General features: G+C 44.0%; 2 protein-coding genes and 1 pseudogene across 2 annotated transcripts; 2 read left to right on the forward strand and 1 right to left on the reverse strand.

The window, feature by feature from the left end:
* Positions 1-11360: 11360 nt before the first annotated feature.
* On the reverse strand, positions 11361-12947 carry LOC136460747 (probable inorganic phosphate transporter 1-3; annotated as a pseudogene).
* A 3211-nt stretch (positions 12948-16158) lies between these two features.
* Positions 16159-20346, forward strand: LOC136458467 (uncharacterized). Its single transcript, XM_066458405.1, has 9 exons — positions 16159-16532; positions 17849-17963; positions 18083-18189; positions 18552-18677; positions 18781-18901; positions 18992-19076; positions 19194-19307; positions 19401-19440; positions 19834-20346. The coding sequence occupies exons 1-9, from the start codon at positions 16329-16331 to the stop codon at positions 19984-19986; spliced, it is 1065 nt and encodes a 354-aa protein (XP_066314502.1). The 5' UTR covers positions 16159-16328; the 3' UTR covers positions 19987-20346.
* An 828-nt stretch (positions 20347-21174) lies between these two features.
* LOC136460748 (probable calcium-binding protein CML12) lies at positions 21175-31867 on the forward strand. The gene is made up of 2 exons (XM_066460330.1): positions 21175-22251; positions 31583-31867. Exons 1-2 carry the CDS (start codon positions 21688-21690, stop codon positions 31865-31867), a joined length of 849 nt encoding a protein of 282 aa, XP_066316427.1. The 5' UTR covers positions 21175-21687.
* The last annotated feature ends 40222 nt before the right edge of the window (positions 31868-72089 follow it).

Below are 72089 nucleotides of genomic sequence, written 5' to 3' on the forward strand. Positions count from 1 at the left end.
AAAGATTCTAGTGGAAAGATGAAAGTCATGTTCTTAGGACCCCCCAACAAGAGTAGGCCTAAGAAGATTTGGGTGGCTAAGTCACTTGTTGAGAAGGTGAAGGGCCCTCAACAAGTTTGGATCCCTAAAGCTTGAATCTCTTGTGTGTAGGTGAACTACAAGACCGATGGAAGTCATTGGGTTATTGATAGTGGTTGCACTCAACATATGACCAGTGATCCTCGTATGTTCACCTCACTAGATGAAGAGGTAGATGGACAAGAGAAAATAACATTTGGAGATAATTCAAAGGGCAAGGTTAAAGGATTGGGCATAGTGGCAATATCAAATGATCATTCTATCTCAAATGTACTCTATGTTGCATCATTGAGCTTCAACTTGCTATCCATTGGGCAATTGTGTGATCTTGGCTTTCAATGCTTATTCACCAAGAAGGAGGTTATTGTATCCAAGGTAGATGACAATCAAGTGATATTCAATGGATTTAGATACAACAACTTATACCTAGTTGACTTCACCTCTGAAGATGCAAACTTGAAGACTTGCCTATTCACCAAAACAACACTTGGGTGGCTATGGCATAGAAGACTTGCTCATGTTGGGATGAGCTCACTCAAGAAGCTTATGAAGAATGATTTGGTGAGAGGGTTAAAGGATGTGAAGTTTGAGAAGGATAAGCTTTGTAGTGCATGTCAAGCCGGCAAGCAAGTTGCAAACACTCATCCAACCAAAGCTTTCATGTCAACCACAAGAGTGCTAGAACTCCTACATATGGATTTATTTGGACCAACAACATACAAGAGTTTAGGAGGAAATCTCTATTGTCTTGTGATTGTGAATGACTATTCAAGGTATACATGGGTGTTCTTCCTTCATGACAAATCCGAAGTTGCATCTTGTTTCAAGAAGTTTGCCAAGAGAGCTCAAAATGAATTTGAAGTGAAGCTCAAGAAGATAAGAAGTGACAATGGCAAAGAGTTTGACAACACAAACATATAATCTTATTGTGATGAAGTTGGAATCAAACATGAAGTCTCCGCAACCTATACTCCTCAACAAAATGGTGTTGTTGAGAGGAAGAACCGGACTTTGATCACTCTTGCAAGGACAATGCTAGATGAGTACAACACCCCCGAAGCTCTATGGGCGGAAGCAATCAACACCGCATGTTATGCATCCAACCACCTATTTCTTCAAAAGTTCCTTGTCAAGACACCATATGAGTTGCTCAATGGGAAGAAGCCGGACGTCTCCTTCTTTAGGGTGTTTGGTTGCAAGTGCTACATCTACAAGAAGCGGCAACACCTAGGGAAGTTTCAAAGACATTGTGATATAGGTTTTCTTGTTGGTTACTCATTGAAGTCCAAAGCATATAGAGTATTTAATCATGCCACCGGCTTGGTTGAAGAAACATATGATGTGGAATTTGATGAATCTAACGGCTCCCAAGGAGCACATGAGAATCTTGATGATGTAGGGGATAAACCATTGAGGGAGGCTATGAAGAATATTCTGGTGGGAGACATCAAGCCAAAAGATGATGAAGATGATGTACAAGTCATTAACCAACCTTCTTCATCAAATGTACCACAAGATGGTGAAAAAGATAGGAGAGTAGAAAATGAAGATACTCATATCTCCCATGAGCAAATGGTGATACAAGCACAAGATGTTGATGCTCCACAACCTCCTCCTCAAGTGGTCAATAGAAGAAATACACCTCTCCTACAAGATCATCCACAAGATCTCATCATAGGGAGTCCATCAAAGGGTGTAATGACTCGATCTCAAAAACTTATGTCATTTATTGCTCATTACTCTTTTGTCTCTTGCTATGAGCCTACCAAGGTAGAAGAAGCTCTTAAAGATCCGGATTGGATCAATGCCATGCATGAAGAGTTGAACAACTTCACTCGCAATGAAGTTTGGACTCTTGAAGAGCGACCTAAAGGTGCAAGAGTAATTGGAACGAAGTGGGTGTTCCGCAACAAGCAAGATGATCAAGGTGTTGTTGTGAGGAATAAGGCAAGACTAGTTGCAAAGGGGTTCTCTCAAGTTGAAGGTTTGGATTTTGGAGAGACCTTTGCACCGGTTGCAAGATTAGAAGCCATCCGTATCCTTCTTGCATATGCATCACATCATGAAATGAAACTATATCAAATGGATGTGAAAAGTGCATTTTTAAATGGCTTTATTAATGAACTAGTCTATGTTGATCAACCTCTCAGGTTTGAAGACCCTAGATATCCTAATCATGTTTATAGATTGTCCAAGGCACTATATGGGCTTAAGCAAGCCCCAAGAGCTTGGTATGAGCGCCTTCGGGACTTCCTCATTGAGAAGGGCTTCACCATTGGGAAGGTCGACACCACACTATTCACCAAGAAGCTTGATGGACATATCTTCATTTGTCAAGTATATGTTGATGATATCATCTTTGAATCATCAAATGAAGACTCATGCAAAGAATTTGGTGAATTGATGTCGAAGGAGTTCGAGATGTCAATGATTGGTGAGCTTACATTCTTTCTTGGTTTTCAAGTCAAGCAAATGAAAGAAAGCATCTTCATCTCTCAAGAGAAATATACAAAAGATCTTCTCAAGAGATTCAAGATGGATGAATGTAAGCCAATCAAGACACCAATGCCTGTAAATGGACATCTCGACCTAGATGAGGGAGGTAACCCGGTTGATCAAACTCTCTACCGTTCTATGATTGGTAGCTTGTTATATTTAACCGCATCTAGGCCCGACATCATGTTTAGTGTGTGTATGTGTGCTAGATTTCAAGCTAGTCCTAAGGAAACTCATTTAATTGCCGTAAAAAGAATCCTTAGGTATCTTAAGCACACATCAAGCATTGGCCTTTGGTATCCCAAAGGAGCTTTATTTGAATTAATTGGCTATTCCGATTCGGATTACGCCGGATGCAAAGTTGATAGAAAGAGCACATCCGGAGGGTGCCATTTGCTTGGTAGATCACTTGTGTCTTGGTCCTCCAAGAAACAAAATAGTGTGGCTTTGTCCACCGCCGAAGCGGAATACATTGCCGCGGGTGCTTGTTGTGCACAAATATTATACATGAAACAAACTTTGCTAGACTATGGAGTAGTTCTAGAGAAAGTACCTCTTTTGTGCGACAATGAAAGTGCGGTAAAACTTGAAAATAATCTGGTTCAACACTCTCGCACCAAGCATATAGATATCCGCCATCACTTTCTAAGAGATCATGTGGCTAAAAATGATATATCACTAGAAGGTGTAAGATCCGAAGATCAATTAGTGGATATCTTCACGAAACCGCTAGATGAGGCTACATTTTATAGATTGCGGAATGAACTCAATGTACTTGATTTTAGTAACTTCACTAAAAATTGAGCTTGTGTTGTCCCTTGCATTCATTGTAATATACAACATGCTTAATTTGTGGCAATGCATATAGGGCTTGTCTAACATGGTTAAGATAACCGCCGAAAAGTGTGTGAAGAAGCTTAACCTTGGATCAAACTTGACAAGCAACTAGATTTACTTACAAGTATTGCATATGCATGAATGTTGTTTTGTCGTTTTGTTCCATTTGCCCTCTTGTTGCCTATTTTCTTGAAAAGAATTATAGCCTAAGGCAAAATAGTTTGAAAAATATGAAGGTTTGAGAGAGGTCACTCATATTAGTCCCAATTGGTGTTTATTTGGATCTTATTCAAGTTGGGACTTGATTGGGAACAGGCAGCGTGAAGGGTGGTTGAAGATTTGCTGGAAAAGGTGCACCGGACGCTGCTGTCCAGCGTCCGGTCAGTTCACAGGAGGTGAACTGCTGGTGAAGGAGTGACCGGACGCTGCGTCTGTGCGTCTGGTCAGGAAGGGTTCAGCGTCCGGTCGATCGAAGGAAGACCAAGTTGTACTGACCGGACCCTGCCTACGTCCGGTCATGGACCACCGGACGCGTCCGGTCCCGATTCTAGAGGATTTGGACCTCTCTAGAATCGATCGGACGCTGGGTGGTAGCGTCCGGTCGCTACCACCGGAGCATCCGGTCAGTGGATCTCACGCGTGTTCAGGACTCTTTTCGGTTTCCTTCTTTGTCGTGTTCGGGAACCACATTTAACCGCGCCTTTGGGCTTGTTTCTCTTTGACCTAATCCAAAAAGCCCCCAGCACCACCGCATCCTGCCGTGCCCTAGCCCGAGCCACCGCCAAGTCGCGCTGCCATAGCCTTGCCACGCCGCCGCAGCCCACGCGCCGCCACGCCAGCATAGCCCGCGCCACCGTAGCTCGCCGCGCCGCCGAGCCTCCCCGCGTGCCACCATGCCACCGCATCAGACCGGCCCTCTCGTCACCACGAAGCGCCATGTGCCCTAGCCCCACCTCCTCTCGGTAAGGCTAGCTCCCTAGTTCAATTTCGATTTGCTTAGATCAAATTGCATTACAATGTGCTGATTTCAAAAATTTCTAGGGCCACCAGTTCATCACTGCTCCTTGTAACCCTAACCCTAGCCGGTTCCGAGGTTCCCCCACGTGACATCTTATCTTTTCTTGGATCGCTGATCGTCAGGTAGAAAGCCATTCGATTCAAGTTCGCAGCTACATTGCTTTCTCTATTAGGGTTTCGCATCTATTAGACATATCGTATTTATTTATATATCCATCTATTCTATCGTGCAGCGAGTCAGTTCCGGTGTGGTTCTTGTGGTAGTTGGCAGTCAACTCGGAGCCAAGCTTGCAAGTACGGACCGAGGCCAAGCCTCAACAGCGGCAGTTTGATAGTTGATCTTCATTAGCGGCAGTTCATCACCTTGTCAGTTCAGATGGCTCGCACCAAGAACGTTGGTGGTGGCCTAGGTGATGATGATCGGAGGCCCCTGCCTCGCCAGCCAGCCGGATCAAAGGGCAAGTCAACCAAGTAGGTAACATCCAAGAAGTGGAAGTACCCAGATGCAGAGACAGCGAGAGCAGCAGCTGTTGCAGAGGCCGCAGAGCATGCCGAGAGAGGTGGTGCCCGTAGCGGAGTTGTCATTGCAGATCAGCCAGTTTCACCAACAGTCAGACCTGCGATTGAGGAGGTTGAGCGTCATCACGGTAGTCCAGCTGGGACTGCCACGTTTGTAGGACAACGGGTTGCCATTGAGGAAGGCCCATCAGCAGAGCAGGAGCCAGTTCAGCAGACTCAGGAGGCCGAGGAGACAGAGTCAGCACTCCAGCTTTGCCGCTCTAGACGGACCCGTGTACCAGTCTCACCGAGGCTACCGACACAGCGGAGGGGATCACGTCCTCTACCTAGACCATAGGGTCCACCTCCAGTGGTACACCTTGACTTGAGGGCCGCTACGGCCAGGCAGGTTCAACAGCTGCATTTTGTTGAGTTTGAGGTTTGGTTTCCTCTGAGGAGGGATGAGAGAGCAGCTGAGGGTTTCTACACGCCACTGCAGAAGGATTTCTACAATGCTTATCTCAACAGTAGGGCAGTGTTTCAATCTCAGAGAGTCTGTCGGATAGAGTCTATTATGGCAGCAGCCGGAGAGCACATTCGGCCTTACTTATCATATTTGCCAGGATTAGCAGATTTGATTGGACGGACAGGGATATATGTACCATCTTGGGTCCGGCAGTTTTATGCTTCACTCTTCATTGATCCACATCATAGATTCATTCACTTTGCTTTCAATGGCAAAGACTATAGAGTGACGAGTGGCAGAGCCAAAGAGATACTGAGGCTACAGGAGCAGCCTGTCAAGATGCATGAGGTCTGTTATTGACAGCAGGAGCCTCCCAGGCATCCTCATGGAGGGTTGGTGCCTCCCACAGATTTAGTGCGACATTGCTTCAAGGAGCCTTTTGGAGAGGGGTCGAGCAGGAACCCCAGTGACTTGACTCCTACAGCGAGAGTGCTAGAGGCCATTATCAGGAGGACACTGCTTCCCAGGTTGGGATATAGAGAGGGCCTGACTCGCTTACAGCTCTGGCTTCTTAATGCCTTGATGTAGCAGACAGTATTTGATATCTAGGACCTCCTTCTTTCAGAGATGGAGGATACTATAGCTGAGGGATTCAAGGGTCGCAGGCAGCTTCCCTATGCTCACTGGATCATGTTCCTCATCCGTAGAATAGTGCTTGATAAGCCCCCTAGTATGATGGATGAGTATACAGGTGCCACCACAGAGTTCCCAGCTTACAACCTGTCATAGAGGATCAGACACACCACTCCTCAGGCACCCAGACAGCCTAGCCGTCGTCCCGACATGCTAGAGTCTATAGCTCAGCAGGATGAGATCATCAGAGGGATTGCAGCCACTAAGGAGGAGGAGCTAGAGGGACAGCAGGAGGTGAGCGAGTACAGTGACAGCTCTGACGATGACTATCTACCTATTCCTCAGATGCCTCCACGCAGACACGATGCAGAGGCCGGTAGCTCCAGTTCTGCTCCACCTGCTCCGCAGACAGACCCCGCTCTCATTGCTATTCTTGAGCGGATGCAGCAGACACAGGATAGACAGGCACAGGAGACAACTGCTACTTTTGCCCAGTTTCAGACTCGACAGGACGAGTTCCAGAGGCAGCAGTAGGCCATGCAGCAGCAGCTTATGGGTTTCATGCAGCTTGTAGTGACAGCTCTTGGGGCCCCACAGCCACAACTTTCGCCCCAGCTTGCTCCACCTGCCACCACTTTGACGACTCCAGCGGTACAGCCCAGTGGGCTTTAGGGTCAGGGACAGCCTCCAGCTCAGTTTGCTTCACCTCTTGTATAGGTGTCCTAGTGGTTAGCCTCACCCGTGGTAGCCCCGCAGTTCACTCCACTTCAGACGGGTTTCACACCAGAGCAGTCTTCCTCGCTATTCATGCCTGACACGTCAGTCTCCAGGAGTCTTGGAGCATCTTTCAGCGAGTTGACCAGCATGCCTACTCCGCCTCACATGCATACCGCTGGTTCGTATACAGCAGCCCTAGTCGCTGTGACTACTCAGAGGCTCCCCTCGTCTATCGCCTCGTCAGATCCTACGACAGACATACTAGTAGCTTCACAGGCAGCACCAGTCCCAGCTCAGACCCAGACCGCTTCAGCGACACTCCTACCACAGAGGGTCAGTCAGTTCAGAGCTCAGGGTCAGATGATGATGGTGCCTAGTTCCAGCTTGTCCCACGTTCTTCAGCGCCCGGCTCATCCGCTGCAGCCCCGCCGACCGACCCCTAGGTTTTGGTGTTTGACGCCAAAGGGGGAGAGGGTGTTCGTGTATGTAGTCTCAGGGGAGCTACATTTAGGGGGAGCTAGTTATCTAGTATTAGCTTATTATATACATTTGGAGTTTTTATTTGTGTGATACACTATTACTTATGCATTCGTGTGTTTACTTTCATGCATACTATTATATATATGTGGTAGTGCTATCTACGTGATTGTGAAATATAACATGTGTGATTTCTACTTTGTATTATTTAAATGTCATATCACTTGTGCTATGCTCATTTGCTTTTGCCTCCGCATTTAAACTTCAAAGCAAATGAACTTTGTTATTTGTACTTATGCTTAATTAATATCCTTTGAGTACATTGTGTTGGCTTGGGTCATATAAGCTTGACTAACACTTTTGTTCTTATCGACAAAAGCTTATATGAACCAAGTCCGTCAAAACCTCACTCTTTCATATACTCGAGGTAGTATTGTCATCAATCACCAAAAAGGGGAAGATTGAAAGCATCTAGGCCCCTAGTTGGATTTCAGTGATTAATGACAATACAAGATTACTATGACTAACGTGTGTTTTGCAGAGGCAAATAAAGTTAGGTCATGGTAATGGAGATCGTTTGGGCAATCGAGGTTGTCATGCCCCTACGATGGAAATCGTTTTGGTTTTCAAAGGATTGACGACAAGGTTAAGGATGACTAGTTCTAAGTGTCGATTGGAGTTGGAGAGGCACCTAGAATAGTTTAGAACTTTGTTTTTTCCTTTGGCTATACTATTAAGGGGGGTATGAACGGGTAGCTTGACCTAGTTGAGTCTAGTGAGTTAGGTGTGGTGCACACTTGTTAAAACTAGCTCTAGGTAGCTCCTATGAATGCCTAAGATCCTTTGGAGCAAACCTCATTCACATATGATCGAGAGTTGGAAGTGAATGGAGGGTCAAATACTGACCGGACGCTGGCTCCGGTGCGACCGGACGCTGGCCGCAGGGTCCGGTCAGTTTATTTGACCGAGGAGAACAAGTCTGGTGTGACTGGACGCTGGAAGGTCAATGTGACCAGACGCTGAGGGCCAGTGTCCGGTCAACTCTAGTAAGGGTCCAGACTTGAGAAAGTGTGATCGGACGCGTCTGGTCAGTGGTGACCGGACCCTGAGTATCCAGCGTCCGGTCGATTACAGTAAGCATCCAAGAGCGACCGGATGCGTCCGGTCAGTACTGACCGGACCCTGACTGCGTCCGGTCATCACTTGAAAACTGTTGCGCGAGTTGAACTGACCGGAGCGTCCGGTCAAAACGATCGGAGCGTCCGGTCATCCCGTAGAAGCTCATAACGGTTCATTTTTTAGGCTGCCTTATAAATAGAAGCTCCACTCGTATGTGGAGTCACTTTTGCTCATTCCAACAGCTGAGAAACACGTTTATGAGTGCCAAGAAGAGCAAGGTCCTAGTGAGGTGTTTGTGATTTGAGAATCCAAAAGTGAAACCTCATTAGTGAATCAAGAGTAGACAAGTGTGCATCCATCTTCTCATTAGGCTTCGCGTGGTCAAGTGAGAGTTCGTGCTTGTTACTCTTGGTGATCGCCATCACCTAGACGGCTTGGTGGTGATTGGGAGCTTGGTGATCACCCTGCGGAGCTTGTGGGTGACCCAACTCAAGTTGTGAGCGGCTTTGGGTGATTCGCCGCGACGGAGTGTCGAAGAATCAACCCGTAGAGAGCACTTGATCCTTGCGCGGATCAAGGGGGAGCTACACCCTTGCGCGGGTGCTCCAACAAGGACTAGTGGAGAGTGGCGACTCTCCGATACCTCAGCAAAACATCGCCGCGTTCCTCTCTCCATTTACTTTGAGCATTTACTTTGAGTATTTACTTTGAGCAATTCAATACTTGTCTTTACATTCGTAGAATTGCTATGCTAAAGTAAGTTTGGAACATAGGTTGCAAGTCTATTGTGCGTTGATTTGATAGAAACACTTTTCTAGGCATAAGGGGTTAATTGGGCTATCCGTAGGATTTGATTATTGCAAGAAAATTTAGAATTAGCCCAATTCACCCTCCCTCTTGGGCATCTTGATCCTTTCAAGGGTTTACCAAGTGCAATCTATCGCGCACTCGGCTAACAAGCTCTTTGTTGAGTGCTGCAAAAAAACACTCGGCAAAGTTCGACACTCGGCAAACTAGAAAAACACTCGGCAAAACTAGGCACTCAGCAAAGAAAAATGTTTGCCGGGTGTAATTATTTGGCACTCGGCAAATAATTTCATTTTTTTCTCTTCTGACATTGAAACACGTTATGGAAAGAAGAAAAATAAAAAAATGGGTTTGCCGAGTGCCCCCGATCTGGCACTCGACAAAGATGTGGCTTTGCCGAGTGTCCCGATCCAACACTCGGCAAACTCGCAACCTTATAAACCCGCCCGACCGCCGTACCGCCCCTCCCATGGGCCTCTCCTCGCTCTCCTGGCGCCGCCGCCCCCTCCTCTCCCTCTACCATCGGCGCTGCCCCCTCCCCTCCCTCTCCCGACGCCGCCCCCTCTCATTTCTCTCCCCGCGCCGCCCCCTCCCCTCCCTCTCGAGGAACCAGCTGCTAGCTTCCTGGATGAGGCAGCGCCACTTGCCATAGGCATGCTCGAGGCGTCGCTACAGCTCGGTGGTGTGTGCCTATGCCCGCTCCAGCTCTTCCAGCGCCTCCACCAGGTGCGCCCACGCCGCCGCCATCTGCAGGTTGTAGAGCAACGTCGCCCGTCGCCTTGCTCGCGCCGCCAACACGCGACCTGACCCCCGCCCTACGTCCCTAACCCCTCCGCGTCGCTGCCGTCTGTAGAGAGCCACCCCCGCGCGAGCTCGGCTCGGACCTCCAATTGTTGGCTGCATGGTCGAGCCATGGCCCTGTCCTAACCCCCCCATCTCCCTCCCTCTCCCTCTTTTTTTGCACAGGTGGTGGCGGCGCCCTGGTGGTGGTGGCGGCAGAGGGGGAGCCGCGGGCGGGCAGCGTTGGGTTTTTTTTATATTTTTTGAAAAGTCTTTACCTAGTGTTGGTTTTAGCACTCGGCAGAGACTACACTCGACAAACGGCACTCGGCGTATACAGAGTCGGTAAACGTTTCTTTGCCAAGTGTTTTTTTTATCGGGCACCCGGCAAAGGCTTTGTTGAGTGTTTTTTAGCCTTCGTCGTGTGTCGTGGACACACGACAAACCTAGGCATTTCGGTAGTGGCACCACGCCGCACCATGCCGCAGCGTGGCCATAGGATAGTGATGACAACCACGTCCGGACGTGCACCACAAGACGTCGTAGCTTGCAAGCCAAGTTAGCTAGGGCCTCCCTCAGGCTCACGACCCTTCGGTCAGGAGAACCTACTGCTTTGTACAAGCACTGGCCCCGAACTCTATATAAGGGTAGTCTGGGCGTTATCTTCAGACATCATCTACCATTTTACTCATTCTCCATAGTAGTAGGGCTCCTGGAGCTTTCCTTCAGGCAGTCCATCTCCTAGCTCTAGCTCTCCAACCTCTTCCACCATTCTTGCACCATTATTGTAAGAACTTTAGAGCATTCAAGCGAGGAACACGCACTCGATCATCTCTAAGACTGGACGTTGGGCTCCGGCCTAAATCAATATAAATCTTCGTGTCTTTTGGATGCTACCATCGTCTTTCTAGACCAGCGCAATAATCATATAAATTTACTATAGTTCGGTTTACAAAACACCAATAAATAGTTTATGCACTTCTTTGCCTGGAGCATCCATGACTATAGAAGCCTCGATGCTAGAATATTTCAACCGAGCATCAACAATCACGGTGGTAAAATCTATCCTTCAGGAGAGAGAGAAAACGAAACATCGTTTTTCACTACGCTGTAGGTGCTGAGACCAGTCTCAATAAGAGTTCAGTCTCAGTTTTAAGACATCCTATTTTTGAAATAGTGCAGAAGAGTTTTATCTCTATTTTTATAAAATTCTTATCATCTCTCTTCATTAATACTGTACCGCATTAGTATATTTAATGTCTATGAAACTCCGATGAAACCTTCCACTGACCTAACAGTTGTGAACAAAAGTTGGATTTAAAATATCATGATAAGTTGTCTTGCAAAGTAACATAAAAATTATATTAGAAAAAGGTTATGATTAAAAGTAATAGTAATAATCTATCTTCCACAAAATATTTATAATTTCTAACTTTCAATAGCCCATCACAAGCTTAATTGTAGTAGTACTACGCGGCAACGTCAAGGCTTCGTAGACAACTTCCATGGATAGCACCTCAAGTGATGCACCCCTCGTCTCTGGGACGAACAGGGGGTCATCAGCATGCCCAGGAAATTGGTGCCGCCCAGGACGAATAGCTCGTTTTGGGGGCCATTGCTCGCCGCATACTTGCTGTCGCCTGTCAGCGCCCTTCATGGGCAAAAACCCGAACGCAGTAAGAACCATGCCAGCCCGCCCCGGCGACGCGGCGATGCCGTGGCAGGTGCACCGAAGCCGCTCCGGGAAGAGCTCTACCGGCGTGACGAACGTCGTGGTGCCGGGATCGACCAACACTGTCGTCGAAGAAGGCCACGTTATAGAGCACCACGAAGCCGGCGATGGGCGACGTCCAGTGGTTGTATGACGCGACGAGGGCAAGCATGGAAAGCGTCACCATCAAGAAGCCGGCGACCTGGAGGCGGCGCCGCCCGAGGACGTCGATTAGGGCGATCGACAAAATGCTCCCCGGAATGGCGCCGCAAATCGTGATGAGCGCCAGAGCGCGGGCGAGGCAGGAGACTTCTTGGACGGCGGCCATGGTCGCTGCCGGGGAATGGGAGAGGAGACCCACCCAAACCTGCCGTCTGCCGAACAGGTCCTGCTGGAGAATGTTCTGGCTGTAGTAGGACAGGTCGAGGAGGAACCACGCGCTCGAGGTGGCTAGCAGGTGGAGGCCATGGGTCTTCAACAACTGCAAGGAGAAGAGGCCGCACTCGTCGTCGACGTCGCCAACGGAGACGCTGAGCTCCTGTTCTTGGATGCTTGAGCGCAGCACCCGCGACATGTCGGCCGCCGCAAGGTTCGGGTCCCGGTCGACGAGCGCCGTGTACCGAGCGGTCTCCGGCAGCTTCATGCGCAGGTAGAAGCTGAGGGCGGCCGGCAACGCGCCGACCATGAGGATGGCACGCCACATGTAGTCGGCCTCCGGCAAGAAGGAGGACAGGACGAGCTCGACGGTACAGTCGAGGAGGATGCCGACACCTTGCATGGCGTGGATGGCGGCGACGAAGGCACCGCGGGTGCGCTTGTTGGCGTTCTCCGCAACGATGGCCGCGCTCAGTGGGTAGGCGCCACCGACGCTTACACCGAGCCAGAAGCGGAAGAAGCATAGCGTCGCCAGGACGACCTTCGCCGTGCGGCCAAAAGAGAGTCCAGCGCCGCGGAGCACGCGGCCATGAGCACCAGAGCTAAGCCGTAGGTGCGCCGGCGGCCAATCCTGTCGCCGAGCCAGCCGAACGCGAGATGGCCGACAAACGTGCCGCAGCACACGGCGCCGTTGAGCGCTGCCGCAACGTCGGAGGGCAGCTTGCTAGGACGTGGACGTTCCCCGGGGCTGGCGCTGGCGGCATCGGCGTAGTAGACGTGGCCGATGAGCCTGCTGACGAACACGATTGAGAATAGGTTGTAGGCCCCGTCGAGGAGACCCGTGCCTGCAAACGCGGCGGCGGCGAGGTGGTACCGCTGCGTCTTGGCCCGGTCCAGTGCCGCCAGGACGTTGAGCTGGTGCGTGCGGCGCGCCATGGATGGACGACCGCCGTGTCGTGACCTTCCTCCGTTGTGTCGGGCCGTGAAATGAGTCAAAGTCAATGGTACAAAGTGCAAGAAGGTGCCCTTCCTAATTGAAAGTTGAATAATCAGGTTTTCTTTTTCGGAAGAACAAATTTATAAATTCGAAAAGTAAAGTTTGCGGTAGTGCTAGTGCGCCCACGTCCGGACGCCCGCGCCTGCACTCCGTTTTGTGCGGCCACGCGGGCCCTTGCTGTCCGAACATCGACCGCACCGCCTAACCCCACGCGGGGACCGCTTGCGCCCCCTTGGCTTCTCGTACCCTGATGTATGCGCTCGGTCAACGTGCCCCAACAGCTGTAGCAGGCAGGCATGTGAGTATCCAGCAGCACCCGATCTACTTTTGAAACATCGAGATGAAACATTGTAACATGCGTCTGAAGATAGATGAAATACTTGAAACATGCGTCTGAAATATTTGCCAAAAACACATGAAAACACTTGAAAAAGCCATTGCAAAACATATATAATACTGAGACAAAACACTTGCAAGATATGTGTGAAACATATGTAACATCCAAATAAACACACTTGCAACATACGTCTGAAAAAACAGATAAAACATTTGGAAAAGATGCTTGCAACATACATGTACAACCATTGCAACATGTGCAACATCCTGATCTACTTTTCCAACATCCATATAAAACACTTACAACATACTCTGAAACACTTGAAATATATACTTGCAACATATGATTTTAACACAACATTTCTTTGCTGCTTGGGATAATGGAGGCTCGTCGGTTTGTTGAGTTTACTGGTGCAGAGCTCGCCGCTCCGGTGGAGAAAGCCACGACAGATCTCCACATTGTGCGGGTATGTGGACGAGTTCCATCCCGGGCGTCACGAGCTACGCGCGGGCGAGTTCTGCTCCAGCCACGATGAGCTAGGCAGGTGGAGCACGAGATGCGCACAGGCAAGCTCTGCTCGGGCTACCGTGAGCTGCACGTGGGCGAGGTCCACCCCACGTGTTGTGTCAATGGTACAAAGTGCAAGAAGGTGCCTTTTCTAATTGGAAGTATAGTTTTAAATCTTTCATGGTAGCTGCCGCTATAATCCGCTATAGCTTTTTGAGGCAGGATGCCGCTATTTGTGTTATGTATAATTTAGCCGCTATATCACGCTATAGCCCAATATAGCTCCGCTATTAGCTGTTTTAGAGATATACCGCTAAATAACTTAGCCCGCTATTTAAAACATTGATCGGAAGTTGAATAATTAGGTTTTTCTTTTCGGCAGAACAAATTTATAAATTTGAAAAGTAAAATTAGTGGCCGGGACATTGGTCACTCATAGTAACATGGTTAGCGCGTGTGTGTGTGGATAGTCGCAAGTGTGCGTTGGAAATCATCGTGTCGAGCTGGCAGTTCCTAATGTGGCCATACGTACGACGTGTGTGTTGGGTAAGCCTCGGTCCTCTCAACCGAACCGGCGACCGACGTAGCATGACCTCGCCGTTGACGTCGACACGAGCGCACCGCGCGGCTCGCCGCCGTGTCGTGGCCTGGAAGATCATTTCCGCTGGCAAAGCTTCAGTATGGCCCGGCCATCTATGTGTGGCTGTATGCTGAAAGAAAGAAGGAATTATACCGAGGTCCGTTTGCTTCGCTGAAAAAATAAGTCAAAATATTATTCCGACTTATTTGTTGTGAGAGAAAAATATTGTTCTAGCTGAAAAAATAAGTTGAAAAAGACAGATTATAAGAGAAACGAACAAGGCCAAAAGAGATATTTAATTCACTATTGCTCCTGTGTCCTGTCCCCAAGCCGAATAGTTACCTAAATTGTAGTTATTCTTAGGAGGACATCCAAGCTAAATAAGTAAATTCACATTCTTGATAATTTGGTTTTGCAGCAATTTGAATCATAAAAAAAGGGAGTGACCGGTTGATTTGTGTTTCATAGTTGATTGTCTGCAAGGTTGATTTCGATAGTCAAACCCAACTGATTGGTTATTCTGTAAATGCGAATAAAAAATAGTTCTTTCATTCTAAATTATAAGTTGTTTTTTTAAAGATACATAGCTTTTATTATGCATCTATATATATTTAGATGTGTAGTAAAAGTTATGTATCTAGGAAAGCCAGAGCAACCTATAATTTAGAACCAAGAGAATATGAAATATAATGACGATTTATGGTGGGAAACAAGATTGATGCAACTTTTATGTAACTTTTTTTATGGCAGATCTAGACAAACAGGTTAGGATGGGCTTCTTTCATTATCTTTCATATCTAGCCCTTCCTTTTTAAGCTTCCATGGATAATAATTTGTAGGAGGGGCTCCATGCTTCGAGTAGCGGTAGCGGGGCTCGAGCCCAACCTACCCCGGTGCTAGATCCGCCCCCTGTTTTGATCCAACCATACAAACAAACAAAAAGAATGTCGACAAATCAAATCATCATAACCATATGTGTTTAATTTGTATATAGCTTTACCATTTGAGACCCTCTTCTCCACCAAATGGTGATATAAAAGGATAACAACACAACACTAAAAAGAAAGACTAAAGCCCTATGTCCTATCGTTTACGCCAACCAAACTATTCGAAGACTTCAAGCACCTAGATGTTTAGCAAATGACATTATTCCTCTTTAAATAGCTATGATCAATGTCGGATCAGTTACCATCCCCCCTCCCCCGACCCGCCTGGCCCCCCTTGTAAACGACTCATAAGAATGAATGAGTTGTAGTTATGTTGAACATAACTTATTTCTACACAATCATATAACCCCGCAAATAGTTGCCAAACCCACTAAGGGTCTCTTTGGAATTGGAAGATTTCACAGGAATCATATAGAAATTTTACATAAATCAATTTATTTTTACGAGAAGAACGTAAGAGATAGGAACATTTCCCGTTACAAATGGGGCCTAAAAGGAATGATAGGTATAACTCAAGTCTTTCATTTCCACTTTACCAATTTACCACAACCGTAAATCTATTTCTTACAAGGGATGGTTATTTTCTTACAAGAGATGGTTAATTTTGAATTATAAGTAAATGTTTGTTCATCATTTGGACATATATAGAAAACCAGGATGGCAGAAATACCATATGAACGGATGAAGCATTTTTGTTTCATGAGCAACTGGCCCACCACTCTAGAAGTTTAGAATTTTCCAACTGCCAACAACTTCCAGGCACTCTAGGTAGGTCCCACTCTGCAACTGCAAGCAGGGGAAAAGAAAAATCTCCCCATCCGCTGAAAATTCTTCACTCATCCCTCTGTCTCGGTCTCTCGGTTCTCGCTTCGAATCGAAAAGGCGAACCGCGACGCGAACCCAGGATCGCGTCGAGGGCAGGCGGGAGGATCCCGGCGTGCGAGCGGCGATGGGCGAGGCGGACGCGAGCGCCGGAGGGAGCAGGGCCGGCGGAGATCCGCAGCGGCTGAAGCGGATCGCCGCTGCGGCGTACGACTACGAGAACGATGCGCGGTGGGCCGGGTACTGGTCCAACGTCCTCGTGCCGCCCCACCTCGCGTCCCGCCCCGACGTCGTCGACCACTTCAAGCGCAAGTTCTACCAGCGATACATCGTGAGCCCCCCCACCTCCCTAAACCTCCGCGTGTTGTCGTTGCCAGATTGGATGCGTCTCTCGAGTCAATTGGATTGGATGCGCCTCATGCTGCATTTAGCTCGATCCGTCTGACTTTATGCTCTGCACTTGTGCCGGAAGAATTATTCGTTCCACGAAAGGGTCAGTGCGCTTCTGTTAAAAACGTCTTTAGACAATGGAAAGGAATTGTCTCTTTAGGGTAGTACTAGTGGATTGTCTTGGCAAAGGAACAAAAGCACTAGCCGTCTCACCCGTCTACCTTGCATTACTGTACTACTCTAATGTACCTTTTGTCTCATAATATCAAATTTGGTACGGGGGGCTGTGATATTGCACTCATATTCTCATATTTTGCTATGGTTCTGCCAATACTTAATGTCTTCACATGCGTACATTTGGTGCGGATATGCTTTTTGTGTGGGAGTTATCCATGAGGAATTGGAGAACTAGCACTATCAGTCTAGCTTCCATTTCTGTACTACTCTAGTGTACCTTTTTTGTCTCATAAGATCAAATTCGCTTTGAGGTGCTGTGATATTGCCGTTTTCCTCAAAGTCTCATTTTCGCTATGGTTTTGCCTGCCAGTATTTAGGCTTAAATGTTTTCTCATGTGTAAATCTGGTGCGAATATGCTTTTTGTGTGGGAGTTATCCATGAGGAATTGGAGGGTGGTTCAGCAGGGCATTCAGTTTAGGTAGCACAGACAACAGGAGGCTGAATTTGTTGTTTGGGGCTATAAAAGTAATTCTGCATGGCTGCTTGTGTTGATCCAAACCAATACAAAACGCTGAAGAAGTTATATATTGAACCTGTTACATCTTCACTCTCTTTGCAAGGACATGGGTGTGTACTGTGTTTGGAATTCTTGCTACCTTTTGGATTTTCACAATTAAGGACACAACAAAGAGCTCTGACTTTGTTCTGTTAAGTTTTCCCCTTTTCATCTTCAGTGCTCATGGAATCATGTTTAACATTGCTAGATGCTCATATCTGCCAATCATTGATGCAACCATTTTGTTTCCTTGGACTGCACAGAGTAATATGCCATATAACTTTTCTCTTTTTGCTCATGATTAATCATGTTTTGTCATTGTTTCAGTCAGCATTATCCTTTCTAATGTTTCAATTTATACCCCCTTCTTCTGCATATAATAGCTTCTGTATAGTTAAATCAGTTTTTAATGTTACAAAACATTGCTGCTTGTGCTTGATCTTTTCAAGGTGATATGATAACCAGGCAAAAGAATCAACGCCAGGTTTTTAAAAATACTTTAATTCCTTCCTTTACATGTCAGGATCCTGCTTTGGTTGTTGAGCCAATGTCCTCCATGACTTCAATTCAGTCTAGCAGACCAGCAGCAAGGTCTTCAGCTACACCGTCTGGTGAGAATGTCAGATCTCGTGACTCAGGTATTATGAATTTATACTTGAGAGCCTACTATGGAATTACAGTTTGAATTAATTGGTGGGGACCTACCACTATTCTCTTATGTCGCATCCATCTAAGATTTAAAGTTGATCTCGTGCAGGCTCTAGCACGAGATCAACTGGGGCTTCCCAACAGCCATCAGCAGAGAGGACTGCAAATTCATTACGGCTAGACAGACGGACAATACATTTTTCTATCAATGCCTGGGTATGGAGTGACTACCTCCTATGTATTACCAAGTAGCTGTGAGCAGGGGCTACCATTTATTGTGTTGAATGTTACTTTCACCTAGTCATTTCACTCCTTTCACCTTTTTACCATTTTGATTCTTAAGAGTTGTCTTTATAGATCACATATTTGCTGACTGCTAACAGCATACGTGAGCATGTCATTTTTTTCTCTGCTGATTTTGATATATTCTGGCAGATCACCTGATCACTAGATCATGGATTTATCAGCGATTTTTTATAACTGTCCTTCTGTTTCTCTTGTTCTTAACACCACTATGGCTTGGTTGATATTTTTAAATGTTGGACTGACCTATGGTTTCTTGAATTATGATTTCGCAGATACTAGTTGTAGCTAGTCTTGGAATACTCCCAGTTCTACCCAACCATATCTCAAGTAAAGCATACAGACTTTCATTGCTAGGAACAATATGCTCGTCTGCATATTCTTTATATAGCACTTATGGGGTAAGTGCCTGTTATTCTGAATGAATGGATAATGCACCTTTATTTTTTACTGTTATTAAAATGTTCCATTTTATGGTGGTTACAAATTTTGTTCTACTTGTAGAAACCAAGAGCATGGAATATGCCTGCAATTCAGTCCTGGCTGCAATCTATTATTGTAGCCAAGGACTTTGTTCACTTGATGTTCTCTCTTATGATGTTCACATCTAATGTGCACTTTAAGAGTAAGCTGAACTTCTGATTTTGTCCACTATATCAAATGTTTGGTGAATATATCATCTGTTCTAAGATATTCATTTTTGTTTTGGTTATAGTTGCTCTACTTCCTGTGCTTTGCTGGGCGCTTGATCATGTTGCTCGATTCCTAAGGCGTAATTTTACGCACTCTTCTTTATACAGGTATGTAAATTCAAAATCGGTTATATGTTTTATTGTACTTGTGCACATGGTAGATGACCCAATTTCTGCCATTATGAGCACCAGGTGGTTAGTGATTTCTTACTTTCTCTTGTTCAGGAAGTACTTAGAGGACCCTTGCCTATGGGTAGAGACAAACAACACTACACTCAGCCTACTTTGTTCGAATGCTGAAATCACCCTGGGGTTTCTCATGATCATCTCACTTTTCTCGTGCGTGCATTTACGTCGTGAAGAACTAGTATTTGTAAAAGGTTTCTTGTATGTGAGCTTACATCGTATGCTTCTGTCCTTTTGCTGATGCAGGTCGAGACGCAATATAATTCAGACATTTATGTATTTTCATGTGAGTTATACTGCTCTGAACAAGTAGTTTTCCTTTTCTCCTCATTTCGTCCCCGCACGGCCACAGCCATCTCCCAATGCAGCATTACTTTTGCACTTCAAACTTCTGAGAACTGAATAGTTATCCGTGTCTACCAGCATCTCAAAATGCAGCAACACTTCTTCACTTCAAACTTCTGATAACTGAGTAGTTATTCGTGTGTACCAGTTTTGTTAACCTGTCATACGAAATGAATTGTTGATATCTAGCATAACCAATCGGATAGTAATTTAAATGACATCTCATGCATTGTACTCATTGCTGACTCTGGACTTTTTGACTGATAGAACCTATTAGCCGTTCAGCTACAACTTCACTGGCTGGCTAACCTTTTCGGACATTTCTTCTGTGCAGCTGTTGAAGTTGATGTACCATTCTCCTGTGACATCTGGTTACCACCAGAGCGTGTGGGCAAGAATAGGCCGGGCTGTAAACCCATACATTTACCGCTACGCGCCATTCCTCAACACACCTATTTCGGCAGTTCAGAGATGGTGGCAGAGGTAGGAAAGCATGGATCCCAGGTATCATCACTACAGCGAAAATTTGCCTACACAGCTACAGTGAGCTCCGCCCCTCAATTTTCTTTAGAAGACGTGCTTCCACTGCGTTCTGTTCCTGTACACGGTTGTATTCTTAGTTCATGTCTGACCGAGCTACTGAAGGCATAACACCGTATCTTTTCTTACGATGAGCAGTAGCTCTTGAACGAATTCTCTCACGATTTGACGGGATACAGTTTCAGACATTCAGTGGTAGCACATATAATTCATAAGGATGCTTGCTGCAGTCAATAGGATGGTGAACAATGAAATGCGAGTGGAACTATCGATTCTTGAAGTAATAAATTGCTGCCCTTGTCTCTTTTATTTTGCTCGGTAGAGCATGTGGTCGTCGGTATTCTCTATTCTGAGGCCATGCTGATTGTACAGCTATTACGGTTACGACAGTGGCCAGTGGAGGCGTTGAGAACTTTTCTGCCGTTTGTTATTATGGATGATAAATGTCTTACCGTAAACCATATTGATAGGCTACACTGACCGAGTCCTGGCACGTTAGCACACGAGGTATCGTCTGGATGCAGTTTTTCTTTTCCTACCTGTACGTACCACCTGTGTAGCAAAAATTCTACGGCCTGTTCGTTTGGTCGTAAACGATCGTAAATTTTTAGCCAGAATAATATTTTTCTTTCCCACCAAACCAGTCAGCAGTAATAATCCACGATCGTTTCAGCCTCAACCGAATAGGCTGCTAAATGGCTATTTAGAAGGTCCTTGGTTGTCCTAGTTTCACCAGGATGAATTATGTCGTGCCAAGTTCTAAGATCATGCCAACTTGTGGAATTCTAACCGATGACAGAGCATATTTAATTTGGAAATGTAAAAAGTTACCTTGCACTTTAGTTTCGTTAGTTACCAAAAAAAACCGTGGATAGAAGAACGATCACGGTTCGAGACGAGTCACGCTAACTCCACGGAGAAAACACCCACCCAATTCGAGCGCAACCGCAGGCCGCAGCTGTTGAGAAGCCAGAAACGAAGCAAACAATATACCAACTGCACAAGCTACGCCAGAGCCACATCGTCCAAACCAAACCTCAACGGAAAGCAGAGGACCCGGTGATCATGGTCCTGATTTCAGCTAACCGGAACATCGTTTTTCTCAACAGAAATGCTATACAACACACATGTGTTTTAGCATAAAAAAACACATAAATTTTCTCTCTCTCACTCTCTCAGCATCTGCGCAGCTCGTCGACGACCGCATGCTTGATGGCGCGGGCGGCGAGGGACTGGAGGCTGACGGCGCTCCTGATGCTGGCCTACATGGCCCGGACCGTCTCGAAGCGGACATCGGCCTGCAGAAGCGTGCGCGAGACGTCGTTGAGGCAGTCCAGCACCACCTCGCTCCGCGATTTGTCCTCTTGTTTCTACGCAGAAAAAAATTGTTTCATGTGATCTGTGAATTTGTGGCTGTGATCTTGTGATTTATAATTGTCTGGAGGTAGAAAAAAACTAGAGGTAAAAGGAGGATGTATGTTGTTGGATCTTAATTCTATGATATAAAAAAATTCATATGTTGAAACTACATAAAACATATAGTTGTTGATAGACGGACTCTTTTCTGTAACGATAAATTAGTCAGTGTTTCGGCTGTTTCAGCCGAGCGAACGGGCCCTATCCCTTTGTCGCCTCGCCACGGGACGGCATGCAGACGCAGAGCCCCCGCCCCGAAGACCACGTCCGAGAAGGCAGCGCGACCGCAGCAGCGCAACCCGTTCTGCCAGCGACCGCGACCATGTCCACCACCACCGCCCGGACGAAGCGCTCGGCGTCCATGCCCCTCCCCGGCGGCGCCGGGGCCGGGGCCGGCAAGGGCAGGGACCCCTCCCCCGCCCCGGCGCCCGGCGCGCGCGCGCGGCTCCGCGACGAGCAGGTGCGCCAGCTGCCGGAGCTCTTCCTCCGCTTCGACCTCGACGGCGACGGGAGCCTCACCAAGCTGGAGCTGGCGGCGCTCCTCCGCTCCCTGGGCCTCCGCCCCGCCGCCGGGGACGAGATCCACGCGCTCATCGCCGCCATGGACGCCGACGGCAACGGCACCGTGGAGTTCGACGAGCTCGCCTCCTCCCTCGCGCCGCTGCTCCTGGGCCCCGCCGCCCCGCCGTGGAGATACAAAACTCAAAAAATTGAAAACATGTCATTGGCCGTCAGCTCCACTTTTTTTTTGTTAGAGCGGAGTTGGCGTTTGGCAACGCAGAGCTATTTCCAATGCGTACCTTTAGTTACCTGACAAATGAAACCAAAGACAGGAACGAGCCAATGCGTACCTTTAGTTACGTGACAAATGAAACAAAAGACATTAATTCAAAGGCGGTTGGTTTCTCCAACTAAACTTTAGTCGCTGTTCATTCGATGACACATGTATAGAGTATTAAATATAGACTAATTATAAAACTAATTGCACAGCTTACAACTAATTTGCGAGATGAATCTTTTAAGCCTAATTAGTTCATGATTTGACAATGAGTGCTATAGTAAACATGTGCTAATGACGGATTAATTAGGCTTAATAAATTTGTCTTGTGGAGTACCGACGGAATTTGTAATTTATTTTTTTATTAGTATCCAAACACCTCATGCGATACCCTCACATGACACCTCCTAAATTTTAGTCATCGAATCCAAACACCCTGTCTTTATACGAATGTGCCAGTGCGTTCCTTTAATTACGTGACAAATGAAACCAAAGACAGGAACGAGCCATGTGTCCCTCTAGTTACGTGACAAATGAAACCAAAGACATCAATTCTTAGGGACATCTAGGCAATTTACCTCCACTACTAATGTGCCCTAATAAAGATCTTAAAACTAAGTTCTTGGAGACGGAAAGGCGTGTCTTTTTAAAAGATGACGGAAAGGCGTGTCGATATCAGATTATCTTTCATCCAACGGAACTTTTCGCTAGCGGTTCTGTCGTCTGCCCCTGAACTTTTCGGCTAGCGGTTCACGCATCACCCCGCTTTACATCATCACCCCCTTTACATCTCCAGATCTCCCACACTCGGAAAACTTGGGTAGTATTGAAATTCGCAATGATAGATTCATAATCATACATGCCTTCCATCACGTTGCCTCACATATATCTGAACGATTCAGACTTCAGAGGGACGCAATTGACTCAAACGCAAGGCACGTCACCGATCACACCCCGGGAAACTGCTATAATAGAACTATGTCGAGTAACTATAATAGAACTATGTCAAGTAACTCGACAGCGTTTGATCAACTACTACAAGTTACTCCTACGTCACTAAACAATGAATTGACCGAAGGTACGGACCTGTTTGGTATAGTTTATAAGCTGCTTACGATCAAAATAAACTGAAGTCAATAGCCAAACACCACCGCCCTGTTCGTTTGAGCTTACTTGGCTGATAAGCCATGGCTGAAAGTATTATTGGCTGATTTGGTGTGAGAGAAAAATACTGTTCGTTGGCTGAAAAAGTACGGCTTATAAGCCAAACAAGCCCAAGCGAACAGGGCGCACATTTTTCTACGGCTTATTCTGGCCACGTTTATTCCCATCGCTCCCATTTGTACTAAAAAGCACAAGTTAGATCAGACCAGCTTATGCCGCCGCTTTTACTCTATTTATATATAGCTTATCTGGCAAGTGCTTCCTAGATAAACTATACCAAACAAGGCCTAGACTACACTAGAAATTATAAAAAGACCTTTCTTCACTGACATGCTCCAGAAGTATTAAAGATTGATACCAGATAACATAATCTATTTGACCAACCTGTTCAAATAAATGAAACTATACACAGATGATATCCCATGGCTTATTTCATCTTCCTGTGTTCACTGTTGCAATGTGGCTGCAAATAATCTCAACAGAATCATATGTGCTCTTGTATTTCATTCCATCTCCATGTAATTGTTTGTCTAGACTGTTGTGCAAAGGCTCAAATATCATTCCAGCATAAAAAAGATCAAAGCACAATTCAAAGCCTCAAACATGATTAGCCATTCGCGCTAATGGAATTAGAGAACTCTTCAATATGCTGGGCAAAACTCAAATATTTAGAGCTTTGGAAAGATATTAAGTCTCAATGAGAAAAGTGAATTGAGCAGGACTGGTGTTAAAATCAACCCAGTCTGAACAAACTATAGCAAGCACTGGACAAAGCCCATATGCATAGCCCCTGGGTCAGCAAATGATTTTTTTTAATGATGCATAAAAAAACTAAGATTACGTTTTTACTCATTGGCCTTCGCCAGTTTACTATCGCAAGAAAAATCTGGACATCGTGACTGGTCCATTCTGTACAGCAAGGAAGACGAGCATTTGGAAAACCAGAAATTCCCGAAAATTCCCAACAAGCAACTCCGTTTTGGGTGCAGATCCCCTGAACTGCCACGTGCAGGAAGTCACGGGTAGCATGCAGAGGTAATGCATAGAAAAACTAACTTGAGAGGAGAGAGAGGTAAGAGTGGAGTTTACGTGCAAAATATCATAGAAAAACTAAAAACACCTATATTTAGGTGCATGCAGTATTTTGTTGAACGCTGAAAGTGAAAATAACTTGAGAGGTGAGAGAGGTAAGAGTGGAGTTTATGTGCAAGTTGAGCCCCACCTTTTGTCAGGGACATAGCAGCAGCTCCATGCCAAGCAGGTTGTCTTATTTCAGTTCAGCATGTTAGAGTTGGGCACGACTTGAGAGATACCGAGTATACAGGAAGAGAGAGGGCTACGTGCACAGGCTGCTGGAGAAGTTCATGGGTATCATCCAACCTTTCGGATGAACCCGTGACGAAGATCTACGAGGTATACAGCTATCTCCCCAGGGGTAGAAAACACCTGTGTAAGAAAATCCACTCTAATATATATATATATATAGTATAGCACCCTAGATGGCCCGTAGGGCTTCTCCATAGAACCACCATCCACGTCATCTCTAATTTTTTCGGCCATCAGATCTTCGATCATGCGGCCTAGATTGTTTGGAGTGGATTCTGTCGAAAGCGGCTTCTCGCGCCACGCTTCTCCTTGGCTTCTCCCGCTTCTCCTTTGCTTCTCCTCCGAATCTAGAGAAGCAAATATATACCCTAGCTTCCGCTTCTCTATCCAGATTCTCAACCCCTCCTCTCCCCTCTTTGTTGTTTCTCTCGCTCTCCCCATCTCTCCCTAACGCAGGCAGGGGCAATGGTGGCTACCGTGGCCAAGGCTCGGCGGCCACCCACCCTCCTCCTCATGCTCCTCCTCCTCCTCCATTCCTCCCTTCCTCACCTTGCCTCTCACCTCCAGTGCCTCCCTCCCCTTCCTCTCTCTCCCCCTTCTGAGGTGGTGGCAGGCGCGAGGCAACGGCGCCCCCGCGGGCGGTGCTCCAGCGTGGGTGTGGCCCGGCAGCCCCCCCTCTCCCTCGTTCTCCTGCACATGGCTCCTCAATGCCTCCTCCCTGCCAGGGAGTGTGTGCTTCTCTACTCGACGAAACCTTAGCTACCTATACACGTTCTTGTTACTTCTTCTGATCTGATTTTGTTATTGTTTTCGGGATTGATTTTAGCTTTTTCCTTCTCTTCCTTAGGGTTCCCCTAGGATCCCCAAATTTGATGCCTTCCTTCTCTCAGATCCCTGCAGCAGTAGGTGTGATGAATAGCTCCAGAGGGGCTCCATTGCTTCCGACCTTGGGGATGCAGCGTGTCAAAGGGGCTGCGTCAACTCCGGAGGTTCCTAGGATCTATGCTCCTCCTTGTCTGCTCGTCCCTGCTAATTTCGTGCGTATGTTGTCTATTTTCATACTTATCCGTTTATTGGTCCCTTTTGATACTTGCTTGTCCATTTAGTACACCCATGTTTCCTGATTTTAGTGACGTGTATCTTACTTTTTTTTTGTTCCAGGTGCATCCACACTTCATTTGGTTGTAATATATGTACCTAGGAAGCATAAGCACCCGTTTAGTTTGCTATCGACCTCTTCCTTTGGCCACCAGTTACTTATGCGTTCATGACTTGTTATATGATGATGATTTTACTAAAATTGAAAAAATTGTGGAAACCATTGCAGAGTATTTGCTTAAGGCTAGTTTATGAGATTGCAAATTTAAACATTCTTCAAATAGTGAACGATAATGCATACAACTACAAAGTACGTCCATGCGAGATTGAGAAATGATGGTTGCGGCCAAATACCGAATTGATTGATATGCCACTGTCCTATACTTTAAATTTTTAAGTTGTAGTCTGTAATCTATGCTTCGATCCAAAGACTATACTGCACTAATGACTATTGGTTGAAGGAGTGCAGCAGGACAATTTTGAGGCAATCCATCTATTGCTCTCCCACTTTCCTCTTACCAATCTAGAAGGTTACTGCCTTACGATAGATTTTTTTTGTATTGTGTATCGTGTCACCTGCTCGGTTTGGCTGGATCTTGAGACTACTAGGTATTGTGTCACATATCTGACGATATCACCATGTCAATGATATGTGTTCGATTTCTTAAGGCACTGTAGTGCTCAAGATTATATGGCATATATCTGAGGATATGACCATGGCAATGATATTTGTTTTGTTTATTAGTTCACTGCAGTGCTTATGATTTTGTGGCATATATATAAGGACATCACCATTACAACCATATTTGTTTCATTTCTTAGTGCACTACAGTGGTCATGATTTTGGTAATGTCGAATGATGAGTACACTTTCCTCTTGTTGTTAGATTAATTTGAGGGAATAGGGTCGTGCTATGATGAATACACAATAAATGTTTAATGTTTGATGCAGTGATCATGGGCTATCGTTCCACAATTTACACCTCTTTCTTTTTCTAGATAACTGAGGCAATGCTCATGAGCTATGATGATTCTTCCTTTCATGTCTCTCTACTGTGTTCATAACTGAGGTGGTGATCATGAGGTCAGTTGATTTTATTTTTCCTATCGCTTTCTACCTGCTCAATGATAACTAGAGTCGATGGTCACTTGGTTGGTTCTGTTTTGGTTCTGTTTTTTTCGATGGTTCCTTTTACATCTCCAAGCTATGTTGATAGCTGACACAGTGACCATGACCAATACTGATTCTATTTTTTGCACCTCTTTCTACCTCTTCCATGAGCACTAAGGCAATGGTCAGTTGGTTGCTTCGATTTTTTTCATCTCTTTCTACCTATTCTATTTCGTGTATTTTGGAGCCTTTCTGCTTCTTCCATCACAGCTGAAACAGTGGTCAATTGGTTACATTGATGACTGAGGCGGTGATCGTGACCAATGTTGGTTTTATTTTCCCGTCTCCATGTACCTGCTCAATGATAACCGTGGAGATGGTTAATTATGACAAATAGCTGCTGATTCTATTTCATGCACCTGTTTCTGCCTATTCCATGACTACTGAGGCAATGGTCAGTTGGTAGCTTCGATTTTTTGCGTCTCTTTGTACCTATTCTATTTTGTGTATTTTTTAGCTTTTCTGCTTCTTCCATGATACCTCCCTTCCCCACCTGCCTCTCACCTCCATTCCTCCCTCCCCTTACTCTCTCTCTCCCTCCTAAGGTGGTGTCGAGCAGCGAGGCGACGGCGCCCCCGTGGGCGGCGCTCTAGCGCGGGTGTGGCTCGGCAGCCCCCTCCCTCTCCCTCATTCTCCACACTGGGCTCCTCAACGCCTCCTCCCGCCGGGGAGCAGTGTGCTTCTCTGCTCGATGAAACCCTAGCTACCTATACACGTTCTTGTTACTTCTTCTCATCTGGTTTTGTTATTATTTTTAGGATTGATTTTAGCTTTTTCCTTCTCTTCCTTAGGGTTCCCCTAGGATCCCCAAATTGGATACCTTCCTTCTCTCAGATCCGTGCAGCAGTTGGTGTGATGAGCAGCTCCCGAGGGGCTCCGTTGCTTCTGACCTTGGGGACGCAGCGTGTCGAAGGGGTTGTGTCAGCTCTGGAGGTTTTAGGATCCGTGCTCCTCCTTGTCTGCTCGTCTCTGCTAATTTCGTGCATATTTTGTCTATTTTTGAACTTATCCGTTTATTGGTCCCTTCTGATACTTGCTTGTCCATTTAGTACACCAATGTTTCTGATTTTATTGATGTGTATCTTACTTTTTTTGTTCCAGGTACATCAACACTTCATTTGGTTGTAATATATGTACCTAGGAAGCATAAGCACCCGGTTAGTTTGCCATCGACCTCTTCCTTTGACCACCAGTTACTTATGCGTTCATGACCTATTATATGATGATGATTTTACTAAAATTGAAAAAACTAGGGAAACCATTGCAGAGTATTTGCTTAAGGTTGTTTATGAGATTGCAAATTTAAACATTCTTCAAATAGTGAACGATAATGGATACAACTACAAAGTAGGTCCATGCGAGATTGAGAAATGATGGTTGCGGCCAAATACCAAATTGATTGATATGCCACTGTCCTATACTTTAAATTTTTAAGTTGTAGTCTGTAATCTATGCTTCGATCCAAAGACTATACTTCACTGATGACTATTGGTTGAAGGAGTGCAGTAGGACTATTTGGAGGCAATCCATCTATTGTTTCTCTCACTTTTCTCTTACCAATCTAGATGGTTACTGCCTTACAGCAGATTTTTTTGTATTGCGTATCGTGTCACCTGCTCGGTTCGGCTGGATCTTGAGACTACTAGGTATTGTGCCATATATATGACGATATCACCATGTCAATGATATTTGTTTGATTTCTTAAGGCACTGTAGTGCTCAAGATTATATGGCATATATCTGAGGACATGACCATGGCAATGATATTTGTTTTGTTTATTAGTTCACTGCAGTGCTTATGATTTTGTGGCATATATCTAAGGACATCACCATTACAACCATATTTGTTTCATTTCTTAGTGCACTGCAGTGGTCATGATTTTGGTAATGTCGAATGATGAGTACACTTTCCTCTTGTTGTTAGATTAATTTGAGGGAATAGGGTCGTGCTAGTGATGAATACACAATAAATGTTTAATGTTTGATGCAGTGATCATAGGGCTATCATTCCACAATTTACACCTCTTTCTTTTTCTAGATAACTGAGGCAATGCTCATGAGCTATGATGATTCTTCCTTTCATGTCTCTCTACTGTGTTCATAACTGAGGTGGTGATCATGAGGTCAGTTGATTTTATTTTTCCTATCACTTTCTACCTGCTCAATGATAACTAGAGTCGATGGTCACTTGGTTGGTTCTGTTTGGTTCTGTTTTTTCGATGGTTCCTTTTACATCTCCAATGCTATGTTGATAGCTGACACAGTGACCATGACCAATGCTGATTCTATTTTTTGCACCTCTTTCTACCTCTTCCATGAGCACTAAGGCAATGGTCAGTTGGTTGCTTCGATTTTTTTCATCTCTTTCTACCTATTCTATTTCGTGTATTTTGGAGCCTTTCTGCTTCTTCCATCACAGCTGAAACAGTGGTCAATTGGTTACATTGATGACTGAGGCAGGTGATCGTGACCAATGTTGGTTTTATTTTCCCGTCTCCATGTACCTGCTCAATGATAACCGTGGAGATGGTTAATTATGACAAATAGTGCTGATTCTATTTCATGCACCTGTTTCTGCCTATTCCATGACCACTGAGGCAATGGTCAGTTGGTAGCTTCGATTTTTTGTGTCTCTTTGTACCTATTCTATTTTGTGTATTTTTAGCCTTTCTGCTTCTTCCATGATACCTCCCTTCCCCGTGTAACACCCTAAAATTATTATAAATTAGTAATTAAATTTGAGCATTTAATTAATTTTTATGGATTTTAAACTAGGTTCAAATAATAATTTTTGACTAAGTAAAATTTACTATAAGATTTAGTAAAATGATTGTTGCATTCATGCCGAGACATTTTGGTTTTTGTCTGAGTGTAAGGTTAGAGTTGAGTGGCTTTGAATTCAAATCTAGTTTGAATTTGGAGCAAGTTTGCAAAAACCAGAAAAAGGTTTTTCTTTTCCTTTTCTCCCACTCTCTCTTTCTAGCCCAATAGCAAAGCCAGCCCACCTTCTTTTCTTTTTTTTCCTGCGTCTGGAATCGGCCTTAGGCCATGGGCGGCCTAGCCCCGTGCCTCCCTTCGTTCCCACCTGATTCACGCATGCGGCCTGACAGCGCGGCCTGCTCGGTGGCCCACTCCCACGTGCCTTCTATTCACTACACGCGTGCGCACCATGGCCCTAGCTCGGTGCATCATCGGCCTAGGTGAAGGCTTGCTCTGCTCCTGCATCCACGCACGTGCGTGTTGGGCTTAGTCTTCCACTCTATGTAATAATATTGTCGATGAGCAAGACTTATGATAACTATGTGATGAAATATGTGATGTAATAAAGTACTTTACTTTGGTATTATTGCAATTTGAGATTATATGTGTGTTTGGACATCCTGGGCGCACATATATGAGCACTTGGTTTTGCTATGCAAAATTGGGTGTGACACCCCACCTACCTCTCACCTCCGTTCCTCCCTCCCCTTCTTCTCTCTCTCCCTCCTGAGGTGGTGGCGGGTGTGAGGCGACGGCACCCCCACGGGTGGCGCTCTAGCGCAGGTGTGGCCCGACAGCCCCCTCCATCTCCCTCATTCTCCACATGTGCTCCTCAACGCCTCCGCCCACCAAGGGAGCGTGTGCTTCTCTACTCGTCGAAACCCTAGCTACCTATACACGATCTTTTTACTTCTTCTGATCTAGTTTTGTTATTGTTTTCGGGATGGATTTTAGCTTTTTCCTTCTCTTCCTTAGGGTTCCCCTAGGATCCCCTAAATTTGATGCCTTCCTTCTCTTAGATCCCTACAACAGTCGGTGTGATGAATAGCTCCAAAGGGGCTCAGTTGCTTTCATCCTTGGGGATGCAGCGTGTCAAAGGGGCTACATTAGCTCTGAAGGTTCCAGGATTTGTGCTCCTCCTTGTCTGCTCGTCCCTACTAATTTCATGTGTAATTTGTCTATTTTTGTACTTATCCATTTATTGGTCCCTTCTAATACTTGCTTGTCCATTTAGTATACCCATGTTTCCAATTTTAGTGGCGTGTATCTTACTTTTTTTGTTCTAGGTGCATCCACACTTCATTTGGTTGTAATATATGTACCTAGGAAGCATAAGCACCCATTTAGTTTGCTATTAACCTCTTCCTTTGGCCACTAGTTACTTATGCGTTCATGACCTGTTATATGACGATGATTTTACTAAAATTGAAAAAACTATAGAGTCCCTATGGCAGTGTTGGTCTTAGTCTTCCACTCTATGTAATATTGTTGCCGATGAGCAAGACTTATGATAACTATGTGATGAAATATGCTGATGTAATAAAGTACTTTACTTTGATATTATTGCAATTTGAGATTATATGTGTGTTTGGACATCCTAGGCGCACATATATGAGCACTTGGTTTTGCTATGCAAAATTGGGTGCGACAAATTGGTATCAAAGCTATAACTGACTGTAGGATGATCAACCTAGTTAGAAATGGATGTTTTTAGGATCACATTATCTTTATTTTGCTACCTTTAATTTACTATAATTTTTTTGCTTATATTATGTCTATGATCTGTTGCAAAAATTATCTTATTCTAATACTCAACCTTTTTAATCTTATAGATGGCCCGCACCAAGTTGATAGCCCGCAAGTGTACCATTGTGATGCCAACAAGGAGGACGAGGTTCATGCTTGGCAAGCGCGTTCCTCCACACCTAGTTGAGGCATTGAGGAACATGGCGGAGGAGCCCCAGGAGGAACCGCCTATGGAGGTGCCCATGGAGGAACCTCTAGAGGACAAGATGGAGGATGAACCTATGGATGAGGATACTCAAGAGGGACCCATTTATGAGGAGCCTGTAGAGATAGAAGAATATGAGGAGGAGCCCATGGAGGAAGATGAATAGGGGGATCAGGATGGAGCTGGTGATCCTAATGATGGTGATGCTTTTGACAACTCTGATTCTGATGATGGGGGCAATGATGGTGGTGATGATGGAGATGGTGTAGATGATGGTGATGACGATGGAGATGATGGTGGTGATGGTGACGGAGATGGAGGAGATGGTGGAGGTAATGGTGATGACTACCATGCCGCACTGCTGGCTAAGGGGTGGACAATGGAGATCCACTATGATTTGTAGGGTGATGCCTACTATCACCCAAAGCTTCTCTCCCTTGTATGCCGCTACCACACCAGGTGCACCATGCAGTACCAAACGGAGCATTAGACCCACCCCGACTACACTAGCTTCTAGGAGACGGAGGTGTACATCCGTGAAGGGAGTCGGGTGCGCTACATCCTCCATGCTATCACTGCACAGCTCACACGTGCAGTCGCCATCCAACATTGCATGGGAGAAGGATCGTTATCTTCCCCACTATCGGAGCGGCCAGTCCACCTGCAACATCGCCGCACCACTTGGGGAGGAGAACCATAGGCTTAGGCCTACCCTGGTGAGCTTGACCCTAGACCAACAATGACTTGGATCAAATCTTGGATGAGCTAGATGTCATGGGGAAGGCATACCTATAGCTTGCCCTTGAGAATGCTACGTTGAAGCAACAACAAGGTGGTCCTGATGTGGAGACGCCAAGTATTCTTGCTGAATCACCCCCAAAGAATAGAGGAGGCCATGGAGACCCCAACACCAGCACCAACATCGACCCATATGAGGAATTCCCACAAATATGTAATAAACACGCATAGATGTGCGAGAGTGTGTTTAATTTCTTTTCTTTTCAATGGTTGAACAATTGTCACTTGAGTGGTTGGATGTTTGTCATGAGGGATAATGTTTGATTTGGATTTTTGTCATGATTGTGGTGATTTGTGGGCATGTCCACAGTCATTTAGTTTAAGATTAAGGCTTAAGGATGATATGAATAAATAGTTGGGTTCTTTTTATCTTGCTGTCTGTTCTATATTATTTTGAGCAGTCCACCTTTATTAGTTCATATCTCATGTTCTGGATGTTCAATGGTCATAAAAATTTTATGGAGATAAGTAGACTTCTGCATCTTTCTTTTGGATCTAGAATCACCTCAATACCTGTTATGAATTGTGATACAACCGTTGTAAGTTGATGTTTTTGTGTTGTTAGAAATCTAGAGCAGTACTGCTTGTCATCTGTTTTTGCCTGATTAAACATCAGAATCTGAGAATGTGTTCTAAATTAAAGTTGTAGAGAATTTCATAAGCTTTCCATAAAGGTAAAATTCGCATTCAGATGATAAACAGAGAGTGAGATATGCTTATTTTACTGCACTGCTATCTGTCCAACTCGCCTGGAAAAGTTCAGAACATTTATCTTCTTGTATACCCTATATATATATTATCTTTGGTCTTCTGATTCCTAGTCTCATTAGGCCATTATCTCTTAAAGGTTATATATTTTGGACATATGAGACTTATATGATGTATCTACAAATGGTGAACACCAGGAGGAACAACCAAGGAGGCGAGGACTTACCGCCACCACCCCCTATCACTATGGAGCAACTGATGATGATGCAAACTCAATTGCTTCAGTAGATGGCTCAGAACATGCAGAACCATGGGAATGGAAATTCACCCCCTCAAGTTAGAGACAAGAGGGAGGGTTTCTAAAGGGACATCCACCTATCTTCAAGCATTCCACTGATCCCTCTCTAAGCTAATGACTGGTTACGGGCAATTGAGAGGCAACTGGAGATTGCACAATGTGATGACATGGAGAAAGTGTTGTATGCAGCTAGGGCAACTATAGGGGCTGCACGTAACTGGTGGGAGTCATTCTGCTTTGGCCGTACTGAAGTTAACCCCATAACTTAGGCAAGAATTTTGTAATGCTTTCTGCTCTCACCATGTTCCTGCTGGGTTGATGAAGCTAAAAAAGAAGGAATTCCTTGCTCTCAAATAGGGAGGCATGACCGTGGCTGAGTATCATGACAAATTCATACAATTGTCATGGTATGCACCTACTAAAGTGGAAGATAATGATAAGAGGCAGGAGCTGCTCATGGAAGGTCTAAATGATGGTCTCCAGTACCAACTATTGTCCCATACCTTTGCTAGTTTCCAGCAGCTGGTGGACAAGGCCTTGGTTGTAGAGAACAAGCATCGTCAAATGGAGGACAAGAAGAGGAAATTCTAGGGGCAACAGTCTAGGGAGCAACACTCATGTCTGCATTGTTCCTTAGCAAGCTTACCCACAGCAGCGCTATCAAGGTCAGTCAAGCCTGATCAACCGTAACCAGCAGCCACAACATGCACAACTAGCAACAGTAGTATAGGGCACCAGTTTAGCATCAGCAGCAAGCTAACAATGTTCCTGTGAAGGGCAATGTTCCTAATGCTCCACAAAAAAATGGCGCACCAAAGGCACCAAATGCAATTAATGACAACATATGCTTCAACTGTGGAGAGCCAGGACATTACTCCAACATATGTCCTAAGAAGATGGTTAATATGTAGTAGAAGTATGTCCATGGAAAGGTTAATCATGTGACTATAGAGACAGCTCAGGAGGCACCTGATGTGGTGATCAGTACTGTTTTCGGTCAACTCAAACTCAGCTACAGTTCTTTTCGATTCTGGTGCTTCGCATTCCTTCATAGCATATACTTTCATAAAGAAGCATGGTATTCCCGTATGTGTTATGAAGAAACCCATGTTAGTAAACTCACCTGAAGGGGAAATGAAAGCAAACTAGATATGCTTAGCTGCTAGTCTCATCATAAGGGGGGTAGAATTTCATGCCAACCTTATAGTCATAGACTCATCTAGAATTGATGTTATCTTGGGTATGGATTGGTTGAGATCCCAGAAGACAGTTATAAATTGTGGGAACAGTTCTATGAATTTAACCACTCCATCTGGAGAGAAAGTTGAGTATGTAGCAACACAGTTTAGCCTCAGAAATCTATCGGGTTAATCAATTAAAGGGCACAACAATAGAGGATATATGGATAGTAAATGAGTATTCAAATGTCTTCCCTAATGAGTTACCAGGTATGCCACCTGAACGAGATATTGAGTTTATAATTGAACTTTTATCTAGAACTACACCCATAGCTAAGAGACCTTAAAGAATGGGAGTGAATGAATTAGCAGAACTTAAGAAACAAATAAGAGAACTGCTAGATAAGGTTTATGTCCAACCTAGTACTTCACCTTGGGGATCACTAGTGTTGTTTGTAGAGAAGAAAGATGGTACATAAAGAATGTGCATAGATTACAGATCATTTAACTGAGGTCACAATTAAGAACAAGTATCCACTACCTAGAATCGATGACCTGTTTAACCAGCTGAAAGAAGCTTGTGTATTTTCCAAGATCGACCTCCGATCTAGATACCATCAGTTGAGAATAAGATGTTCTGACATTCCCAAAACCTGCTCTTGTGACCTGATATGGATTATATGAGTTCATAGTCATGTCTTTTGGTCTGACTAAATGCATCTGCTTACTTCATGTATTTGATGAATAAAGTATTTATGGAGTATCTTGATAAGTTTGTCATCGTGTTTATTGATGATATATTAGTATACTCTAAGAATGAAGAAGAATATGAGGAACATTTGATGCTAGTATTGCAAAAGCTTAGAGAACATCAGCTCTATGCTAAGTTTAACAAATATGAGTTTTGGCTAAAAGAAGTATCTTTCCTTGGTCACATAATCTCTAATGGAGGAGTAGCAGTAGATCCCAAGAAGTTTAGAGATGTGTTGAGTTGGAAGCCACCTCAGGATGTTAGTGAGATTTGGAGTTTCCTTGGTATGGCTAGGGTAGTATAGGAGATTCATTGAGGGATTCTCTAAGTTAGCCAAACCTATGACTGCCTATTAGAGAAGAATACCAAATTTGTATGGTCTAAGCAATGTCAGGATAATTTTGAGGAGTTGAAAAAGAGACTGACTTCTACCCCAGTGCTTGTCTTACCTAATCTTACCAAAAGCTTCTCTATCTATTGTGATGCCTCACGGTAAGGTCTAGGCTACGTTCTTATGCAAGAGGGTAGAGTTGTTGCCTATGCATCTAGACAACTGAGAAAACATGAGTTAAATTATCTAACTCATGATCTAGAGTTAGTAGCTCTGGTACATCCTCTCAAGATTTAGAGGTACTACCTGATTGGTCACAAGTGTGAGATTTATACCGATCACAAGAGTTTGAAGTATATATTCACTCAGTCAGATCTAAATTTGAGGTAGCGCAGGTGGCTAGAGTTGATCAAGGATTACAACTTGGAGATACACTATCATCTGAGAAAAGCTAATGTTGTAGCAGATGCTTTAAGTAGGAAGAGTTATGTTAACATGGTCTATGCAACTCAACTACCTAGAGAGTTGTGTGAGGAGTTCAAACACCTGAATTTGGGTATTGTGGCTAACACTATGGAGTTAGAGGTAGAACCTACTTGAGAATGAGAGATTCTTAAGGGACAGTTGAATGATGAGAAAATCAAAGATATTGTTGAACATATAGTGATTGGTAAAGCCCTAGGTTTCCACATGGATGATCAAGGAACAATATGGTTTGATAAAAGGATTTGTGTGCCAGAAGTGAAGTCCATTAGAGAGTTTATTTTAAGGGAAGCTCATGACTTAGCCTATTCTATACACCCATGGAGTACTAAAATATATCTTGATCTTAAAGAGAGGTATTGGTGGTATGGACTAAAGAGAGACATAGCTGAATATGTGGCCATATGTGATACGTGCCAAAGAGTAAAGGCAGAGCATCAGAGGCCAGCAGGTTTACTTCAACCTATGAAGATATCCAAGTGGAAATGGGAAGAAGTTGGAATGGATTTCATAGTGGGATTACCCCATACATAGAGGGGATATGACTCTATCTGGGTAATTATAGACCATCTGACAAAAGTAGCACATTTCATTCCTATCAAGACAACTTACTCTGGTGCGAAGTTGGCAGAGCTATACATGGAAAGGATTGCATGTTTACATGGAGTACCAAAGAAGATTGTTTTAGATAGGGGTACATAGTTCACATCTCATTTTTGGCAGAAGTTGCATGAGTCCATGGACACAAAGTTGAACTTTAGCTCAGCTTATCATCCTAAGACAGATGGGCATATCGAGAGAACAAATCTAATTTTAGAGGATATGTTGAGAGCTTGTGCTTTACAGTACGGGACAAGTTGGGATAAGAGTTTACCCTATGCAGAATTCTCTTATAATAATAGCTACCAGAAAAGTCTTAAGATGGCATCATTTGAAGTGTTGCATGGCAGAAAGTGCAGGACACCACTGTTTTGAAATTAAATGGGGGAAGTCAAGTCTTTGGACCAAAAGTTTTGCAATAGGCAGAGAAATAGGTACAAACAATAAGGCAAAACTTGAAGGTCACACAGTCTCGATAGAAGAGCTATGCGGACACTAGAAGGAGGGATTTGGTGTTTGATATTGGTGATTTTGTTTATCTCAAAGTTTCACCAATGAGAGGAGTTAAGAGGTTTCATGCTAAGGGAAAGTTGTCACCTAGGTATGTGGGACCCTTCAAGATCATAAACATGAGAGGAGAAGTTGCTTACCAGCTAGAATTATCGGAACAACTCTTAGGTGTTCATGATGTTTTCCATGTACCACAGCTTAAGAAATGTTTGAGGGTACCTGAGGAACAGTTACCTTTAGATGAACTGGATATCCAGGAGCATCTTTCATACAAAGAATATCTAGTGAGAATTTTGGAAATAGCTGAGAGAATCACAAGGAGTAGGACTATAAGAATGTGTAAGGTTCAGTGGAACAGACATTCAATAGATGAGGCAACCTAGGAAAGAGAGGATGGTCTAAAATATGACTATCCTAATCTTTTTGAATCATTTGAATCTCGGGGACGAGATTCATCTTAAGGGGGGTAGGTTTGTAACACCCTAAAAATTTATTATAAATTAGTAATTAAATTTGAGAATTTAATTAATTTTTATGGATTTTAAACTAGGTTAAATAATAATTTTTGACTAATTAAAATTTACTATAAGATTTAGTAACATGATTGTTGCATTCATGCCGAGGCATTTTGGTTTTTGTCTGAGTGTAGGGTTAGAGTTGAGTGGCTTTGAATTCAAATCTTGTTTGAATTTGGAGCAAGTTTGCAGAAACTAGAAAAAGAAAAAGGGTTTTCATTTCCTTTTCTCCCACTCTCTCTTTCTAGCCCAATAGCAAATCTAGCCCACCTTCTTTTCTTTTTTTCCCACATCTAGAATCAGCCTTAGGCCATGGGCGGCCCAGCCCCATGCCTCCCTTCCTTCCATCTTGATTCGCGCATATGGCCTGGCAGCACGGCCTGCTCGGTGGCCCACTCCCGCGCGCCTTCTCTTCAGCGCACACGCACGTGCATCATGGCCTAGCTCGGCGCATCATCGGCCCAGACGAAGGCCTGCTCTACGCTTGCATCCGCGCACTCACCGATCCTCTTCTTTCTCTAGCCACCAGGACCCACCCATCAGTTTCCCCTTCCTCCTTTTCCCTTTCCTTTCTTGCCACACCAGGAAGCCGCGCCTACCATCTACAGTGACGAGCCTGTATGGCAAGCTCGATTCACGGTGATGGTGGGTGGGTGACGCCGCTTCCATTTTCTTCCACACCCCACTCGCATATAAAACCCCATCGCCAAGCCTTTTCCCCTCCTCTTTTCCCTGTTCATAGTCGAGCTCACGCCTGCCACTGAAATCCGCCCGCTCGATGCTCAATCGCCATCGATGTCTCACCCAAGAGCTTCGTCATGCCTCATTGCATCTGTAGGTGCCTTCTTCTCCTTGTTTTGGCCACCAATTTCATGGGTTCACGCTCACCAGTGGCTTTCCTCTTCACAGTCCACCACCGCGCGTCACCAGTCATCTTGGAGCCAACTCGGACACCGGCAGCCTCTCCATCGGACTTGCGGTGAGCCACTCGACCTCCCCGTACCCTCCTTTCTATGAATGTTGCTCTGGAGCACCATATTGGTGAGCTCTAGATCACACCATCCATGGTGCCACTGTGGGGCCATTGTCCCAACATGTTTCCCCACCCTTCGTTTATGCTGTGTCGGACTTGTGTTGTTGTGCTCGTCACTTCCGTGCCCTCGGTTGGGTCTAAGGCGGCCGAAATCATCGTACCGATGATCTCCGATGAGCTTGAGCCATTGGTGTTCATGGCGCCACCAGTGCTAGCACTGCATGCCAGTGAGGGGAGCCCTCCCTTTCTTCTACACTATTCGATCATGAATAGACGACTCAAATTAGATAACCCTTTGGAGTTATGTAATCGGTCCACCGTGGACCGTGGACTCGACACACCACACCCATGTCAGCGAGTCTACCACAGACATGGTGCATCGAACCAACCAACATGCAGCGACATCGCGTCTAGTCAGCGGCCACAGTGGTCAAACCACAGTCAGTCATGCGCTTTTGCAGTTTAGCCCCTAGGTTTTCAAGGAATCAACCCTTAGTCCAACCTTAGTTCAAAATCATTTCTTTTCAGCCCTGGTTTCTTCTGTTTTAGCCCCTGTACCTTTGAAAAATAGTGCACGCCATCCAGAACACAGTTATAGTTCAGTTTTAACTCAAATCCAGTTTGTTTTATTTACAAGAATGCCACGGAAACCTTATTTCATGCATAATTTTTGCGTTTTAAGTCCGATTAGAGTGATTCTTTTGCTCATGTGTTCGTAGCAGTACACAGATTAGTTCTATAAGCTTTTTAATCTCTGTTTCTACTATTTCATGTATTGTTCTAATAGAAGTCTATTTGTATGCATGTAATGATTGGATTGGATGCTTGATTGGTGGATTGGATCACTTATAGAGGGTGAACAAGTTGAGTTTGCTGAGGAGCCAGCCGTTGACCAATACCAAAAGGAGAACTTTGAGGAAGGCAAGTGTAGCAAAGGCCCCTTGTACCTATGGACTCTACAATTCATATACATGCATGTGTTTAAATTTGATTTACCTTTAAGGACTTTATCTAGATTACTATTTGTACCACATATCCTTGATACCTATGGTTTGGGATGCATTTTGGATAGATGCTGCAGTGCTCAACATAAAATAATTGTTAAACATGACTAAAGGTATTATGCAATATGTTAAAATGGAGCTTTTTAGCAACAATTAGGGGGGATAGAGTACTGGATTGAGTGCTCTAGTGCCTCTCCTTAAGGACTTAATCCTGAAGCAGGCCACCTAGGAGGTTTTGTACAACCCCGAGTGTCAAATGGCTCTAACTTTAACCTGTTAACTAGATTGTACTAGCTCATCTGTAGCTTCCCATAAGGGCAAGAGGGGGGCACTAGTTGGTATGTTTCTTTTCCTACTATGGTGTGTACCGTGCCGCGACCATGAGTGCCACCCCTAGAGGAGGGAAACATACTGGCTAGATGGCTAAAACCTTAGTAGCTACAACCTATTAGTGCGAACTAGCGAAGGGTTACGTAGTGAAACCCTACCACACTTCCTAGGTAGAGATGATGTGGGCTTTGCAAACCCCGGCATTGGGAATCACAGCTCGGTGGGTAAAGTTGTACAATTTCTGCATAAATATTTAACCTGTTATAATAGCCCTGCCCACTGATACGAGCGATCTAGATCCTTCATGATTAGTGGTTACTATAGATGGTTGGGAATTAACATAATCTTGATTATTCATTATTACCACTTGGGTTAGGTTTATTCACTAAAGTAATGATTCTAGGATGCTAAAACTTGACCAACTAAAATTGCTAACCATTGTCAAACCGTGTCTAGCCTTTGAGCCTCATGGATCCCTTTGTTATACTTGCTAAGCATGGTGATCTTACACTTGTTTTACATTCAATGAAAATCCCAGATGGGTAACAGATAATGCATATGAAGAGTTTCTAGAGGATGTCTAGGATTACTAGGGTGGCATCCCCAAGTTGGAGTCCATGTGGTGTGTTGGGCTTAGTCTTCCACTATGTAATAACGTTGCTGATGAGCAAGACTTATGATAACTATGTGATGAAATATGCGATGTAATAAAGTACTTTACTTTGATATTATTGCAATTTGAGATTATATGTGTGTTTGGACATCATGGGCACACATATATGAGCACTTGATTTTGCTATGCAAAATTGGGTGTGACACCCCGCCTGCCTCTCACCTTCGTTCCTCCCTCCCCTCCCTCTCTCTCCCTCCCAAGGTGGCAGCGGGCGTGAGGCGACGACACCCCCTCAGTTAGCGCTTCGGCGTGGGTGTGGCCCAATAGCCCCCTCCATCTCACTCATTCTCCGCGTGGGTTCCTGAACGCCTCCTCCCACCTAGGGACATGTGCTTCTCTGCTCGACAAAACCCTAGCTACCAATACACATTCTTGTTATTTCTTCTGATCTAGTTTTGTTATTATTTTTGGGATTGATTTTAGCTTTTTCCTTCTCTTCCTTTGGGTTCCCCTAGGATCCCCAAATTTGATGCCTTCCTTCTCTCAGATCCCTGCAACAGTAGGTGTGATGAACAACTCTAGAGGGGCTCCATGGGTTCCGACCTTGGGGACGTAGCAGTGTCAAAGGGGTTGCGTCAGCCTCGAAGGTTCTAGGATCCGTGCTCCTCCTTGTCTGCTCGTCCCTGCTAATTTCATGCGTATGTTGTCTATTTTCGTACTTATCCAGTTTATTGGGCCCCTTCTGATACTTGCTTGTCCATTTAGTAAACCCAAGTTTCTGATTTTATTGATGTGTATCTTACTTTTTTTTGTTCCAGGTGCATCCACACTTCATTTGGTTGTAATATATGTATCTAGGAAGCATAAGCACCCAGGTTAGTTTGCCATCAACCTCTTGCTTTGGCCACCAGTTACTTATGCATTCATGACCTGTTATATGATTATGATTTTACTAAAATTGAAAAAACTAGGGAAACTATTGCGTATCGTGTCACCTGCTCGGTTCAGCTAGATCTTGAGACTACTAGGTATTGTGCCATATATCTGACGATATCACCATGTCAATGATATTTGTTCGATTTCTTAAGGCACTACAGTGCTCATGATTATATGGCATATATTTGAGGACATGACCAGTGGCAATGATATTTGTTTTGTTTATTAGTTCACTGTTCTGCTTATGATTTTGTGGCATATATCTAAGGACATCACCATGATAGCCATATTTGTTTCATTTCTTAGTGCACTGCAGTGGTCATGATTTTGGTAATGTCCAATGATGTGTACACTTTCCTCTTGTTGTTAGATTAATTTGAGGGAATAGGGTCATGCTGTGTTGAATACACAATAAATGTTTAATGTTTGATGCAGTGATCATGGGCTATCGTTCCACAATTTACACCTCTTTCTTTTTCTAGATAACTGAGGCAATGCTCATGAGCTATGATGATTCTTCCTTTCATGTCTCTCTACTATGTTCATAGCTGAGGTGGTGATCATGAGGACAGTTGATTTTATTTTTCCTGTCGCTTTCTACCTACTCATTGATAACTAGAGTCGATGGTCACTTGGTTGGTTCTATTTTTTTTCAATGGTTACTTTTACATCTCCATGCTATGTTGATAGCTGACATAGTGACCATGACCAATTGTTGATTCTATTTTCTACACCTCTTTCTGCCTCTTCCATGAGCACTAAGGTAATGGTCAGTTGGTTGCTTTGATGTTTTTCATCTCTTTCTACCCATTCTATTTCGTGTATTTTGGAGCCTTTCTGCTTCTTCCATCACAACTGAAACAGTGGTCAATTGGTTACATTGATGACTGAGGCAGTGATCGTGACCAATGTTGGTATTATTTTCCCATCTCTAAGTACCTGCTCAATGATAACCGAGGCGATGGTCAATTATGACCAATAATGCTGATTCTATTTCATGCACCTGTTTCTACCTCTTCCATGACCACTGAGGCAATGGTCAGTTGGTAGCTTCGATTTTTTGCATCTCTTTGTACCTATTCTATTATGTGTATTTTTGAGCCTTTCTACTTCTTCCATGATAGCTGAGGCAGTGGTCAATTGGTTAGTTCGACGTTTTGCCTCCCTTTGCACCTATTCTAATCATTTCCGTTGGTTTTGCGCTCATACTTGCTTATGATCATTTCCTATGATGTTAATAGCACAAAATTATGCAATCTGAGCTTCTGCTTATTGCCTGTGAAGTGCTAGATATATTCTTCTTGATTCTAGGCTTGTCATCATTGTGTGTGACCATTGCTTGTGACGTCAGGTTATACACTTTTGGTTCTGAGCACACACCCTACTCCCCGAGATGGCATTGTCAAACACTTTGCTTGTCTATGATGACTTTTGCTTCTCTTGTTTCTTTGAGTTCTCACTGCAACTATGTGTTGATATAGGTCCGTTTTAATAGAGGCAGTCTTTTCTAATATTCCGATAGTGCAATAACTTTCTACTACCAATATTACCTGAACATGAGCTATCTGTACAAAGTATCTCATTTATCGACTTTGTGGAGATTGGTTCTAATGTGTTTTGGGGGCTCTTGTTGTAGTGACAACATTTTGATAAAAAAATGCTCGCCATACCGGTTTGAGGTTGCGCGCTATTGCCTTTGCTGCTTGCTGCTATATAGGTTCCTCCACTCTGAGGCTTGCTATACTCTACCTATTTGGCTATTTTAGACCAATTACGCTCTATACTACAAATAGGAATTTTGGATTCAACAAAAAGATTGTAGATTAGATTTGTTACGTAAATAATAGTTTGTTGCCTAATTCAAATTAATACTGTATAGACTGTCACATTATCTCTTTTAGTAGTCTAAACTCCACCCACGAAGGGCAACATTCCAGTGCTTTTTAATCTTAAATTACAGCCTTTTTAGTAACCTGACCTTGCTTAGTTGAATAATTAGGATGCAGTGCCAGGCTTCCAGCTATCAATTTCTTCGTGCTCCTTATATCTTCCTAGGGTGAAGTCTCCTTTGTTCCATATCACCATATCTAGATTCTTTTTTTAATGCATGCAGTTTACCTACATGTGCTGCTTTGGTTAACAAGGGAACTGTTAATTGAAGATTCAAAATAAATTTAATAATAAATTTAATTATGTTCGTTGTTGTATCAGTTTCTTTTTGCTTTTGGATGAAGCAAATTTAGGTTCCTAGCTTTTAAAAAAAAATGATGACAGTGGAGGGTTTCCCAAAGGTGAAGTGAAAATCATAAAATGAGAGGTATGTGCTTCTCTCCAATTATTAGCGCAATGATACGTTGTCAAGTACAACTCAGTATAATGCTCTATGTCTCCGATCCCTTGATTTCATTTCCTGCACTGTATGAATTTATTTTGCTCATGCATAACGTTTGTGTTCTCGCAGAAAAATCAGAGCTTAGCTCAATGCACTGTGCTGCTGTTGTAGTCTTTTCATCAGTATATACAGGTGTGTGTGCCTCCCAAAGGTGAAGTGAAAATCATGAAATGAGAGGTATGTACTTCTCTCCAATTATTACTGCAATGATATGTTGTGAAGTGAAGATCAGTGTTCTGCTCTGTCTGTCTCTGATCCCTTGATTCCATTTCCTGTATGTATAAATTTATTTTGCTTATGAATAAGGTTTGTCTTGTGGCAGAAAAATCAAGCTTGTCTCAATGCATTGTTCTATTGTTGTAGTCTTTTCATCACTATATATAGGTGTGTGCCTAGGGTGCTGCTTTATTTATTTTTGTCTTAGCATATGCCATTGCTAATGGTGTACCTACTGCAACTTGAGCATATGATGATACCTGTGAGGTGCTTCTGATAATATGCAGTCATGATTATCACTCTTTTGTGATCTTTTGTTTCACATTGTAGGTGGGGGCATCCCCATATGTCAAATCTAGCAATATTTCCATGTTATTGCTATTTTGTGTTTTTTTCCAAAACATGTCAATGACAATAAGGTATCTGGATTATGGATACGTGCATGTTTGCAGGCGCCCTACCGATCTTAAAAGAAGAACAACATATGACTTGGCTATGTATCTAGACTACCTTTTGGGTCTACTGTATTTGGGGCTAACCTAGATTTGTCACCTCAAATGTTAAAGAAGCAAATTTATACTAATTTAGCTCCACCAAGTATTGAATCAAAATATCGATTTAAATTACTCATCCAGCCTGCTAAGTTGGGCATGATAGTTTTTACTAGATTTCTACTCATATGTGTATATATAGCTATTGGTTACCTTTTCATGCTGATATGTAAGAACATGGGCTTCAATAAACAATGTGCATGTATATAACAACAATATAATATTGTTTGGGGGTGGGGGCTTCAGAGTATATGTGACAAACAAATCGGTGGTCATCTGATGCTTGAAACGTACAGAGTAAATTCAATTGCGCTACATGTTACCGTACAACATTGTAATGATTAGTTTGTTTTTTTAACTAGCTTCCATTGCAACTGATCCAATCCTTCCCTCATTGTATACTGTTGAGGACAAATAGCCACGTGCTTCACAGATGCAAGTACCTTCACACTTGGTTGATCGGACAATGGTTCTTTGGACTGAGTGGAGTGCAAAGGCAACTTTAGCTAACATTCATCCATGACCCACCTTACATGCAGGAGAGTTTTAGAACATGGCCTGCTTAAAGTGTAACTTTTGTTGCAGGTCATTTGTGGTACTGCTCAAAGCTACCCAGAATACTCTTAGTGTGCACTTATTCCAAACAAATTTAACTCATGGTACAAATGCACTGATTCAATTGAGATATATGCCGACCACATTTGTGGTTCTGTCTCTCAATGTCCCACTCTGTTCTCATGATCTTTTTTCCTTTTTGTCACAGTTTAGTTTTCAAGGCTTGCACTTGGAAAGAAAATAGTATCCATTCCTATTGCTAGGATCCATTAACATCTACTGGTTTGTCATGCTTATGTGAATAAGGTATACCAATCATAAGATTAGATGATCACCTAGCGCTCGCGCGCAGGGGCGCGCGGCTTCTACTAGTATCTCTACTCCTCAAAAGAGTAAACTAGACCCGTTCACTCCGCGTGGTGAAGCTAGGGGCGCTCCCTTCAATTTTACGCTGACATGTGGTCCCCACTGTGACTCCCTCAGTGGCTCAACTGCCATCCAGCCGCTGCTCTCCCTCCGCTGTGACTCCCTCCATGCCGCCCGGTGCCCTGGCCGCTACCCTTCCCCACAACGACTCCCTCTGGGCCACCCGACCATTGCCCTAAGTGCTGCCCATAAAGACTGCATGGCCGCCACCCTTTGTACCACCTGGGAGAAGCTCAGCCATCACTCACATTGCCACCAGGCCATGGCCCAAAGTATCACTCGGCCACCACCCTCCATGCCTCCCACGTAGCGCCGTTCGATGGCTGCAGTCTACTGGTGATGGCACCATCTAGTCCAGCCTTCATGAGTACACCTCGCCATCCACATGTTGGTTGTCCCTCGATCCACAACACCCTGTCTAACTGCCGGAGTCTGCTCTGTTAGGTTGATCTCTACCAACTTCGCCCAACGGCCAATTGGGCCCATGATCCGCGCCCTGATTAGGGGCGCCCAACCCTATCTATGGTTGGTGCCCCCCCATTGCACAATGCCATAAAAAAGGAGGTGAGGGCCGGGGCACAAGGTATGAGGTTCACCTGAGCTGCCACAAACCCCACCTACATCCTAACCCTAAGCCGATCTAGAGAGGGGGAGCTGCCAGCGACTGGGAAGCCGCCACCACCAGTGTCTTCACCGTCGCCTCTGTGACCTGTGCCTCCACTACGACGTCCACACCAGTCTCTAGACTCCACCGCTACTCTATGCCTTCACCGACACAGGATGCCATGGCTACATCGAGCTCTTCCTCCATGCCCATGGATGGTCAGTGACATCTCATTTCCCTTCCTCTATCTCTCCAGATCATATTCTAGGAAGTTTTCATCCCGTATATAAGGTTGTACCTACTAGATCTATGTCTAGGTGATCCACTAAGTCTATCATTGGTATTAGATGAGCCTTACCTAGTGCATAGATCTAGATCGGGCTAGAAATTAGAAGGAGATGAACAATTTTTGATTTGGATCGAAACCCTAACCCTAACCCTAACCTGAGATGAGAAGTAGATAGGGGGCTTACCTGCCCTTGAGCCGCTGCATGATAACTCCTCAGTCGACAGTGTGGGCCACCACCAGTCGTGTGGGAAGGTGAGGCCTAAGCCACCACTTGTCACTGAGACTACTGACATGGGGCCGCTCAATGGCGGTGCGCTCTCCCTCTAGGGAGCACACGCACCAGTGAGAGGGCCCGTGGCAACATCGACTCTTTCTCCAGCCGTCATGGACTGCCGTCGCGCCATCACCATCATTCTTTCACATGGGTGCGGCGCTAAGAGAGAAAGGGGAGGAGGAGAATGAAGCTAGGGTTAGGGGAGGGACGGCCGCGGCGTGGTTTTGTTCTACCGAGAATGATGCTCAGCCGTCGGATCGCGATGGATGGCTCCGGGCGCTCGGGCCAGCTTTAAGCCCAGGTGGGCGAAGCAATTCCTGGCCCAGGCCTAGGTTGCAACCCAGGCGTGGGGATAGCGTAGCGCGCGTGGCTGACCAGGCCAGATTTTGCTGCTAGGGCCGCTACAGCGCGCGGCGTGTTAGTGAATTTCGGCCTGAATGCATAGTGACGATTATGAATTTGTTTATTCTTTTTTAGAAGCAATTTTTTGATGATTTTTGTCTAGTTTAAATCTCTGTCAAAATATAAACCAACGGGATATTTTTTTAGAGTGTAGATGATTACAGTAAAATGCTTATAAAAAGTAGATAAATTATTTTTCATGTTTTCACTACAAAATTTAATGTTTATTATCTTGTAATTAAATTCGAACCAACAGAAGGATTTAATTTGAATAGTAGTTATTTTTTATTCCATAAATTATATTATTATTATTTTTTTGACCAACAGTTGATAATAGCAATATTACAATCTTTTTCATGAGTTTTTCCATGCATTAATTCTATTTCTGCCCAACGGTGATGTAGAATTAGTGTAGAAGAATGTTATATGTTGTATGTTTTAATTTTAACCAATATTAAATTAAAGCATACAATTATTAAGTCATATTTTCTCACTATCTCTGATGGTGTTTTCAGGACTCAACCCTATGGCATTTATCTCGCACATACCTGCCTTTTGAAGAGGGCAACTATCGTATATGGCAAGAGAAGTATGAATTAGCACATTCGCTTACATCTTCGTGTCCTACTGAGCTAGTGGACCTGGTGAGGGAAGAAAATGAAACTAATGCTGATTTCACTGCTCGGCAGCGAGATCTTGCAGAAATAAGAATGAAATATGATCTCAAACGTAAGAAATGGGATATTTCAAACCACAAGTGCTTGATGTTGGCTAAGTCCACTATTTTAGATGCAATAAGGTGGTCTATCCTAGATTGTGACACCACCATAGAGTATCTCAAGAAAGTGAAGAGTCCATTTATTGGGTCTTCAAAGGCTTATGCCAGTACCCTAATAAAGAAATTATTCAATGAGAAATACTCTAGGTGGAGGGATAAGAGAGCACATACTAAAGATGAGCAACACGGCTTCCAAGCTAAAGCCAATGGATTTGGGGCTCAAGGATGAGTTCCTAATTCATTTTGTTTTTGCTTCCTTGCCTAAAGAATATGAAACTTTTGTTGTAAATTACAACATGTAGCCCGATCAATGGGATATTGAGAAGCTCATTGCAATGTGTGTTGGAGAAGAGAAGAGGCTGAAAAGCTCATAGGGTGACTCTGCTAACCTTGTGAAGGACAACAAGAAGAAGAACTTTAACAAGAATGCCAAACCTCAAGGGAAAGCCCCTTAGAATGACCACCATCAGAAGAACAACAATGCCCAAGTTGAAAAGGATCTATGCAAATAGTGCAAGAAGCATGGACATTACCAGAGGGATTGTCCAGATTTCTTGAAGAGCCTTTTGAAGAGAGGTGAAGACTTCATTACATTCATAGATGAGTCCTTGTATTTAAGTTATGCAAAATCTACTTGGTGGATTGATTTAGGATGTAACTATTCATGTTGTAAATTCATTATAGGGATTCCATACGAGGAGGACCCTACAAAGAGGAGAAAGAAGAATTAAAGCTGCAAATGGAGTTGAAGCTAAAGTTGAAGCCATTGGAGATCTCTCTCTAGAATTAGATCATGGTTTTATACTTCAGCTTTTAGATATTCTTTATGTACCCTCTTTGCATAGAAACTTGATAAGTGTTTTATGACTAGACTGATGATGGATATGATTACCATTTTGGTAATGGCAAATGTTCAGATTATGTTTAATAATAAGTGTGTTGGTCTTGCCTTCCGACAAGACAAGCTTTATTTGTTATCACTTTCTAAGAATGTGAATGCTAGGAGCACTGAGAATGAGAATGCTTCCTCAGTCTATGAATGCAACAAATAAGAGGAAGCGAATTCATGATGTATCATCGAAATTATGGGACTATCAATTAGGCCATATTTTGAGGGGGAAGAATAGAGCGATTGATTAAGAAATCAGTTCTTGCGCCTTTACAATTTTCAGATTTAGAACAATGTATTGATTGCATAAAAGAAAAGTATGTTAAGAAAATAAAGAAAGATGCCAAACGAAGCGTAGGAATTTTAGAAATAGTTCACACAGACATCTGTGGTCCTTTTCCTATGAAGAATGTGGATGGTTATGATTCATTTATAACATTCACAAATGATTATTCTTGTTTTTGGCTATATTTATCCAATTAAGGAAAGATCAGAAGCATTGGATAAATTTAAGATATTTAAGGCTGAAGTAGAAAATCAGCACAATTGAAAAATTAAGATAGTAAGATCTGACCATGGGGGGAGTACTATGGTCGACACACCCCATATGGCCAAGTTCCTAGACCTTTTGCAAAGTTCTTACAGGAAAATGGCATAGTTGCCCAATACTCTACACCGGGCGAGCCTCAGCAGAATAGGAGTAGCTAAAAGATGCAACCTACCTTAATTGATATGGTGAGAAGTATGATAAGTTACTCTACTCTACCAATAAGTTTATGGATGGAGGTGTTAAAAACAGCCATTCATATTCTTAATCGAGTGCCAAACAAGTCGATGCCCAAAACACCATGAGTTGTGGATAGGAAAGGAACCCTCACTTAACTATTTATGTGTGTGAGGTTGTCCAGCTAAGGCTAAAGTCTTTAATCTAAACATAAGGAAGCTAGACTCCAAGACAGCTAGTTGCCATTTCATTGGCTATTCAGAAAAGTCAAAAGGTTATCGCTTCTATTGTCCTCACAGACATGTGAAGTTTGTAGAAAAGGACACGATGTGTTCTTGGAGGATGATATGGTCAAGGGGAGCATGGTAGCAGTGAGAAATTAATTTTGAAAAGAAGCGGGTATATGTGCCCACTCCGATGGTTCAAGAACCATTCTTCACGCTACCTGTTGTTGTTGTTGTTGTACCAACAGTGCATGACACTGTAGTAACAACACCTGTTGTTAGTTCTCCTGTGGCAACAATGAATGAACATGAGGAACCTATTGTTCAGGATCCCATAGAACCCGTTGTCACACATGAGGAAGAGCAACAACAGTCTCATATAGAACAAGCGCCAACTAACGAGGCCCCTAGAAGGTCTCAAAGAGTCAGGAGATCAGCCATTCCTAATAACTACGAAGTTTATGAATGTGAAGAATTTCAAATGGAGGGTGATCCCACCTCATTTGAAGAAGCCATGAGAAGCGCTCACTCATCAAAGTGGCTTGAAGCCATGGAAGATAAAAATAAGATCAATGAATACCAACAGTGTTTGGGACTTAGAAACAATTCCTAAAGGAGCCAAGAAAGTAGGTTGTAAATGGGTCTACAAAACTAAACATGACTCCAAAGGGAACGTTGAAAGATTTAAAGTGTGACTTGTCATGAAAGGCTTCATGCAAAGAGAAGGCATAAATTATAATGAGACATTTTCTCTAGTCTCATGTAAGGATTCTTTTAGAATTATAATGGCGCTTGTAGCACATTATGATTTAGAATTACATCAGATGGATGTAAAGACGGTGTTCCTAAATGGGGATTTGGAGGGAAATGTTTATATGACACAACCAAAAGGTTTTGTTGTGGAAGGAAAAGAACGTATGGGATGCCACCTGAAGAAATTCATTTACGGATTAAAACAAGCATCAGGATAGTGGTATTTAAAGTTTGATAGTACAATAAGAAAGTTTGGATTTCAATAAAATGTAGAGGACAATTGCGTTTATGCAAAGTTCAAGAATAGGGAAATATATTTTCCTAATATTGTATGTGGATGACATCTTACTTGCTAGTAGTGATGTTAATCTACTTCTAGAAACGAAGAAGTTCTTGTCCTCGAAGTTTGATATGAAAGGATCTCGGTGAAGCTTCATTCGTTTTAGGAATAGAGATTTACCGAGATAGACAAAATGAGGTTTTAGGACTATACAAAAGGCATACTTAGAAAATGTTCTAAAGAAATATAGTATGCAAATTTGTAAGCCTTCACCTACTCCCATAGTCAAGGGCGATAGATTTGGGGAATTTCAATGTTCTGAGAACCAATACGAGATCGATCAAATGAAGGCGGTTCCATATGCTTTAGCTGTTGGAAGTTTATAGTATGCTCAAGTGTGTACATGCCCTGACTTAGCATTTGTTACTGGGTTACTTGGCAGATATCAAAGTAATTCAAGAATAAAACCCTAGAGACTAGTAAAGAAAGTTTTGCGTTACTTGCAAGGCACAAAAGGTCTCATGCTAACGTATAGAAGATCTGATTCCCTACACATGAAGGGGTATACAGATTTAGATTATGCGGGAGATGATAGAAAATACATGTCAAGATATATATTCACTCTTGCAGGAGGAGCTATATCATGGAAAAGCTCAAAGCAAACCAGTCACTACATCGTCTACGATGTATGCCGAACTTTGTAGCGTGTTATGAGGCCATAGGGCAGGTGAATTGACTAAAGAAGTTCATGCCTAGGTTAAAAGTGGTAGATGACATACATAAGCCACTCAAGTTATACTGCGATAATAATCCAACAATATGTTATGCTCACAACAATAAGTTAAGTGGTGCTACCAAATACATTGACATAAAGTATTATGTTGTGAAAGACAAAGTCCGGGATCATATAATTAGTCTTGAGCATATAAGTACAGAAAAGATGCTTGTGGATCCGCTTACAAAAGGCTTACCACCCAACGTATTCAGAGAACACTTAGCCGGCATGGGTTTAAGGGAAAACCTATGATTCCTGGACAATAAGGGACTAGATGAGAATCTGTTTGAAAACAGAGAGGTGCATTGTAGCTGTTAATCTAATGGCAACTAACCGTGATGATGAGGCACACTCTATGCACTGATCTATGATGGAATGAGAAAAGATAAAGTAAGTTAAGTTTAAGTCATAAGGTGAGATCAAGTGGGAGAATGTTAGGTTGATCTCTACCAACTTGGCCCAACGGCCAATTGAGCCCTTGATCCACGCCCTGATCGGGGGCGCCCAACCCTATCTATGGTTGGTGGGCCCCCATCACACATCACCATTAAAAGGAGGTGGGGGCCGAGGCACAAGGTACGAGGTTCACCTGAGCAGCCACAAACCTCACCTACATCCTAACTGTAACACCTCGGGTGTTTAAATACTAAAACATGCCATGTCATCATATGCATAGCACATCATTCAGGTGTTAGTGAAAATTTTGATATGCATACACTAAAACAAGTTTACCTTTATGTTATATGTGTTGACTTGTATGGCTTGAATTGAGTTAAAAATCTTTGTATTGATTTGAATTTCCGAAAACCCTGGTTTCAACACTTAATTTTACCCTGGAAAACCCCATTTCAAAATCTAAGCACATTTTGGGGTTGAGCCTAAAATCAAAAGTGTAGAGCTTGTCAAGTTATACAAAGTTTGTTTTTGGAGTTTTCAAAGTTGTTATGTAAAATTTGAAGTAATTTGAAAAGTCATAAATTCTTGAAATGTCCCCTTTTTGAATTTAAACTTTCATTTCAAAATGTAGACCGAATTTGGGTATGGTTATAAAAGCAAAGTTGTAGAACTTTGAATTTGGAACAACTTTAATTTTTGGATATTTTTTAGTTACTATAAATATTTGGGAGTAATTTGGGAAAAATAGACGAGTGGCAATTCTATACTTAGTTGGAACAGTGCCATCGGGCAGCTGTCACCGCCGGACGAGCTTCTTCTGGCTTCCTAGGCACGTCCGTGGCCTTCTCCGGCTTCATGCTGGCATGAGCAGGCTGCTGCATGTCATCTCCTTGCTTCTTTGCCGCCCTATAAAGGCCGGAACGCCGTTGTCGCCGTTCTTTCTCCTTCCTCTGCTTTTCCCGTCGCCACCGCCCAACTCCGACGATCTCGCACCGACGCCGTAGCGCCATTCCTAGTTGCAGCAAAGCCCTTCATAGCTTCGCTTGTTCCTTGCGCACCCAGCCAACTAGTCCTTGTAGCTTGACTTCGCCGGGAACCACCGTTCATCGCTTTTCTTCCTCGCTGGCTAGCAGCGTCGTCGTCGCATGCGCTTCATCGTGGCCGTAGCTCTACGGTGAGCCTCTGACCTTGCGAAGTCTTGTTTCAGCTTCGCCACGATGCCGTAGTGCTTTGTGCCTAGTTGATTGACCATTTTGTCCACCATAGTCACCAGAACACCGCCATCGACGACCGTTGCTCCGCCAGTGGCTGCTGTGCACGTCGACCCACCTCTCCATTGCTCTTCCGGTCCTGTACTTTGCTCAATCGTGTTTGGGGTAAGCTGCTGAACCTTCCATTGTGATTTGTTTAAGCTCTACCGGTCTCATGTCACCTGGCGTAGCACAGCCGCACCGTCGTGGCCTGCCATGGCTGGTGTCATGCTCGGTCTAGGCCATTTTAGGTCTCGCTTGTGCCACTAATCGACGCGTAGGGATGTAGGGGGCGTGGTGGTACTTTGGCCGTCGTCGGTGATCTCGCCGTCGGCGAGAAATCACCGGTCAGCGTGTGTTGTCGCCGTGGTCAGCGTGGGTGGTCGGGGATGACAGGTGGGGTCGTGTTGTCAGTGACTCTGTGTTTGAAAATGAATTTTCTATTTTTTAGTGATGAATGAATAGTATGAGTTTTGTTATTTTTGTGTAGAATTATTTAGAGCTCCAAAAATTATGAAAATGTTTGTGTGACCTCTCTATGATGTATAATATTTAGGAAAAATATGAAATGTTATTTTTCGATACTTTTTGAATGTGATAAAAATTGCTTAATTAATTAATAAATGAGTTTCCATGATTTTTCTAGGCTTAAATAATTAGCCAAAAATTATGAAAATTGTTTTGCCACTTAGTTATTATGTGATGAACCTTTACAAAAATTTTGAGCTCAATTGGAACAAGTTGATTTATTTCATAATTTTGAATTAAAGAATTAATTCATAAAAGCAAATAGTAACCTTTAATGATTTAGGTTTTGTTTGAATTTTTGGATTGAGTGATGACCTTGGGTCATTAGTTGGTAATGATCCTTGGCAATGGAAATAAGTGTTATGAAAAAAGGTTTAGTTAGTTTTGACTTGTAACTGTACCGCGAAGGAAAGTTGTATTCAAGTTTTTAACTTTCGCATCCATTATCAAGCATCACTTTTTGTATCTCGCATCATGTTAAAACATGACATTGTTACTACGTGTAGTGAACGAAAGTGAGCACATGGTAGTTAATCAAGTTGAGGAGGGGGTTAATCCGTCTGTTGAGGTCGGATTTGATATCAGTGGGACGACTCCGGAACCTGACTTTTCTGCCAATCAAGGCAAGCCCTGGATGCATTTAAACCTACCTTGTGTTTTATAAATTTATATCGCTTTTGCTTTTCAATACTGCATTAAGTGATTAGGAGTGAGTGAAAACCTAATTGGTGCATTACCAACCTTGTTTTTCCATATCTACCTTGTTACCTAGTTTTACTTCGTAAATGCCTAGTTATGCTTAGCCATGCTTAGACAAATAAAAGTCGGGTGATTACCTGTCACCTGCAAGTTTTAAATGGATCTTTGGTTACGTTCGGTTACTTATGTTATCATGAGATATGAGCATGTGGAATAATAAATCTAGACCGGACGGACTCGGTGTATGAGAGCCACAAGACATGGATGTCTTGTGAGCGGGTTCTTTCCGCCTGTGTCGATTGAGGCCCGTCCGTTGTTGAACTTCTTGAGATGAGACTTTGTAGTACTAACCACATACTCCGGTAAGCCTTAACTTGACGATTCTATTACGAGAATGGCTACTCGCGCACTGGGAGTGGAGAGATGGTGGGAATAGCATGTACCCACGTGGCAATGGGCTAGATTGGTGGAGTACTGTATTCTCGGGTGGCGCAGGACCCATTCTTGTTTTAGAGGACCTGAGGGTAGGTTGGTATATGTAGGTCAGGGATCTGCATATGTCGTGTGGTCTGGAATCCCCAGCTGGGTTTTTAATCGGTTCGAATCGTTGTTGCTCCTCGATTATGGAGACTCAACTCACTGTTATCATCGTAGTTTAATAACTGGAACTTGAGTAAGGTTTAAGAAAGTGTTGGATATGAAGTTTCATGATCTCATCATGGATCATGTCAGCTTTGTATATGATCTTTTTAAATGATAAAAATGTTGATATAAAGAATCTTGTTAGAGAGCTTTTATGCAAAAGAACTTTGTTTATTGCTAAAGCCATACCTTGAATCCCTGAGCCTGCATTCTTGAGTCTTCTCAGTTTTATTTTGGTTAAGTCTTGTTGAGTACTTTTGTACTCAGGGTTCGCTGACCCTTGTTGCAGGTGAGCTTCATGAGCAGGTCTGTCTTGGACCGTGCTGCATGACTGTTGTTCAGGTCGATGATGATAAGTAAATGTGTGACCCTTGGGCAGGGTATTTCCTTTGTATGTTATATTATATGTTAATTATGCCACTCCACTACTATGGTTTGTAATAATAATCGTACTTAGTTTGTGAAACAACTGTTTTGTAAATTAAGTTATTGTAAGACTTCCGCTATTTTACTTTGACATATATTAATAAATAAACTGTTGTAATACTGCAATGACTCTGTAATGGGATCCTGCTCGGAAATCATGGATGATTCGGGGTTCCCTAGGGACACCCAATAGTCTTCTTAAGTTATCAGGAACATATGCATAGTTGTCAGAGGTTATTGGACAGTGACAGGTGCATGTGGACCCTATAATTTAGGAGGTTCTGCCACACTAACCCTAAGCCAATCTAGAGAGAGGGCGCTGCCAGCGACGGAAAGCTGCCACCGCCGCATCTTCACTGCCGCCTCTGCGACCGCACCTCCACTGCGACGTCTGCACCATCATCGGACTCCACCGCTACTCTATGCCTTCACCGCGTCACCGACACCGACGCCATGGCTACATCGAGCTCTTCCTCCAAGCCTGTGGATGCTCTGTGACATCTCATTTCCCTTCCTCTCTCTCTAGATCATGTTCTAGGAAGTTTTCACCCCGTATGTAAAGGTTGTACCAGCTAGATCTATGTCTAGGTGATCCACCAAGTCTATCATGCTCGACTCCCCCCATCCCATCCGGTTGCTGTGAGTCCGCCTCGGCGTCCGCATCGTCCTCCCCCAATCAGCAGTTGTAGGCTCCATCAGCAACACATCTCAGCGTATGTCGTAGCCTAGCACCTGCCTATATTATCAACATCTACCACCTTGCCTCGGCAGTCTAGGTCCCCTCCTAGGTGCCTAGAGGAGAGGGAGGTGGTCCGAGATGCTGCCGGGACGCTGTACAGAAGAGGGGTGGTGGACTGCCGCCGTGCACCATAGACGAGGTTGGTGTCTGACAGCATCGCCATTCCAAGATCAGAGCCTTTTTTGAGGTATAGCAGTGACTAATTTTTAAATCTGAATTATTTGACAACAACTAGGTGGTTAGTTTTTCAGTTGTTCAGACAATTCCTTCAAGTGGTATAGCAGCTTGCCAATTCCTTCAGAGCGTTTTGATTTACAATGGACATCAGTTCTTGAGTTGTCTTTTGGGGTCCATTAGTTGTGTATATATATGTTGTTGCAGTAGCAAAATTGCGTGCTTGTCTGATCCATCTGTGTAGGCTTTATGAATGGTGTTGCAGTAGCAAAATTGAATTCAGATTACTAGAACGTCAGGTGTGGCAAGATTGAAACATCTATGAAATACTTGTTTGGGTTCTTTATTTAGTTTTGTATCATTTCCCACTTCAATTGGTGCTACAAAACATAACAACATTTTGTTGTCCTTCCAATATTAAGGAGACGTGTGACGTGTGCTACAATTATGAATGAGAAGCATACTTGCTAATGATGATCCTTTGCTGCAAGCATAATCCCATAATAAGCATTTGTTTATTTGTAGAATTAAGTCCTTGTACAAGTATTGATACTAAGTAACTTTTGGCCAGGTCCCGTGTCTGCACCTTGCACTAGCAAAGGTGTTTGATCTCTTCTCATGCTTCGTGATTACTAGTTCGCTATCTGCTACCCATGCTACTATAGTCCAATGTGATGATTCTTCAACGCTTCTCCTTTGTAGACTGCCTAATGAATGTAACACTATCTTGCTTAGCTTGCTTCTACTATTGTCTGCCTGCAATTCCGGAGCAACCATTCCTGAGTACCTTACTGCTTTTTTAGGATCCATGACTGTTGTTGTTTTTATTTGGATAACTGCTGCTATAATACTATGGATTGTAGGTTAGTGTTGGACAATCCAATGACTGATTCACTCACATCAATAGCAACTGTTGCACGTTAATTTGCACAGTTGCGTATCTGTTAAATAGAGTACCTTTCTTGTGTATCTTGGAAGAACAGCGAGAGAGGGAAATGTACTGCCGCTGCAAGTATTCAGAGTTTTGCTGTCATCTTTACTTGACATCATCACTTGAATTAGTGTCCACCACCTGGCCTCCCGGCTTAATTTATTAAATTAAAGTAGTGATCGTATGCTAAGGAATAGGGAACACAAATGCGAATTTCATGATTTTAAATTGCTAGAAGAATCAAAATTTTGAGGTGGTTGCATCAGCAGTTATAATCTTAGAGTTTGGTCACACAGATTCGGATGGGGCTGCCTAATCTAGACGGCGCTGGTCGGCAAAGCTAATGAGGTGAAACTGACTAAATCTGTGCAAATCATTGAACATATGTCTTGGTTCTAATCAACTCCTAGGAGTTAGCAGGCATCCTCTTGTCGGCAGCAAGGGGATCCAAATGCTGATGGCTGTGCAGCCAAACAATCCATATAACTAGATTTGGATATAGTCTATTGCCTCTGCATCACAGGATAAGAATACAGAGATTGAAATACAACAATAATTGGTCCTTTTTGTATCCAAGGATCAATTATGCCCCCAAAGAACACAGTGTCCAAAGGTGAGGGGATAGAAGGGGAGATGAGGAAAATTTGCGACAATATGCTAAGGCTGTCATCGTGTAATTTGAAGATAACACATCAATTGTTCATTGGCCTCTTAGGACACCATATTGTCTCCTGGACTTCTCATGAGATTGCAGTGGATACCATGCTGATTATAGAACTATCACATAGCTTATTTGAAAGCATCTAGGCCCCTAGTTGGATTTTCGGTGATTAATGACAATACGTGATTACTGTGACTAATGTGTGTTTTGCTGAAACAATTGAGTTAGGTCATGGTAATGGAGATTAATTGGGCAATCAAGGTTGTCATGCCCCTACGATGGAAATCATTTCGGTTTTCAAAGGATGGACGACAAGGTTAAAGATGGACTAGTTCTAAGTGTCGATTGGAGTTGGAGAGACACTTAGACTAGTTTAGGACTTTGTTTTTCCTTTGGCTATACTATTAAGGGGGTATGAACAGGTAGCTTAACCTAGGTGAGTCTAGTGAGTTAGTTGTGGTGCACACTTGTTAAAACTAGCACTAGGTAGCTCCATAACAGCCCATTGATCCAATGGAGCAAACTTCATTCACATATGTTCGAGAGTTGGAAGTGAATGAAGGGTCAAATACTGACCGGACGCTGGCTCCAGTGTGATCGGACGCTGGCTCAGGGTCCGGTCAGTTCATTTGACCAAGGTAAAAGCGTTTAGAAGTGACCGAACGCTGCGAGGTCATGCCACCGGACGCTGAGGGCCAACGTTCAGGTCGACTCTAGTAAGATCCCAAAGAGGGAGAACCCTAATCGGACGCGTCTGGTCAATGCTGACCGGACGCTGATCAGGTTCTGGCTACTGACCGAACGCTGCTAAGCAAGTGACCGGACTCTGGGGGTCCAGCGTCCGATCGACATCAGTAAGGTTCCAGTGAGGGGAAAACGTGATCGGACACGTTCGGTCAGTGTTGATTGGACGCGTCCAGTCAGTGTTGATCGGACGCTGCCAGCGTTCGGTCAACTCTTAACCACTGGAGTTCGGGGTGTACTGACCGGTGCGTCCGGTCAACATGACCAGAGCGTCTGGTCACCCCGTAGAGGCACATAATGGTTTGTTTTTCAGCCGGTGTTATAAATACAACCTCCGCTCGTGTGTGGGGGTACTTTTGCTCATTCCAATAGCTGAGAAACACCTTAGAGAGTGCCAAGAAGAGGAAGGTCCTAGTGAGGTGATTGAGATTTAAGAATCCCAAAGAGAGCCCTAATTAGTGAAGATCAAGAGTAGCAAAGTGTGCATCCACCTTCTCATTAGGCTCGTCGTGGTCAAGTGAGAGTTCGTGCTTGTTCCTCTTGGTGATCGCCATCACCTAGATGGCTTGGTGGTGATTGGGAGCTTGGTGATCACCCAGCGGAGCTTGTGGGTGACCCAACTCAAGTTGTGAGCGGTTGTGGGTGATTTACCACGACGGAGTGTCAAAGAATCAACCCGTAGAGAGCACTTGATCCTTGCATGGATCAAGGGGGAGCTACACCCTTGTGCGGGTGCTCCAACGAGGACTAGTGGGGAGTGGCGACTCTCCGATACCTCGGCAAAACATCACAGTGTTTCTCCCTCTCTATTTACTTTGAGCATTTAGTTTGAGCAATTCAATTCATGTCTTTACATTCTTAGAATTGTCATGCTAGAGTAGGATTGGAACTTAGGTTGCAAGTCTTTTGTGCGGTAGAACAATTAGGAACACTTTCTAGGCACAAGGGGTTAATTGGGCTAACCATAGGATCTAATTATTGCAAAGAAATTTAGAATTAGCCCAATTCACCCCCCCCCCCTCTTGGGCATCTTGATCCTTTTAATTGATATTAGAGCCTCGTGCTCATGTATTTAGGCTTAACCGCCTAGAGCAAGATGTCTCACGGGGATGGACATCCTCCTATCTTTGAGGGAGATGACTTTCCTTATTGAAAAATTCACATGGAGGCGTATCTAGATGCTCTAGATGTTGGTATACTTAGAGCCGCTTCACAAGGCTTCCCAAAATCTTAGGATGCTACTAACCTACAAGGTAATGAGGTGAATTATGAGAAGTGGAACGCAAAGGCTTGAAACACCATCTTTAGAGGCCTTTGCAAAGATGTGTTTAATCGGGTGAGGAACCACAAAGACACCCATGCACTATGGTCGGACGTTTGTGCGCTCCATGAGGGAACTAAGAGTGAGCATGAGGAACGCTATCATCTTATCATGAAAAAGCTCAACTCTTTTGAAATGCTTCCTAAAGAATGTGCTAATGAAATGTATTCACATTTGAATGTTCTTGTAGAGGAAGTCAATGGGCTTGGACTTACTTAAATGCAACCATCTGATGTTGTAAGAAAGATCTTGAGTGTCCTCCCCATTGACAAATATGAGCATATTATGACCATGCTACACCAAGGTGATCTTTCCACCGCTACACCAACATAAATCTTGGGGAAGATCAATGCTCATGAGATGTATATGCACATCACACCTCACGATGGCTCATCCTCTACAAAGAAGAAAGAAAAAGATTTAGCATTCAAGGCTAGCCAAGAGAAGGGCAAAGCAAGACTTCAGTATGAGAGCTCAAGTGATGATGAAAGTCTTGCTCTCATGGTGAAGAAAACCACCAAAATGCTAAAGAAGCTCAACAAGAGTGGCATCAAGTTTGATGGCAAGAAGAAGAAGTTCTTCACTAGTTCTAGAAGGAAGCCAATCTCCGAGATGGATTGCTACAATTATGGAGAACTTGGTCATCTAGCTCACCAATGCACAAAGGCCAAGAAAGACAAGTTCAAGAACAAAAACAAGGGCAAGAAAGATGACTCAAGCAATGAAGATGAAGATGAGAAGAAAAAGAACAAGCCATGCAAGAAGAGAGATGGCAAGAAGAAGGACTTCCACAAGAAGAAGAAGAGTGGAAAGGCTTACATCGTCAGTGATTGGCTCACAGACATTGATTCATCTAGTGGATCATTCGCTGATGATAGTGACAACAAGAAGGTGGCCGCCATTGCTATTGACTCATCATCTTCACCACCACCACCACCATCATCCTCTACACACATATGCCTTATGGCCAAGGGTGAACACAAGGTATCAAATGATGATGATAGTAGTGGTGATGAACATGCTAGTAATAATGATAGCGATAGTGATGATGATGAATATGAGTCACCTACTTATGATGATCTTTCTAGATTGCTTAAACAATACACTAAGATCATTATAAAGACTAGAGCTAAGAATGAAAAGCTAGAGGCTAAAAATGATGCACTTTTAGCTAAATGTGATATAGCCAAAAAGGCTAGTGTTGAGCTTAGAGAAGCAAATGATGCTATATCATCCAAACTCAAGGAGCTCAAATCTTCTAAGAAAGAGCTTAAAGATAAACATGATAAACTTGAGAGGACACATAATGAGCTCATCACTAGCCACAACAAGCTAAGAGAAGAATATACCACTCTTAAGGTTAATCATAATACTCTTGTTATTGCTCAAGAATTCTTATCCAATGAGCCACATGATGCTACTAACGATATTGTTAAGATTGATATAGCTACATCATGTGATGACTTGATTATTGAGAGCATTGAGCAAAGTTCTAGTAGCAAGGGCAAGCAAGTGGTTGAAGCCAATGATTATTATGAGTTTGTCAAGCTCAAGAATGACAATGAAAAGCTCAAGAAAGATCTTGAAGAACTCAAAGCCACCAAGTCTATTGTGCTAGAAACTATTGTTCATGATGATGGCTTGATCCTTGAGAATGAGAAGCCCAACGATGAGAACAAGAAGCTCAAGGAAAAAAAGAACAATGATGCTCTCAAGGAAGAAAACAAGAAGCTCAAGTTGGAGAAAGAGCTATCTTAAGATTGGATTGAGCAAGTTCACTAGAGGCAAGCATCTTCAAAGTGAGCTACTTATGAATACCATCATGAAGATGGATAGAAGTGGCATTGGGTACTTGACAAATCAAGAGAAGAAGGCTCAAGCTCAACAACAACATAAGACCAAGCCAAAGCCAAAGAGATGTTTTGAGTGTGGACAAGAAGGCCACTTTACTCATGAGTGCCAAAGTCCACCACCACAACCCTTGCCCAATCATGCTAGACCTTTTGCCTTCAATGCTCTCTATATGCTTATAAAGGATTCTAGTGGAAAGATGAAAGTGATGTTCTTAGGTCCTCCCAATAAGAATAGGCCTAAGAAAATTTGGGTTGCAAAGTCACTTGTTGAGAAGGTGAAGGGACCCTCAACAAGTTTGGGTTCCTAAAGCTTGATCTCTTATGTGTAGGTGAACTACAAGACCAGTAGAAGTCATTGGGTTATTGATAGTGATTGCACACAACATATGATCGGTGATCCTCGTATGTTCACCTCACTAGATGAAGAAGTAGATGGGCAAGAAAGAATCACATTTGGTGATAACTCAAAGGGCAAGGTCAAAGGATTAGGCAAAGTGGCAATATCCAATGATCATTCCATCTCTAATGTGCTATATGTTGCTTCATTGAGTTTCAACTTGCTATCCGTTGGACAATTGTGTGATCTTGGCTTCCAATGCTTGTTTACCGAGAAGGAGGTTGTTGTATCCAAGAAGGATGATGATCATGTGATATTCAAAGGATTTAGATACAACAACCTATATCTAGTGGACTTCACCTCTGAAGATGCAAACTTGAAGACATGCCTATTCACCAAAACAACACTTGGGTGGCTATGGCAAAAAAGACTTGCTCATGTTGGGATGAGCTTCACTCAAGAAGCTAATGAAGAATGATTTGGTGAGAGGGTTGAAGGATGTGAAGTTTGAGAAGGACAAGCTTTGTAGTGCATATCAAGCCGGCAAGCAAGTTGCAAATACCCATCCAACAAAAGCTTTCATGTCAACCGCAAGAGTGCTAGAACTCCTTCACATTGACTTATTTGGACCAACAACATACAAGAGTTTGGGAGGAAATCTCTATTGTCTTGTGATTGTAGATGACTATTCAAGGTATACATGGGTATTCTTCCTTCATGACAAATCCAAAGTTGCATCTTGTTTCAAGAAGTTTGCCAAGAGAGCACAAAATGAATTTGAAGTGAAGCTCAAGAAGATAAGAAGTGGACAATGGGAAAGAATTTGACAACACAAACATAGAAGCTTATTGTGATGAAGTTGGAAATCAAACATGAAGTCTCCGCAACATATACTCCTCAACAAAATGGTGTAGTTGAGAGGAAGAACCGGACATTGATCACTCTTGCAAGAACAATGCTTGTTGAGTACAACACCCCCGAAGCTCTATGGGTGGAAGCAATCAACACCGCATGCTATGCATCCAACCGCCTATTCCTTCAAAAGTTCCTTGGCAAGACACCTTATGAGTTGCTCAATGGGAAGAAGCCGGACGTCTCTTTCTTTAGGGTGTTTGGTTGCAAATGCTACATCTAGAAGAAGCGGCAACACCTAGAGAAGTTTTAAAGACGTTGTGATATTGGTTTTCTTGTTGGTTACTCATCAAAGTCCAAAGCATATAGAGTATTTAATTATGCCACCGGCTTGGTTGAAGAAACATATGATGTGGAATTTGATGAATCTAACGGCTTCCAAGGAGCATATGAGAATCTTGATGATGTAGGTGATGAACCATTGAGGGAGGCTATGAAGAACATTCTGGTTGGAGACATCAAGCCTAAAGATGATGAAGATGATGTACAAGTGATTGATCCACCTTCTTCATCAAGTGTGCCACAAGATGGTGAAAAAGATGGGAGAGTAGAAAATGAAGACACTCATGTCTCCCATGAACAAATGGTGGTAGAAGCACAAGATGTTGATGCTCCACAACCTCCCCCTCAAGTGGTCAATAGAAGAAATACACCTCTACTTCAAGATCATACACAAGATCTCATCATAGGGAGTCCATCAAAGGGTGTAATGACTCGATCTCAAAAACTTGCTTCATTTATTGCTCATCACTCTTTTAGTCTCTTGCTTTGAGCCTATTAAGGTAGAAGAAGCTCTTCAACATCCAAATTGGATAAATGTCATGCATGAAGAGTTGAACAACTTCACCCGCAATGAAGTTTGGACTCTTGAAGAGCGGCCAAAAGGTGCAAGAGTCATTGGAACAAAGTAGGTGTTCTGAAACAAGCAAGATGATCAAGGTGTTGTTATGAGGAACAAGGCAAGACTAGTTGCAAAGGGGTTCTCTCAAGTTGAAGGGTTGGATTTTGGAAGAGACCTTTGCCCCGGTTGCAAGATTAGAAGCCATCCGTATCCTCCTTGCGTATGCATCACATCATGAAATAAAACTTTATCAAATGGGTGTGAAAAGTATATTTTTAAATGGCTTTATTAATGAACTAGTCTATGTTGATCAACCTCCCAGGTTTGAAGACCCTAGATATCCTAATCATGTTTATAGGTTGTCCAAGGCACTATATGGGCTTAAGCAAGCCCCAAGAGCTTGGTAAGAGCGCCTTCGGGACTTCCTCATTGAGAAGGGCTTCACCATTGGAAAGGTCGACACCATACTATTCACCAAGAAGCTTGATGGGCATATCTTCATTTATCAAGTATATGTTGATGATATCATCTTTGGATCATCAAATGAAGATTCATGCAAAGAGTTTGGTGAATTGATGTCGAAGGAGTTCGAGATGTCAATGATTGGAGAGCTTACATTCTTTCTTGGTTTTCAAGTCAAGCAAATGAGAGAAGGAATTTTCATCTCTCAAGAGAAATACACTAATGATCTTCTCAAGAGATTCAAAATGGATGAATGTAAGCCAATCAAGACACCAATGCCAACTAATGGACATCTCGACCTAGATGAGGGAGGTAACCTAGTTGATCAAACTCTCTACCGCTCTATAATTGGTAGCTTGTTATATTTGACCGCATCTAGGCCCGACATCATGTTTAGTGTGTGTATGTGTGCTAGGTTTCAAGCTAATCCTAAGGAAACTCATTTAATTATCATAAAAAGAATCCTTAGGTATCTTAAGCACACACTAAGCATTGGCCTTTGGTATCCCAAAGGAGCTATATTTGAATTAGTTGGCTATTTCGATTCGGATTATGCCGGTTGCAAAGTTGATAGAAAAAGCACATCCGGAGGGTGCCATTTGCTTGGTAGATCACTTGTGTCTTGGTCCTCCAAGAAGCAAAATAGTGTGGCTTTGTCCACCACCGAAGCAGAATACATTACCGTAGGTGCTTGTTGTGCACAAATACTTTACATGAAACAAACTTTGCTAGACTATGGTGTAGCTCTAGATAAAGTACATCTTTTGTGTGACAATAAAAGTGCGGTAAAACTTGCAAATAATCCGGTTCAACACTCTCGCACCAAGCATATAGATATCTGTCATCACTTTCTTAGAGACCATGTTGCTAAAAATGATATATCACTAGAAGGTGTAAGGACCGAGGATCAATTGGCGGATATCTTCACTAAACTGCTAGATGAGGCAACATTTTATAGATTGCGGAATGAACTCAATGTGCTTGATTTTAGTAACTTCACTAAAAATTAAGCTTGTGTTGTTCCTTGCATTGCATTGTAAAATACAACATGTTTAATCTTTGGTAATGCATATAGGGCTTGTCTAACATGGTTAAGATAACCAGCCGAAAAGCAGTGTGAAGAAGCTTAACCTTGGATCAAACTTGACAAGCAACTAGATTTACTTTCAAGTATTGCATTACATATGCATGATTGTTGTATGTCGTTTGTCTTCAAATTGCCCTCTTATTGCCTATTTTCTTAAAAAGAATTATAGCCTAAGGCAAAATATTTTGAAAAACTTGAGGGTTTGAGAGAGGTCACTCACATCAGTCCCAATTAGTGTTTATTTGGATCTTATTCGAGTTGGGACTTGATTGGGAACAGGCAGCACGAAGGACTTTGAAGATTTGCTGAAGAAAGATTGACCGAACGCTGCACCGGACTTTAGAGTCCAGCGTCCGATCAGTTCATAGGAGGTGAACTTGCTGCGAAGGAGTGACCGGACTCTAGCTTTCAGCGTTCGATCAGAAGGCTTTCAGCGTCCAGTTGTGAGGAAGAAGACAAAGGCTGTATTGACCAAACTCTAGATGCGTCCGGTCGGTGTCCATCGGATGTGTCCGGTCATGATTCCAGAGGAATTGGACCTCTCTGGAATCAACCAGATGCTAGGTGGCAGCGTCCGGTCACTGCCACCGGAGCGTTCGGTCAGTAGTTTGTGAGCGGTTTCAGGACTCTTCTCCATTTCCTTTTTCTGATCCGCTGTAGGCCACCTTATTTATTCACCATGTGCGTCGACCTAAGCCCTATTCCATCATTCCCACGCGCCACCGCCTTCACCGCCTCTAGAGCTCGCCTCCACCGCCATCTGCCCTAGCCACTAGATTCGTCGCGCCTACCTGCTCCCTGCGCCACCACAGTAGCTCCACACATCATGCCGCCACACCACGCACCGCCTGCAGTCACGCCCGAGCGCCACGCTGCCACGCCGCCGTGTTGCCGCAGCTTCACCCATCGCCATGCTACCAATCTCCACGCCTTCTGCGCCAAAGCTGCCCGAGCTGCCGCCTAGCTCAGTGCCATCCACGCCCAGAGCTGGTAGAGCCCTAACTATGGAACCCTAGCTACCCCAGCTTCAGCATAGCGAACCCTGCCATTGATTCACCGCATCGCATTGCTGATCCTCACCGACCAGCAACCCTAGCCGATTCAGTGTCCCCCGATCCATTCCTCTTCTCGCCGTTTCACCGGTTCGTCAGGTAGCAAGCCCGCGTTTCAATTTCATACCTAATTGCTTGCTCTATTAGGGTTTCATCTCTCTAGATGCATAATCTAAGTTATTTGTATATCCTATCTATTCTATCGTGCAGCGAGCTAGTTCCGTTGAGGTGTCAGTGGCAGTTGCCAGTTAACTCGGGGCCAAGCTTGTGAGTACGGAACGAGGCCAAGCCTCAAAAGAGACAATTGATCTTTGTTAGCGGCAGTTAATACATCTCAGATCCTTTAGATGGCTCAGATGAAGAATGTTAGAGGTGGTCCCAGTGACGAGGATCCAAGGCCCCTGCCTCACCAGCCTACAGAACCTAAAGGCAAGGCGGCCAAGAAGCTAGCAGTCAGGAAGCGTAAGTATCCAGATGCAAACATAGCGAGAGTTGCCGTAGTTGTAGAGGCCACAGAGCATGTCGAGAGAGGAGGCGCTCGTAGTGGAGTCTGGATTGCTGATCCACTTTCACCAGAGGCGATGACTTCACTTCAGCGAGTTGATTACCTTCATGGTGGTCTAGCTGGGACCCTCTAGATTGGAGGATGGCGTGTTGCTATTGATGAGGTTCAGTGTTAGGGGGAGCCATAGCAGCAGCCTTAGCCCACACAGCAGACTTAGGAGCCTCAGCCAACTTAGTAGACTTAGGAGCCATAGCCAGCATAGTAGTCTTAGAAGGGTGAGCAGGTCCAGTAGGCCGAGGAGACAGAGCCAGCACCTCAGCCTCAGTTATGCCGCTCTGGTCGTACTCGTGTCCTAGTTTCACCGAGGCCAGTCACTCAAAGGAGGGGTTCTCATCCACTGCCTCGACCATAGGGTCTACCTCTAGTGACCCATCTTGACCTAAGGGCCGCCACGGCCAAGCAGGTGCAGCAGCTGAGGTTCATGGACTTTGAGGTGTGGTTTCCACCTAGACGGGATGAGAGAGCATCAGAGGGATTCTATACACCCATGCAGGAGGATTTCTATAATGCCTATCTAAACAGTGGAGCAGTCTTCAGACCACAGAGAGTGTGCAACATAGAGTCTATTGTTGCAGTAGCTGGAGAGCACATTTGCCCCTACCTTGCATATCTACTGAGGCTGACAGATTTGATTGGATGGACCAGATTATATGTTCCATCTTGGGTTCGTCAGTTCTATGCATCTCTCTAGATTAACCCCCACCATAGGTTTATACACTTTGCATTCGGAGGTAGAGACTATCGGTTGATGAGCACCAGGGTCAGGGAGATTCTCGGGCTTTAGGGGTAGCCAGTCAGGCTCCATGAGGTGTGCTATGGACAGATTGCACCCCTAGATGCCCTCATGGTGGCATGGTACCCCCACAGATTTGATATGTCACTGCTTCACACAGCCCTTTGGTGAGGGGTCGAGGAGGAACCCCAGTATCTCATGCCCACCGCTCGCGTGATTGAGGCTATTATGAGGATGACTCTACTTCTGAGGATGGGATACAGAGAGGGATTGACTCAGATTCAGTTATGGCTTCTCAACTCTCTGATGCAGCAAACAGTCTTTGACATCTAGGATCTTATTCTGTCTAAGATGGAGGACACTATAGCTGAGGGCTTCAGAGGTCATAGGCAGCTACCCTATGCTCACTAGATCATATTCCTTATCCATAGAGCTATTACAGTTAGGTCGCTTGAGATTATTGCTGAGTACAGTGGTGCCACTACATAGTTTCCTGCTTATAACCTGACTCAGATGATCCGCCACAGTACACCATATGCACCTAGTTAGCCACACCGTCGTCTAGAGGTGCCAGAGCCTACAGCCCAATAGGATGATATTATCAGGGTATTGCAGCCACAGAGGAGGTGGAGCTTGCTCAGCAGGAGGGGTTGGTCACTAGCGAGCCTAGTGACAGTTCTGATGATGACTACTAGCCTATTCCATAGATGCCTCCACGACGATATGATGCTGAGGCCGGTAGCTCCAGTTTAGCGTCACCCACCCCACAGACTGACCCCGCTCATCTTGCTATACTTGAGCGGATGAGGTAGGACCAGGCCAGACAGGCTCAGGAGACAGCTGCTACACTTGCTTAGTTCCAGACTCGACAGGATGAGTTCCAATGCCAGCAGCTAGTTATTCAGCAGCAGACACATGCTCTATAGCAGCAGCAGTAGGCTATGCATCAGCAGTAGATCCTCATGCAGCAGCAGCTTCTCGGGTTCATGTAGCATGTAGTGCAGGCGATTGGGGCCCCACCACCATAGGCTTTGCCCTAGCTTGGTCAGCCTGCTACCACTTCGATGACTCTAGCATTACAGCCTACTAGGCTTCAGAGTCAGGGATAGCCACCAGCATAGTATGCTTCACTGACAAAGTAGGTGTCCTAGTGGTTCGCCTCGCCCTTGGTAGCCCCACAGTTCACACCACTCCGGACAGGCTTCACACCGGCACAGATGTCGTCACTGCTTGAGCTAGACACTTCAGTCTCCAGGAGTCTTGGAGCCTCCTTCAGTGAGTTGATAGGGCAGCCCACTCCTCCATACCTACATGTTCTAGGTCCTTCTATGGCTGCACCTATCACAACGGCGACAGAGACGCTCCCCTCCTCAGTGGCATCATCAGAGCCAGCTGCTTCAGTTATACTAGCTCAGCCTACAACAGCACTAGTTCCTAATCCAACCCAGATTGCTTTAGCATCACTACCAGCTATAGAGGGTCAGATAGCTCAGAGCTCAGGATCAGATGATGATGGCACCTAGTTCCACCTTGCTCCTCGTACCTCAGCGCCTGGCTCGTCCACTGTAGCCCCGCTGATCGACCCATAGGGTTTGGTGTTTGACGCCAAAGGGGGAGAGAGTTTGAGTATGTTAGGCTTAGGGGGAGCTACTTATCTAGGGGAAGCTTAGTTATTATATTAGCTTATCTATTACATTTGGAGTTTTTATATGTGAGATACACTATTATGCATTTGTGTGTGTGATACATTATGCATTCATGTTTACTACTATATCTATGTGATAGTGATATCTATGTGATCGTGATATATGACATGTGTGCTCTCTACTTTGAATTCTCTATATGTCATATCACTTGTGTTTTGCTCATTTGCCTTTGCTTCCACGTTTGACTCTGATGCAAATGAGCTTTATTACTTGTACTCATGATTATTTCATATCTTTTGAGTACATCATGTTGGCCTGGGTCATATAAGCTTGTCTAACACTTTTGTTCTTATTGCCAAAAGCTTATATGAACCAAGCATATTAAAAACCTCATCTCTTTCACATACTCGAGGTAGTATTGTCATCAATCACCAAAAAGGGGAGATTAAAAGCATCTAGGCCCCTAGTTGAGTTTCGGTGATTAATGATAATACATGATTACTGTGACTAACGTGTGTTTTGCAGAAACAATTGAGTTAGGTCACGGTAATGGAGATCGATTGGGCAATCAAGGTTGTCATGCCCCTACGATGCAAATCATTTTAGTTTTCAAAGGATGGACGACAAGGTTAAGGATGGACTAGTTCTAAGTGTCGATTGGAGTTGGAGAGTCACTTAGAGTAGTTTAGGACTTTGTTTTTCCTTTGGCCGTACTAGGGGGTATGAACGGGTAGCTTGATCTAGGTGAGTCTAGTGAGTTACGTGTGGTGCACACTTGTTAAAACTAGCACTAGGTAGCTCCATAACAGCCCTTTGATCCAATGGAGCAAACTTCATTCACACATGTTTGAGAGTTGGAAGTGAATGGAGGGTCAAATACTGACCAGACGCTGGCTCCGGTGTGATCGGACGCTGACTCAGGGTCCGGTCAGTTCATTTGACCAAGGCAAAAGTGTCTAGAAGTGACCGGACGCTGCGAGGTCATGCCACTGGACGATGAGGGCCAGCGTCCGATCGACTCTAGTAAGGTCCTAAAGAGGGAGAATCCTAATCGGACGCGTCCGATCAATGCTGACCGGACACTGATCAGGTTCTAGCTACTAATCGGACGCTGCTAAGCAAGTGACCGGACTCTGGGGGTCCATCGTCCGGTCGACATCAGTAAGGTTCCAGTGACGGGAAAATGTGACCAGATGCGTCCGGTCAGTGTTGATCGGATGCTGTCAGCATCCGATAAACTCTTAACCACTAGAGTTCGGGGTGTACTGACCGGTGCGTCCGGTCAACATGACCGGAGCGTCCGGTCACCCTGCAGAGGCACATAACGGTTTATTTTTTAGCCGGTGTTATAAATACAACCTCTGCTCGTGTGTGGGGGTACTTTTGCTCATTCCAACAACTAAGAAACACCTTAGAGAGTGCCAAGAAGAGCAAGGTCCTAGTGAGGTGATTGAGATTTGAGAATCCCAAATAGAGCCCTCATTAGTGAAGATCAAGAGTAGCAAAGTGTGCATCCACCTTCTCATTAGGCTTATCGTGGTCAAGTGAGAGTTTGTGCTTGTTACTCTTGGTGATCGCCATCACCTAGACGGCTTGGTGGTGATTGGGAGCTTGGTGATCACCCGACGGAGCTTATGGGTGACCCAACTCAAGTTGTGAGCAGTTGTGGGTGATTCACCATGATGGAGTGTCGAAGAATCAATCTATAGAGAGCACTTGATCCTTGCACGGATCAAGGGGGAGCTACACCCTTGCGTGGGTGCTCCAACGAGGACTAGTGGGGAGTGGCGACTCTTCGATACCTCGGCAAAACATCGCTGTGTTCCTCCCTCTCTATTTACTTTGAGCAATTCAATTCATATCTTTATATTCTTAGAATTGCCTTACTAGAGTAGGATTGGAACTTATGTTGCAAGTCTTTTGTGTGGTAGAACAATTAGGAATACTTTCTAGGCACAAGGGGTTAATTAGGCTAACCATATAATTTAATTATTGCAAAGAAATTTAGAATTAGCCCAATTCACCCCTCTCTTGGGCATCTTGATTCTTTCAATTGGTATCAGAGCCTCGTGCTCACGTATTTAGGCTTAACCGCCTAGAGCAAGATATCTCACGGGAATGGACCTCCTCCTATCTTTGAGGGAGATGACTTTCCTTATTGGAAAATTC

This window comes from Miscanthus floridulus, chromosome 6, assembly GCF_019320115.1.
Source record: "Miscanthus floridulus cultivar M001 chromosome 6, ASM1932011v1, whole genome shotgun sequence".
NCBI lineage: Eukaryota > Viridiplantae > Streptophyta > Magnoliopsida > Poales > Poaceae > Miscanthus > Miscanthus floridulus.

Coding starts and splice junctions, on each gene's coding strand:
- LOC136460748 (XM_066460330.1), top strand. CDS start 21,688: ATGCAGACGCAGAGCCCCCGCCCCGAAGACCACGTCCGAGAAGGCAGC. Junction 22,252..31,582: donor CGCAGAGCTATTTCCAATGC/GTACCTTTAGTT, acceptor TTAATCTTATAG/ATGGCCCGCACCAAGTTGAT.
- LOC136458467 (XM_066458405.1), top strand. CDS start 16,329: ATGGGCGAGGCGGACGCGAGCGCCGGAGGGAGCAGGGCCGGCGGAGAT. Junction 16,533..17,848: donor AGTTCTACCAGCGATACATC/GTGAGCCCCCCC, acceptor TTTACATGTCAG/GATCCTGCTTTGGTTGTTGA. Junction 19,308..19,400: donor ATGATCATCTCACTTTTCTC/GTGCGTGCATTT, acceptor TTGCTGATGCAG/GTCGAGACGCAATATAATTC.